We start from the raw sequence: 72,089 nt of genomic DNA, 5'->3' as shown, positions 1-72,089 counted from the left end.
TGGCCTGAAGCAGTTGCAACTTCTGTTTATTTGGTGAACTGTCTTCCTACAAAAATTTTGAAAATGAAAACCCCTTTACAGTTGTTGTCTTCACTAGCCGAGATACCTGAACCTCTCACCCTACCTCTTAAAATATTTGGATGTTTTGTGTATGTTCATGTTCCGAAACACGAGAGAACAAAATTTTCCGCTTGCGCCATTAAGTGTGTTTATTTGGGGTACGGGATAAATCAAAAAGGTTATAGATGTTTCGATCCGTCGTCTAGGAAGATAATAACGACCATGGATCACAATTTTTTGGAGTGTGAATATTACTATACCAATCTTAGTGGTCAGGGGAAGAGTTGTGAAATTAGGCCTATTGATAGAACAAGCGGACCCCTAAATTGGTTTGTGCCATCACCAAGCGAATCCGTTGTGGAACCAACAGAGATAGTTAGCACTGCCGCCGAGCCCGTCTCATTGACAGTGGAGCCTCCTCAACCGCCGAGCCCTAACGATCCTCCTCCAGTGATATCTGAGGTAATTACTGAAACTGGGGTCAATAGTGAAAATATTCCTAATGACTCTGTCGCAGAACCAATGGAGAATGCTGCTATTGACGGGGATACTGGACAGTACATACTTCCTAATCAAAGCACAAGGGGCATTCCGCCCAAGAGGTACAGTCCAGAACGGGTATCAAAGAAGAGCAGATATTCAATGGCGAACTTGGCAACCGCAAACATGACAGAAATGGCAAGGGCTTTTATGGCAGCCCTATATGAAGAAGAAGAAGAAGAAGAAGAAATCCCCAGAAAGGCAGAATAAGCCATGGAAATCCCACATTGGAGAGAGGCAATGCTCGTGGAAATGAGGGCACTAATGAATAGCAAGACATGAGAGGTGTGTATGAGACCAGAAGGATCAAGACTAGTGGGATGCCGATGGGTGTTCACAATCAAGAGGAAATCGGATGGATCAATTGACCGCTACAAAGCAAGGCTAGTAGCGAAAGGGTACACTCAAACCTATGGAGTTGACTATGCAGAAACATTCTTGCCAGTAGCTAAGATGAGTACTATTCGAGTGTTGTTCTCCATTGCCGCAACAAAGAATTGGCCACTACATCAATTTGATGTCACTAACGCCTTCTTGCATGGAGAGCTTACTCAACCAATTTATATGGAAGCTCCGCCCGGGTTTGAGGGGGAGCTCAAGGCAGGAGAGGTGTGTAGACTCAAGAAGACCCTATATGGATTAAAGCAGTCACCCAGGGCGTGGTTCGGAAGATTTACGGAAGTAATGAATAAATATGGGTACAAACAGAGTAATTCAGATCATACTCTGTTTCTAAAGAAGAAGGACGGGAAAATCACATGTTTGATAATCTATGTGGATGATATGATTCTTACGGGGGATGATGAGGAAGAAAAAAGGCAATTGAGAAAGAATCTGTTCGCCGAATTTGAAATGAAAGACTTGGGCCTATTGAAGTATTTTCTAGGCATCGAAGTAATGCGATCCAAGAAAGGAATATTCATAAGCCAAAGGAAGTATGTGTTGGATCTCTTTGCCGAAGTGGGAATGCTGGATTGCAAGCCGGTAGAGACCCCAATGATGCAGAATCATGGCCTTCGACTGAATGAAGGGGCCGAACTCATCCACCAAACAAGATATCAACGGCTGGTGGGTAAACTTATCTATCTCCCCCACACTAGACCCGATATTGCATATGTTGTGGGAGTAGTGAGTCAGTTCATGCATAAGCCTCAAGCTGATCACTGTGAAGTAGCCTTGAGGATTGTGCGCTATTTGAAGGGGACACCAGGACATGGGATCTTGTTCAAAAATCATGGGAATTTAGAGGTACATGGGTTCACCGATGCGGATTGGGCTAGAAACCCAAATGATCGAAAGTCAACCGTAGGATACTTTACCTTTGTTGGAGGCAACTTGGTGACTTGGCGAAGTAAGAAGCAAAAGGTAGTAGCACTATCAAGTGCAGAAGCAGAATTTCGTGGGATCAAGAGTGGAGTGACAGAAATCCTATGGTTGAAGAAGTTGTTGACAGAACTTGGCCTAATGTCAAAAGAGCTGTGCAAACTCTTTTGTGATAATAAAGCAGCAATTAATATATCTGAAAATCTGGTACAACATGATCGAACAAAGCATGTGGAAGTAGACCGACATTTTATCAAGGAGAATATAGAAGCAAAAGTGATAGACCTTCCGTTTGTTCGTTCAAAAGATCAGTTAGCAGATATTCTAACGAAGGTCGTGGATGCAAGGAGCTTCGCCGAAGTATTGGGCAAGTTAAAAATGGGAAGTCCCATTGTTTAACTTGAGGGGGAGTATTGGAAGAATCAAGCTAAAATCAAGGAAGATACACGAAGATTGTGAAATCAATTAGAATTATTCTTTCCGGATTTATAGCTAAGGTAAATCATAAAAGATCTTACCTTACGTAAATATTACCTCTTCCTATTTAGGCATGTAACTATCATTCTTGTTAATACACTGAAATGAATACGAGATCCTTTCTCAATAACCATTAATTAAAATGAGTATTACAGAGCTAGATGGAGCATTAATTTTTTATACGAACTTAATTTACATGGGTTGATAACTAAATTACAAGAATAAAGATTTTGTGAATATATGTTGTGAAAATAGTGAAAATTCACCAGTTAAGTAGATATTTAATTCATTATTAAATTGAAGCGTCCTAAATCTTCAAATGATTAGAAATAATAGGAGTTCGACGTCAATTTTGTGGGATAGAGATTTAATAAGGTTACAAGAATCATTATAATTAATTGCATAAAAATTTCATATGAAATTACACAAAATGCAATGTAAATGATAGAGATCAAGAATCAATAATCACTAATCCTATAAAGAAAATATGATTAACGAGGCTATAACGTTGAGACACCTCAGAAATGTGATAGCGAACTGCTATTAGTCGTATGTTGAATAACTATATTGACATAATTAAGAAGATAGAAGAATAAAGATTAAGGTGGTCAAATAAATAAACTGAAAAAGGGAAGCAAATTAGATCTTTACTTCGTACTTCCGGTCAATTCACAATTTGTCCTCGTAGTAAAATAACAAAAATATTGGAAAAACTTAGAGAATTGAAACTGCTCATTGTAACCATGATGTTGGAATTATTAAAATTTGACAGATTTCACGTATGTATGACTAAGACTAATAGGATGTTAGGCACGACACACGCATAAAATTAAATATTTGAAATTAAAATAGACTAATACTGTATAAATATTTGAAATTAATATTACTATTTGTTATTCTACAAATATTATTGTTAGGGCAGCAAAAATATTATGAAGTTTAGTCAAATTCTAGTTAGTTTCGTAACTTTAAAAAATGACCAATTATATCATAATTTTGATATTTTTCTCAGTTCTCCCATGATAAATTCCATTGATGTCAATCGGGCTAACCTGTTCGGGTTCGGCCAACCCACCGGGTTGTCGGGCTATTCGGGTCATGAATTTTCAACCCTAACCCACAACCTATCGGGCAATTCGAGCCTAAAAACTTTCAAAAATAATCTCTCGTATCAAAATTTTCTTCTATAAAATGATTTACTCCCTCCGTCCCAAGGAAGATGACCCCTTCTTGGGACGGCACGGGATTTTATGCATGCCAATTTTAAAGTGTTTAAAAAGGGAGAGAAAAAGTTGTTGGTTGTTTAAAAGTAGGAGAGATGAATAAAGTAAGAGAGATAAAAAATTGGTGATGTTTAAAAGTAGGAGAGATGCAAAAAGTAGGAGAAAGGAAAGGTTGTTGGGTGTTTAAATGTAGGAGAGATGAATAAAGTAAGAAAGGAAAAAGATAATTGAGTATTTTAAATATTTCCTAAATAAGAAAGGGGTATCTCTTGGTTGGGACGGACGAAAAAGGAAAGTGAGTCATCTTCAGAGGGACGGAGGGAGTAACATTTTAGATATTTTTTTATTCTTAGTTTTAGAATCATATAAAATCTTCAAATTTTCATAGTTTTCTTAAATAATAGTTGGAGAGCGATCAGCTACAACATAAACAAAGATAAATCAAAATTAAATCAATCAATTTGAATTAAAGCTTGTTTTCATGTCATTATTTTGGTATTGTTCATAATTAATTCTTTATGAAAATTAAAAATCATATCTTACATGAATAATTATTAAAATAATAAATATATTAAGATTGTGATGGGTTAGTTTTTAATTTTGTCTTGATTGGCTTTGGTAGTGGTAAGACAGTAGTGACAGATGATGGGACGATGCAATAATGAGTCAAGGTGGAACTTGAAAGTTAATAATTTGAGATCTAGTGAAAAAGTGTAAAATGAAGATTGAAGAAGACTAATGATCATGCCACATGAAATTCAAAAATACAAAAATCCCTATAACCTAATATTTTTTAATTAAAAGTGGCAACCCGTCGGGCTGACCCGCAACCCGTTCGGGCCAACCCGTTTAACCCGCCAACCCATTCGGGCTAACCCATTTAGCCTGTTTTGTATTCGGGTTACAAAATTACAGTCCTAACCCACTAATTTTACCGGGCTATTCGGACCGATCCACGAGTTTCAGGTTGAATTGATATCCCTACTTCTGAATTTATCAATGTAACACATACATATGTGTATACATTAAAGACATACTGATTGCCTAAGTATATTAAAAGACATTGTTTAAGTAGTCAAACATTTTATTTGCATAGTATTTAATTTTTATTCTGCCAAATCATACATAATTTCTCCCAATCATGGACCATGGGACAATCGAGAAAAAAATGTTAAAGTTATGATATACTTGATCATTTTTCAAAGTTGCGGGATACTAGAATTTGATCAAACTTCATCATTTTTTTAGCAATTTCCCCGTATTTTTATTGCTCCTGATTTGACCATAGAAAGTTTTGTTAGAGAGATTAGTATTAACATAAAATATAATCAATGAATATCTTCCCGATAATTGAACCATATATTGTACGTCTACAAAATTCGAGAGATTAGTATTACCATGTTGAAAATATATGAATTATTTATATTAAGTCAACTATAACAAATAATGTTTGAGACTACGCGTAAGAACGCTAGTCATCTTAGAAGTTTTTAGGAGTTACAATACTCATGATTTATAATAGTATCAAGTTTGTAATCAACGATCATAACAGAAGTTGAGTGATATTAGTGATTCTCCTAGTAAAACCGACTTATGATTGAATATTAGATTTATAAATTGAATCACATGAAGAGTACTGAATGAAATCAAAATTGGATATTAATCTCTAAAATCATGAACATTAGTCAAAATTTAGTATATCCCATGAACTTTAAAATTAGTCTAGAATATCACAAACTTTGCATTTGTTTGGTATTTCCCACGGCATGCTATCACCATATTTAACTAACTTACAAGGCTATTTTTTTTTATCATACTTGACACAATTAAATCAATAAGTTTTTCTACTTGACTTTTTATCATACTTGTTATGAACTTAAAAAGTGGTTTAAAATATCATACTCCATCCGTTTCCAAAGAGTATGACTTTGGATTCGTCACGAGTTTTAATGCATTATTTGTAAAGTTAGAGAGAGATAAATAGATAAAGTTTTTTAAGTATTATTAGTGGAGAATGAGTCTCAGCTCATTAAAAAGAAGAGAGTTTCCAAAATTGGAATCTTCATACTCTTTGGGGATAGACGAAAAAGGAAATAGTGCATACTCTTTAGGAATGGATGAAGTAAAACGTATCACGGTTGCCCAGGTAAAATAAGATTTTGATGAAAATATTTTATTTAGGCCAGTTTGGGAAATACCAAACAAAGTGCAAAGTTCTTGATTTTCTATGTCAATTTTAAGTTCGTGGGAAATACCAAATTTTGGTCAAAATTTACGATTTTAGGGACCAATATCGCAATCAAAATCCAAGAATTCTTTTATTTGCCTGTCATCATCATCAAACCTCGTTATGTATTTGCCGCATTTTTCTTTTATTTATTTATTTATTAATATAAAACCAATCAAAATCTTTATGGTGTAAATAGTGTTTTAAGTTATACTAGTATATTGTATTTAGAGTGAGAATATGACTCTACGATAATAGCTGTCCATTTGTTAATAATAGTGTTAATAATAGCTGTCCATTTGCAGTTATATTGCAGTGCTAATTAAAGTGGATCGCTGATTGATTCATCTCTGTTCTTTCTGTTTATTCAAAAAAACGGGGCCTTGAGTTTCGAGGACTGAGCTTCTAGTTTTGATTCAAAAGGAGCTCTTCGAGCATCTGCAACGGTGGACGGACGCCGCCGTCTGTGCCAGCTGCACGAAAGACGTCATCCGCCGCTGCGCTCGCGCCGCTGATACGGCACTGCTCGATGCATCGAGCACGTTCGTGCAAGCAAGCAGGTGACGTGTCGTGCGCTGATTGGGCAACGGCTATGCCGCTGCATTTGAATATTTTTATTTTTTTTTCAAAAATTCGGTTTTTAATTATAAAAACCGATTAAAAATAAAAAAAATATTTTCCCAATCCCAAAAAAATGGCCGTTTTTTGCCCGTTTTTCTGTATTTTTTTATTATTTTTTATTTTTTTCCCCATTATCATCTATAAATACACACATTCATCATCCATTTTCCACATCAAATCATCTCTCATTCATATTTTTCATACAACTTATCTACACCTTCATCTCTCACTCAAAACCTCAAATGGATTTCACCCATCTTATTGCGGAAGCGAAGCGCGAAAACCAGAATACTACGAACAACATCATGCCGCTTACGATGCATATGTCGCAGCGAATACCCCCGCCCCTCCTCCTCAACCAACTAGATCAACTCGCCGCTACAATCCATCGTGACAGGGAGGGAGCCCACGAAAGGCTCGTTGCCGACTATTTTGCCGACCAACTGCGGTTTCCGGCGGATTACTTCAGGCGCTGTATTCGCATGTCAAAGCGCTTGTTTATGCGTATTGTCAACACATTGTCCGCCCGTGTTGAATTCTTCCAAACAAGTCCAGATGTAGCCGGCCGGCAAAGTATCACGCCGTTGCAGAAGTGTACGTGTGCCATCCGACAACTCGCTACTGGGCAAACGGCCGACCTCTTCAACGAGTATTTGCATGTCGGTGAGTCCACCGGAATCCTTTGTCTTAAAAATTTTTGCGACGGCGTTCGTACAGCTTTCGGTGATGAATTTCTTCGGGCACCCACCACCGATGATTGCCAATGGTTGCTTCGTCTTCACGAATCAGTCCATGGCTTTTCCGGAATGCTTGGCAGCATTAACTGCATGCATTGGAAGTGGAAGAATTGCCCGACTGCTTGGAGGGGGCAAAACTTAAGCGGCCACAAAGGCGGCGGCCCAACATTTATCCTTAAGGCGGTCGCCGACTACCGCCTATGGATTTGGCATGCATATTTCGGCGTTGCCGGATCCAACAACGACTTGAACGTGCTCTATTCTTCACCCCTCTTCAATGATGTGTTGAATGGTGTAACACCGGTGATCGACTTCACCGTCAACGGAAATACATACCACATGGGTTACTATCTCGCCGATGGTATCTACCCAAGGTGGTCGACTTTCATGAAGACGCTCAGCAACCCTCAAGACCCGAGATGGGTTCTTTTTGCGCAGCGTCAAGAGTCCGCGCGGAAAGACGTCGAAAGAGCCTTTGGGGTCCTTCAAGCCCGATTCAACATTGTGAAGGCCCCGGCTCGGCTGTGGTACTTGAACAATATCGCTGACATCATGTACACGTGTATTATCTTACACAACATGATTATAGCCGATGAAGGACCGATGGTGGCTAGCTTCTATGACGAGGATGAAGCCGGAAGCTCAAGCGCGAGCTCTCCCCCACGCCGAGGTGTGCATACGACCGTGGGTGAGATGATCGAAACAAGGCACAAAATGCGCGATACCCGAACTCACGTTGAGCTACAAGAAGACCTAATCAAACACATGTGGGTGAAATTCGGCAACGCGTAGTGGGTTTTTTTAATTTAACGAATTTAATTATGTAATTTTTAATTTTTAGGATTTTAATTATGTCTTTTTTATTTTATTTGTAATTTGTAATATTATTTCGGCTTTTTTAATGAATTTTAATATTATGGAAATGTTTTTATTTAAATTGAATTGTGCTCGTCCTTGCGAAAGGGCACAACTGTGGGTGTTGTGCTCTTGCCTAAGAGCAGGCAGAAAAAGTGGGACCGGGCCCACAACCGTACTCGCTGGCAAGAGCACGGTTGTGGGTGCTCTTCTAATCCTCTTTTTTCTCCCTTCAACTCTTTGATATTTGGACATGAATTTGAGAACCGGATTGTGGGTGTGTGTAGCCTGAGTTTCAACTTAGGGGGATGAAAGATGTGGTAACTTTTGATTGCAGAAAAAAGTCTAGGGAAGAGCAGAAGGCTCACGACTCCACTATAATAGACAAACCTATTTGTTTTGGTCTCTATCATTTATAATAGACAAACCTAAATATACTGCGATTTGAACGATTGTTAAAATATAACACCAAGCTATTACAATCCAGCCCACGTTGAACACTTAAGACTCCAAATATAAAAAGGTTGTTAAAATTCAGTTTTATGTACAAGGTTTTTAAGACGGATGTTAATGGAATTCCAAACATTATCTTCATGGTTAACTTAGAGAATAAAAAGGTTGGAATTAATTGCTTTGATTATTCTGTCAGATTTGAATATGCTTTTGCTTTTACGTACCAAATTACACTTTCTATTTTTTCAGTTGTATGATTGACGAATGAAGCCAGAGCTACTTTCCTACTCCTTTTGTTTCGTAGCAGTGGAGGTGAAAATAAAGTAAGAGAGAGTAAAATAAGTAAGAAGAAATATGTTGACTTTTACTAAAATGAGAAATGACTCCATTACTATGAAACATACCAAAGTAGCAAAATGACTCCACTACTATGGAACTGATGAAGTATTTTTTCTTGTTTGTCTCGTGAATATTTTGTTGAGTCTTAAGAGCATCCTCATCCATGCTTTTGCCAAGAGCACGGATGTGGGCTCGGACCCACCTTTATTCATTTTTAATTACCTGCTCTTTCACGCACAACACTCACATCCATTCTCTTCCGCAAGAGCATGCTCAAGGTCTCATCATTCTATTATTCAATTTAAATACTTCAATTACTAAAAACATTTCCACAATATTAAAGTGCAATAAAAATACCTGAAATACTATTAAAAATTACCAAAAAAATTAAAAATTACATAATTAAAATCTTAAAAATAAAAAATTACATAATTAAATTTATAATAAAAAAATATTTGAAGTATGAATGAGAGATAATTTGATGTAAAGAATGACTGATGAATGTGGGCATTTATAGATGATTTTGGGATATAAAAAATAAAAAAATGAACAAAGGGTAAAAAAATGGCTATATTAGGCGTGCTCTTCGGCACGGCGGTGCTCTTGATATTGAGCACGGTTGTGCCGTCGGCAAGAGCACAGCGATGAACATGGTACTCGCCGCACCGAAGGCACGGCAGCTGCTCTTCCCCTAGAGCACCGCTGCGGATGCTCTAAGTTCTTCAACATTCCAAAGTTTAATTGTGTCGTAATCTGTCCAGTATTCCAAGTGTAGCCAACTGGCCAAATTCAGCTACAAAAGTCAGTTAATCCTTTAGTTCCCATTTCAATTAAGTTTGAGTTTGTGCGTCAGTCCAATAGTTTAGGGCATCTCCAGTGGCTTTCGCCCAGCAATAGCCCAGTCATAGCTCAGCCACAAAATACTCCTGCCACATCATCAGCACTAAAAATCCTCTTGCCACATCATCAGGACAAGCAAATAGTCCAGCAATAGCCTTTTACATCACCCCTAATTATATAAAACAAATAATTGACAATCACACAAAATACGGAATTAAATTTACGACACAGATACTGGAAAATCCAATTATTTTATTTAAATTTTTAAAAAAGTACATTTTAAAAAATTACATAATTAAAAAAAACTAACGTCGTGCAATCCTCCGCGCCCACAACTCTTCAATTAAATCTTTTTGGAGTCGAATATGAGCATTTGTTTGGCACATGTCGGCATGTGCTTGGAGGAGGCCGGCTTCATCGTGCGGGACCCCATTTCGTAAGTTGGGGGCGGCTATGTCGTGGCTTGGACCGACTTCATTATCGTCGTTGGCCCAACTAGTCAGTCGTACACCTTCATCTTCGACAATCATGTTGTGCATGATAATACAGGCGTACATTATATCAGCAATGCAGTCGATATGCCACAAACGCTTTGGACCCCTAACTGCCGCCCATCGAGACTGGAGCACACCAAATGCGCGCTCCACGTTCTTGCGCGCCGACTCCTGCCGTTCCGCAAAGTAGGCCTTCCTCTCATCAGATGCGGATCTGATCGTCTTCACAAAGACGGGCCACCTAGGGTATATCCCATCCACCAAGTAGTAGCCCATATCATGCTGGGTCTCGTTGGCGACAAAACTGATGGCCGGACCGACGCCCTGGTACTGCTCGTTGAAAAGGGGCAAAGAGTTGAGGACGTTGAGGTCGTTGTTCGACCGGCTATCCCAAAATACTGCTCGTTAAATTTGCTCGCCGATTGCTCGCCGGTCCTGAGCCTGCAATGGCGGCGAGCAGACCGGCGAGCGCTCGCGAATCGGCCAGAGCTCGCCGATTTTTTTCGCCGAAATGGCGCTCGCCGGTTCCAATGGTTCGGTGAGCGGACCAGCGAGCGTCGGAAATCGGCTAACCGGCCCGCTCGTCGCCATTGGAGATGCTCTTAGAGAACCCCAAGCAAAGTGTTGCGGCATCGTCAAACCTTCCCAAGTCTTAAGAGCACCACTTTGAAGCAATTATTTCTTATGAGATTGACCTTTACTTCTATTTGCTAAATTAATACTCCTGCCGTCCTTGAAAAGTACTCCATAAATTTTTAGTTGGTCACATATTTTAATATACAATTGGTATAGTATAGTAAGAGAAAAAAAGAGAAATAGTTATGGAAGTAGTGTTAGTGAATAATGTGCCTACATTATTAGTAGTGTAGTTAGATTTCAATATTAGAAAGTTCTTACTTTTCAGAACAAACTAATCAAGAAATAGTTCATACTTTTCGTTAAAAGAGAAATAGTTATGGAAGTAGTGTTAGTGAATAATGTGCCTACATTATTAGTAGTGTAGTTAGATTTCAATATTAGAAAGTTCTTACTTTTCAGAACAAACTAATCAAGAAATAGTTCATAATTTTCATAGAAGGATGAAGCAGTAGTTTTGGGTTAAGGAGTATAAATAACTTGAATCAAGTTTAGAGTGCAATCATTTGTATTGGCTTGTGTTGGTTCTACTGATTACAAGAGATAAAAGCCGGGCGTAATACAACCCAAAAGAAGGAATACAAGAAACGAAACTGAACTGAATTACAATGAAACAAATAAACCGTGAACTAAGTTTAGCCGAGTCGAGGAGGCCTCTTCCCGCAAGACGAGATATGCCCCGGTAGTGCTCTTCGGTTTGGCGTGTCGTCCCCAAAGGTAAAACGGCTACGTCTCTATTGATGCAGCACCGCAATCAGTAGAGCTCCGGCGAACTGGATGGAGGAGAAGGCAGAGCTTCGACAGAAGGACAATGCAGAGAGAGGGAGAGAGCTTATGATGATGCAGAAGGCTTGTAATGGTGTGTCCTAATGCAGTGGTATGGCTAGCCTATTTATAGGCCAAGCCACCATGCAGGGTCAACCGAGCCATGAAGGCTCATCATGGCAGATTCGTAACCGACGTCGGTTACGAGCGTGTGGCAGGCGTGTGGCTTTCGCATGTGGAGCGTGTGGATTTCTCACGTGGCAGCCGTGACTGTGCCTCGCTTGACGACGTGTCAAGCCACTTGGATTGCTGACTCGGCGGTGGTCCAAAAAGAATAGTTTGGGCCAAGCCCCAAGCCCAAAGACCACCCAAAGATCAATTGCCAAGATCCAAGTCCAAGTCCAAGTCCAAGCCCAAGATCAAGATCGAGATCGGGATCGGGATCGGGATCGGGATCGGGATCGGGCCCGGGATCGGGCCCGAGGCCCGCGGCCCGCGACCGCGAGCACGAGCACGAGCACGGGCTCGGGCTCGGGCGGGAGGGCGGCGGCGGCGGCGCGCGCGTGTGCGCGCGTGTGGGCTCTTTCACCCATCTTGTTCCACTATAATTATTAAGTAACATAAAGTCACTTAATTTATACACATTAAAAGATGTGTTAATCCTATAATGTGGGATAATTAACACTAGTTAATTATTCCCTAAGCTCCAACTCCAAGCTTTTAATTAAAAGCTAATTATGCCCAACTTTAATCCACTATTTCTCACTCACCGGAAATCGGATTTGAGAAAGTGAATATACAACATTTATCTACGTAAAATGTAGATCGACGCTATGTCATTTAATTTCACAAAATTAAATGTCTCGTCACATTTATTATTTGGTCAAAATCCATTGACCGGGCATATTTAATACCATGATTTCTACAATCCCCCACATGAGTGGAAATAGCCGAATGCATATGCATGCAGACACAAGCTCAACCCTCGAGAGGTATATAAGCATAAGGATAGGTAGTTGTTGACTTTGAACCCTCCATAGTCGACACCATCGGATACACAGGCGGCTTAGTAGCGCGATGCTTTGAACTAATCCCCCACGGCGTGCACCGAGACAATGGTGTTAACGCTTAAACACCTCAACCTCATCCGTTCTCACGTTTTGTGTCCATTGCGGTCTTGGACACCACTTTGGATTCATAAGTGCATTTTTTTTATGAAGCGACCACACTTCGCACTTACATAGGTGATTCTTAGTCAAGTACCTTACCATACTTGGTCTCTTTGAGAATTCCATCTCTTTGAGATCCTTAAGAACCATTAAAAGTCATAGACTTAGCCTTTACCACTAGGCAAGTTCTCCAACACTCTATTGTTCTCTAGGGAATAGATATAGTTGAGTGTTTCTCATGAACTCTCATAGCTTAGTTGTCCCTTTGAACCAAGTTCTTGGGATCTCCAGTCATCATGGTTGGGTTACCACTGTGATAGTTCTTTTAGTTTGTGGATTTCAAACCCATTCCCTCTAGCAACTTATTCATTTGATCACGGTTTAACCCTTTGGTTAGCGGATCCGCTAGATTATCTATTGACTTCACATAGTCAATTGTAATCACCCCTGTTGTGATCAAATGTCTCACGGTGTTATGTCGTCGACGTATATGTCGAGACTTACCGTTATAGAAGCCATTGTTTGCCCTTCCAATAGCTGCTTGGCTATCGCAGTGGATCAGCACTGGTGGCACTGGCTTAGACCAACATGGAATGTCTTCAAGGAAGTTCTTAAGCCACTCGGCTTCCTCACCAGCCTTATCCAAGGCAATGAACTCCGATTCCATTGTTGATCGGGCTATACAGGTCTGTTTTGTGGATTTCCACGATACAGCACCACCCCCAATAGTAAAGACATATCCACTTGTTGAAAGTGAGTCTCTATTATCGGATATCCAATTGGCATCACAGTACCCTTCAAGTACCGGGGGGTATCTCAAGAAGTGTAGCCCAAGATTTTGAGTGTGTTTTAAATATCTCAAAACCCTCACAAGAGCTCTCCAATGCTCTTTGCTTGGATTGCTCGTGTAACGACTTAACTTGTTCACGGCACAAGCGATGTCAGGTCGAGTGCAATTAGTCAAGTACATAATGCACCCGATGACCCATGCATACTCTTCTTGAGCAACGGGCTCGCCTTTGTTCTTGCTCAAGTGAACGTCGAGTTCAATTGGAGTCTTAACCGGCGCGCCATCATAGGCTTTGAATTTATTCAATATCTTCTCAACATAATGTGATTGTATTAAGATGATTCCATCATTCGTTCTTAGAATCTTCATTCCAAGAATTACATCGGCTAGACCCATGTCTTTCATGTCAAAGTTTATCTTTAACATGGCCTTTGTATCGTTAATTACTTGAGTGTTGCTACCCAAGATTAACATATCATCAACGTAGAGACACACTATAGCATGACCGTTATTAGTGCTCTTGATGTAGACACATTTGTCGCACTCGTTGATTTTAAACCCATTTGATAACATCACATTATCAAACTTCAAGTGTCATTGCAATGACGCTTGTTTCAATCCATATAGGGACTTTACGAGCTTGCATACCTTTTTCTCTTGTCCAGGTACTACAAACCCTTCGGGTTGTTCCATATAGATTTCATCTTCTAGTTCACCATTTAGAAGCGCGGTCTTTACATCCATTTGATGAATCTCAAGATTGTGCAATGCAGCAATAGCGAGAAGCACTCGTATAGATGTAATCCTTGTTACAGGTGAATAGGTATCGAAGAAGTCATGTCCTTCCTTTTGTTTAAAACCCTTTACTACTAATCGGGCTTTATACTTATCAACTGTTCCATCGGCCTTAAACTTTCTTTTAAGAACCCATTTGCATCCTAAAGGTTTAGCACCTTCGGGCAAATCAACCAACACCCATGTGTGGTTTAGCAAAATTGAATCAATTTCGCTTTGAACAGCTTCTCTCCAATGCAGCCCGTCTGGGCCAGCAAAGGCTACTTTTATCGATGTTGGTTCTTCATCCAACATGAAAGCAATGTAGTCAGGACCAAAAGTTTTTGGTGTTCTGACTCTATTACCACGTCTTAGTACTGTATCTTTTGGATCGGGCCTTGCACGCTTGCGCGATTCAGGTTCCGCATCTGCTGATTTAGAACTAGTGGCTTCTTCTTCCACTTGTTTAGAACTAGTGGCTTCTTCAATTCTTGTCTCAGAATTGGTTGAGACTTTTTCCTTGTCTTTGCAAGGAAATGTATTTTCGAGAAATACAGCATTCCTCGACTCAATTGTTGTTCCTACTGTGATAGTCGATATTTCAGATTTGTGAACAACAAATCGATATGCACTACTGTTAAGTGCATATCCAATGAAGATGCAATCAACCGTCTTAGGTCCGATTGTAACTTCTTTGGGCGGAGGAACCATCACCTTTGCCAAACACCCTCACACTTTGAGGTATTTGTAGGATGGCTTCATTCCCTTCCACAACTCATAAGGAGTGACATCTTTTCCTTTGAGAGGGATATTATTCAAGATATAGTTGGCTGTCAAAACAGCTTCCCCCCACATGTTATGTGGTAATCCTGAAGTTAGAAGCAGTGCATTCATCATCTCTTTTAGAGTTCGATTTTTGCGTTCTGCAACACCATTAGATTGTGGTGAATATGGAGCAGTTGTTTGATGAATTATACCACTTGCGTTGCATAACTCCTCAAACGGGGCTACATATTCGCCTCCTCTATCGCTTCGAATCATTTTGATTTTACAACCATGTTGATTCTCAACCTCGTTCTTATAATTTTTGAAGGCTTCTATTGCTTCATCTTTACTTCTTAAAAGATAAATGTAGCAATACCTTGTGCAATCATCTATGAAAGTGATAAAGTACTTTTTACCACCTCTTGTTTGCACCATGTTTAAATCACATACATCCGTGTGAATTAATTCAAGGGGTTTTGTGCTTCGTTCAACCGAGTGAAACTGCAACTTAGTCATTTTTGCTTCAAGACAAATTTCACATTTATCTTGGGTATCCAATTCATTAGCCTTTAGTAAATCTAAATTCACTAATCTTTTAATAGCTTTTGAATTCACATGTCCCAATCTACAATGCCACAAATTTGAAGACTCAATCAAATAAGAGGAAGTAGATGCTTTATTCTTATTAGCCAATGGCTTTGCAACACTGCGAGTTGCTACACTAAGCTTGAAAAGCCCGTCGGTTACATAACCTTTTCCGAGGGATTTTCCAAACTTATACAAGACAAACCTATCAGACTCAAATACAAGTTTAAACCCCTTATTAACTAGTATTGATCCTGACACTAGGTTCTTGCGGATGTCCGGGACATGCAGCACATCCTTCAAAGTGATTGTGACGCCAGACGTCATCATGAGAATCACGTTGCCAACGCCGAGGATTTCAGACGATGCTTGATTCCCCATGTTGATTTTCCTTCCTTCAACAGCCGTGTAGGAGGCAAACTTGCTCCTGTCGGAGCAAACATGAGCAGTAGCGCCGGTGTCGATGTACCAGCCTCCCTTGTTATCAACAAGGTTAACCTCTTCAGTGACCACTGCAATGAGTTCGTTCTCATCCCAGTCCTTGAACTCCTTCTCAACGACGTGGGCTGCCGGCTTCTTCTTCTTGCTGCGGCAGTCTTTGGCAAAGTGGCCCGGTTTGCCACATTTGTAGCAGTCGCCTTCAAACTTCTTTGAAGGCTGCTTTCCCTTCCCTTTGTCGTTTGGACGGTTTGGGCGAGGGCGTTTGTTGGAGGGACCGCCCCGCTCCAACAGGTTGGCTTTGGCTTCATTTGGGGTGAAGCCCTTAGCCTTTTGATCACTTTTGCGCACGTCGGCCTCAATGCGCAACTTCACGATCAAGTCTTCAAGGGTCATCTGTTTTCGCTTGTGCTTGAGATAACTCTTGAAGTCCTTCCAACTTGGAGGGAGCTTGTCAATGATCGTGCACCTTAGGAACTTATCGGGCAAGGTCATCCCTTCAGCCACTAAGGAGTGGATGATCATTTGGAGCTCTTGGACTTGCTCCATGATGGGTCGAGAGTCGACCATCTTGTAGTCCATAAACTTGGATGCTACAACCTGTTCAGTCCCTGCAGCATTGTCTATGCTATATTTCTTCTCTAGGATTTCCCACATTTGTTTAGATGTGGTTACATTGGAGTATACATTATAGAGGCTATCATCTAATGCACTTAAAATAAAGTTTTTACATAGATAATCCCCTTTTCTCCAAGCCTCATAGTCCGCCATGACTTCGAGCCTAGTCTCTTGGTCGCTTGGCGCGGGCGGCTCGTTCTCCGTGAGGAAGTTGGCGACGCCCAATGTTGTCAAGTAGAACAACATCTTTTGATACCACCGCTTGAAGTCAGATCCTCCAAACTTTGGTGGCTTCTCGGCAGGTGGCATCATTCTTGGTGCCAAAGGTGCCGCAGTTGGTCCTTGGAAGGAACCAATTCCGTTGCCCCCGAAGGAGCCAACAACGTGGTTGGGCATAGAGCCCCCACCATTCACGTTAGGCATAGAGCCCGCCATGGTCGTACCAGCCCCGAAGGGACTAGCACCCGCATGAGACCCGAAGGCCCCAGCATTCGTGTGAGACCCGAAGGCCCCAACACCCGTGTGAGACCCGAAGGCCCCAGCACTCGATCCATTAAAGGACCCGAAGGAACCACTCAAAGTGAAACCAACCGACCCACTCGAAGTGGATCCACCAGTGAGCCCAAGGGGGTTAACGAACTCCCAAGGAGTTGTTGAGGAAGAAGGATAGCGCCCGAGAGTGGGCATCATCGTCGGAATCGACGACGTGTTGACAGGTCCAGTGGTCGCCATGGTTGAAGGAATGGCAGCGGTGGTGTTGGATTCCGTCGACATCTCCAGCAAAGGTGTATTAAGTTTCGAAATTTTAAGTTCAGTTTAGAGGTCAAAAATCCCTTCAAAAGCAAGTTATCTCGTCTTGCGATTGTTGGTTCTACTGATTACAAGAGATAAAAGCCGGGCGTAATACAACCCAAAAGAAGGAATACAAGAAACGAAACTGAACTGAATTACAATGAAACAAATAAACCGTGAACTAAGTTTAGCCGAGTCGAGAAGGCCTCTTCCCGCAAGACGAGATACGCCCCGGTAGTGCTCTTCGGTTTGGCGTGTCGTCCCCAAAGGTAAAACGGCTACGTCTCTATTGATGCAGCACCGCAATCAGTAGAGCTCCGGCGAACTGGATGGAGGAGAGGGCAGAGCTTCGACAGAAGGACAATGCAGAGAGAGTGAGAGAGCTTATGATGATGCAGAAGGCTTGTAATGGTGTGTCCTAATGCAGTGGTATGACTAGCCTATTTATAGGCCAAGCCACCATGCAGGGTCAACCGAGCCATGAAGGCTCATCATGGCAGATTCGTAACCGACGTCGGTTACGAGCGTGTGACAGGCGTGTGCCTTTCGCATGTGGAGCGTGTGGATTTCTCACGTGGCAGCCGTGACTGTGCCTCGCTTGACGACCTGTCAAGCCACTTGGATTGCTGACTCGGCGGTGGTCCAAAAAGAATAGTTTGGGCCAAGCCCCAAGCCCAAAGACCACCCAAAGATCAATTGCCAAGATCCAAGTCCAAGTCCAAGTCCAAGTCCAAGTCCAAGTCCAAGCCCAAGCCCAAGATCAAGATCGAGATCGAGATCGGGATCGGGCCGGGGCCCGGGCCCGCGGCCCGCGACCGCGAGCACGAGCATGAGCACGTGCACGAGCACTGGCTCGGGCTCGAGCGGGCGGGCGGGCGGCGGCGGCGCGCGCGTGTGGGCTCTTTCACCCATCTTGGTCCACTATAATTATTAAGTAACATAAAGTCACTTAATTTATACACATTAAAAGATGTGTTAATCCTCCAATGTGGGATAATTAACACTAGTTAATTATTCCCTAAGCTCCAACTCCAAGCTTTTAATTAAAAGCTAATTATGCCCAACTTTAATCCATTATTTCTCACTCACCGGAAATCGGATTTGAGAAAGGGAATATACTACATTTATCTACGTAAAATGTAGATCGACGCTATGTCATTTAATTTCACAAAATTAAATGTCTCGTCACATTTATTATTTGGTCAAAATCCATTGACCGGGCATATTTAATACCATGATTTCTACAGCTTGTATGTTTGTTAACATTCGTTTCTAGCTAAGTTAATATAGGTGATTATAAAAACTCAGCACTTCAACCATCGAAGCATAGCTCATTGTGTAAACAACAAAGCGTACTTGCAAAACCTACACCAATCATATACTCCCTCCGGTCCCAATTAAATGTCTCATATTTCCTTATTTGGACGGTCCCCAATAAATGTTCCTTTTTTACTTTTACCATTTGTAATGGAACCTACATTCTACTAACTCATTCTCATACATATTTTATTATAAAACTAATACTCTCTCCGTCCCACTTAAAATGCAACATTTGGGAATTGGCACGAGATTTTATGTAGTGTTGTTTTATAAGTTAACGAAGAGAGATTAAATAAGAGAGATGAAAAAGTAGAGATATAGTTGTTTTCATTTTAGGAAACGTTTCATTTTTAATGGGACAACCAAAAAAGGAAAATGTTTCATTTTTAATGGGACATTGGGAGTATATAAAAGTAAGACCGATGTTCCACTAACTTTTTTTAACCACTTTTACTAATAAAGTCAAATAATTTCTTAAAACTCGTATCGATCAAATATGAGACATTTAATGAGGACCGGAGTAAGTAGTATTATGATCAATGACAAACCTAATATAGTACCATGCACAAAACTAATTGTCCATCGTATAACCTAAGAATACTACTTTTGGTTCATCATGAGGACTCTTTCACTTAGAGCATCCGCAATAGCGGACTAGAGTACGGACTAGCGGGAAGGGCGTGGGGACGTCCACTATTGCGTTAGGCTAACGTGATCGGACGTCCCGAAGTAGGACGAGCACTCATCCGCGACCTAGCACCGTTAGCCGATCGCTAGTCCGCTATTGTGCGGACACTGATCGGCTATCGATTTTTTTATTATAATTTTTATTTATTTTTATTTTTTATTTATACTCTATATTTACAACTCATTTCATTTTTTTTTATATTTGATAAACACCAACAATTAAAATGAATTAATCGTATTTGTCAATTTATTTGCTTGGCTAGGGCATCAGCTAAGTCCTAGTACTAGGCTGTGGGAAGTTCTGATGATGTGACAGGTTGTGGGAAATCCTAATGACGTGACATGATGTGCTTTTGATTAGTCCTAATGCTAAGAGCATCTCCAATGGCGGCTAGCGGACCGGCTAGCCGATTCCCGGCGCTGGCCGGTCCGCTCGCCGAACAATTGGAGTCGGCTAGCGCCAAATCGGCGAGCGGACGCCGATTCTCGGGCGCTGGCAGATCCGCTCGCCGGTCGGCTGGCCGCCATTGTAGGCGGGCGATCGGCGAGCGATTTGACAGCACTTTTTTTTAATTTTCGAAACACTATATATACGCGATTTGCACGTCATTTTCATTCGCACCGCTTGTTTTAACGAGTTTTCTCTCCATCTTAATTTCTGTACAAGAGCAACAACGTGAAATGAGTAACACGGGTGGTAGTAGTGGTGGGGATGCTGAGGGGTACGAACGGCAAATGAACGAAGAGTTGGAGGCCTATACGTCCAGCGAGATAAACCGGTTGCTACAATGGACCTTGCAGCCGGTGGTACCTCAACCTCCACCCGTTGTCCACCGACGAGCAGTGATTGATCGGGATCACGTAGCTGCACATCAGCGGCTATATGAAGACTACTTTGCAGAGGAGTCGCGGTTTGGGGGGCCTCTTTTCAGGCGGCGTTTTAGGATGCGTAGGACAGTGTTTATGCGTATCGTTGATGCTTTGGAGCGTCGATATTTGTGTTTCCGGTTTAGGTACGATGCGGCTGGCAGACCCGGCCACACACCTATACAAAAGTGCACTGCGGCAATCAGACAGTTGGCCTACGGAGGCGCGGCAGACATGTGGGACGAGTACCTCCACATCGGTGAGACGACTGCCCTGGATTGTCTGAAGTATTTCTGTCACGGCATCATTGAAATATTCCGTGATCAGTATCTTCAAAGCCCTACCCCTGAAGAGTGTCAGGATCTGATGCAGATGCACGGGGAGAAGCATGGGTTTCCCGGGATTGGGCAGCATAGATTGTATGCATTGGGAGCGGAAGAACTGCCCCGCTGCCTGGAAAGGGTTCTACACGACCGGCTACAAGGGAAAGAATCTCACGATGATCCTCGAGGCCGTAGCTGATTACTGGTTGTGGATTTGGCATGCATATTTTGGGGTAGCCGGGTCGAACAACGACCTCAACGTCCTCAACTCGTCGCCCCTTTTCAACGAGCAGTGTCAGGGCGTCGGTCCGACCATCAGTTTTATCGCCAACGGGAACCAGCATGATATGAGCTACTACTTGGCGGATGGGATATACCTTAGGTTGCCCGTCTTTGTGAAGACGATCAGATGCGCATCAGATGAGATGAAGACCTACTTTGCGGAATGACAGGAGTCGGCGTGCAAGGACGTGGAGCGCGCATTTGGTGCGCTCCAGTCTCGATGGGCGGCAATTAGGGGTCCAACGCGTTTGTGGCATGTCGACTGCATTGCTGATATAATGTAAGCCTGTATTATCCTGCACAACATGATTGTCGAAGATGAAGGTATACAACTGACTAGTTGGGCCAATGACGATGCTAATGAAGCCGGCCCAAGCCATGGCGTGGCCACCCCCAACGTACGAAGAGGGGTACCTCACGATGAAGTCAGCCGCCTCAAGGCACATGCCGACATGCGCCAAGTGGATGCTCATATTCGACTCCAAAAGGATTTAATTGAAGAGTTGTGGACGCGGAGGACTGCACGTCGTTAGAGTTTTTTTAATTAATGTACTTTTTAATTTAAATATTATTATTGAATTTTCACGTATATGTGTCGTAAATTTAATTCCGTATTTTGTGTGATTGTTAATTATTTGTTTTTTATAATTTTGTTTATTGTGGCTAGCCTATTGCTTGTATGTGGCAGGAGGAGTTTTTATGCTGATGATGTGGCAGGAGGAGTTGTGGCTGGCCTATGACTAGCCTAAAAACATTGGAGATGCTCTAAGCTATTGGTTAGTGTGTCCTATCCTATTGTGGATGCTCTTAGGCATAGGAAGGATGAAATAAAACTAAATGAGATTCGGGGGAGGTATGGCCCACAAACATAATTGAATATAATGTTCATTGTTCAGTGTGTGTGATTTACTGATTTGCCTCAGGTTCGAAAAAAAGAGCGATCATTTCTTAACTGAAATGACGAAAGTAGCCCCAATCATTCGTAAGGGGAATTGGTTTGTGGCAAGGGTAAAAAAGTCATTCTGTGATGGATCCTTTGCAAACTGATCTCCACATATACGTTATACGTATATCCCGTTTTTGAGAAAATTCATTCTGTATTAACAATCGAAATATGGTCGAAAGAAAAAATCTCTATTTGAGAGGGCTTCTTCCTATTAACGCCCAATTCATTCGTGTCGAGTAGACCTTGTTGTTGTAAGATTTCCTTGGGGTAGAAACAAATTATTTGTTTGAGTTTATAGTTGATTTCAATTAATGTTAGCTTAAATTAAGATGTGACTCTACAATTGAATGCAGTATATATATTATTTAAAAATACTAAGTAATGCAATTATTGATAAAAAAAATTAAAAATTTTGCTAACTGGTGATAGGGTAGACAACATTTTTATGGATTTGAATTTAGATACTTGAATGTTTTGAGATTCTCTTGTAAATTCAATTTACTTGTGTTATTTTGTGTCATTTTTATTAATAGAAGAAAAAAATAATTTTATCTATGCCATGATTCATGAAGGAGATGGACCCAGTGCACGACACTGATGCGATTAGATTTCCAGATAGCGTACCCTTATCTTTTCTTTTATCTCCAACCAATCTTATTATGTCAATGTTAACCCATCTTCTTCATTTTTCTTTTTCAGAGACTCCCTCATACTCAGATAAATTTTCCCATTCCATTTTTTGGAGCGATCTTCCTAAGGATATATGGCTTGCATTTATAGCAGCTCAGTTTCTTCGATTTCCACTAAATTGAATTTCCCCTCTCTTTCTAATCACAAACCCAAGTTCGTTTGCTCTCTTGGAGGTAATCCTTTTCCCCTTCTCGTGTTTTTTTAGCATTAATTTTGGGAAAGATGTGATGTTTCTTGCACGACCACCGTTTACTTTTTTGGAAATTTGATGTTATACTCCTACCTAGTTTAATAAAGATTTAATCTTGATGATGGGCTCCTTACTATTTTTATGCTTTTGCATTTTGAAGGACAATTCTGTAGTTTTCTTGGATTTTTGGGCATAATTCTTATCGAATTGTACCAAACATTGTTTGGTTTTTTCCTTATCCAGCATTTTACTCCCATTTTTTAATTTATAATTTTAGGGGAACCCCTTGATCATGAGCTTCGGTGCTTGTTATTGGTGGATGTTTTTCAAAATAGGCAAACTCTTACCCTTTTCTGGGTTCATATGCTGTGTTTGTAGGGGCTGTTGCTGAGCCGAAAGCTGTAAATGCCACCGAGCCATTGTTGCTTAACGCTGCACGGGGGAAGGAAGTGGAGAGGCCACCTGTTTGGCTTATGAGACAAGCAGGGAGGTACATGAAGGCAGGTTTATATGGCAGATGCAATTCTTTTTATTTATCACCGCCTTTCTTAAGAGAGCGGCTATTGATTTGGTTGCGAGTTGTTTCTCAATTTGAGTAGTGTCTAGGGAATATGTAGTTTCGTATTTTGAAAGAACTTTTCGGCTGGTGTTGTGGTTTGACTAGAGTTATGTGAGAGTAAGAACTCCTTAGGTTCTAAAACAGAATTACACATTGTAGTAAAGTAAACATGTGAATATGTTTCCCCCTTCTCGGATATGGTTGATAGTTTGTGTGGTACCTGCATATAACAAGTGTAACTGCTGAAATTCTAAGTAGTATTCTTGATTATCGTATTCTCTGGGATTGGAATATGAAGTTGTATATGCAAATGTTAAAGATCTAATTCCTTTTGTTACATATTGTTGAAAATATCAATACTAGTTCATATTTCTGACGCATCAGTTTGTCGTAATTGGTTGTTTTGAAAGCAGGCAATCTTCTTTCATTTTGAATTTTGATTATTTTATTGTTTTGAGTAGTCTTTATATGATGTTATACTGAAATGGCAATTGTTTGATTGGTTTTGATAGAGTTACCAACAACTCTGTGAGAAGCATCCGTCTTTCCGTGAAAGATCAGAAAATGTGGATCTTGTGGTGGAAATCTCTCTTCAGCCATGGAAAGTTTTCAAACCTGATGGGGTGAGACGTCTTTCTCGATAAACTAATGTTAAACCGTCTGTATTACTAATCATTGAATTTTTTTTTTAATTGAAACAAACCTCGTCTCTTGATGTGTCTTGTTTTAACACTGAAATCACTATATCAATTCGTGTAATCTTTTTTATGTATTGCAGGTAATCTTATTCTCTGATATTCTTACACCTTTGACCGGTATGAATATACCATTTGACATAGTGAAAGGCAAGGGTCCCATCATATTTGATCCAATAAGCAGCGCTGCTGATGTTGAGAAAGTGATTGAATTCACTCCTGATGAGTCAGTTCCATATGTAGGAGAAGCTTTGACTATCTTGCGCAAGGAGGTCTGACCATTCCCGACCTTGATTTATTGTTCTTTTTGTGTAGCACGTTGTAGAGCAAAATATAAGTTGATGCTTGGTTTCTATTAAAGACTCTTGTATATACATTATAATATGCATTTTCCATGAATCATTTAGAAGTTTTGTTTGTCAACATTCGGATGACATATGGTTGCCTAAGGATATTCCGTCAAATCTAAATGGGTATAGTAAAATCTGAAGATGGTAATGGCCGAGATACTGTTGCTACAACGTCACTTCTTCATTTATAATTGTCTGAAGATATGTACTGTAGGTTTCTTCTCCAGTTCATGCCTTTTCTCTCTCATCAGATATGTAGTTTCTCCTCTAAAATATTTGGCCATTATTTACGTGTCCGTTGTACATTTCCTTACCTTGAGCACTAAGAACAGTTTCATACCCTTGTTTCATCAACACATTTGTATCATTGTCAGGTGAACAATGAAGCAGCAGTGCTTGGTTTCGTTGGGGCACCGTTCACCCTGGCTTCTTATTGCGTTGAAGGAGGTTCCTCAAAACACTTCTCGAAGATAAAGAGATTGGCTTTCTCAGAGCCAAAGGTAAGAGTTTAAATAACTCCATATCGATTACTCTGTGTATTCTTACAAATTTTGGTAATACCTATAATATCCTTGTGTCTATTATATGATAATTTGTATCTAAACTTCTTCAATAGCTACTTCTTATTGTGAAAACTTTGCACTGAACCTATAAAGTTACTTCGCGATATTTGCTGTGTTTAGTCTGTTACTTAATAGGTTCAATTCTCTCAATAAGAAGTTTTTATTTGAACCATGCCATAGCTTTTATGTGCGCCACACATACCACATAGCTAGTCTTTGTGAAGCTCGCGAATCTTTTCGTTCTCCATCTCATAATCTAGAATGCTTGTTTAGGTCCTTCATGCTTTACTTCAAAAGTTCGCAACGTCCATGGCAAAGTACATCCAGTACCAAGCTGACAAGGGTGCACAAGCCGTTCAGATCTTTGACTCGTGGGCGACAGAACTCAGCCCCGTTGATTTTGAGGAGTTCAGCCTCCCATACCTGAAGCAGATCGTGGATACGGTGAAGCACACCCACCCGAACCTCCCACTGATCCTGTACGCAAGCGGCTCAGGTGGCTTGATCGAGAGGCTGCCCCTCACGGGCGTGGACGTTGTCAGCTTGGACTGGACTGTCGACATGGCTGAAGGAAGGAGGCGCCTGGGCCCCGACGTGGCCGTGCAGGGCAATGTGGATCCGGGTGTCCTTTTTGGGTCGAAAGATTTCATCACTGAGAGGATAAATGACACAGTTAGGAAAGCTGGGAAAGGGAAGCATATATTGAATCTTGGACATGGGATTGTAGTTGGTACACCTGAAGAAAATGTGGCACATTTCTTTGAGGTTGCTAAAGGCCTTAGATATTAGGAGATCTTTGCTGTTTTTTTTTGTAGGGTTAATACTTTGATTGGTGTATTAGATGTAGCTTCAAGATTAAAATATTTAATTTGAATATGTAATTGTTGGATTATGCGACTTAATATTTATTTTATTATTATTATAAGTATAAAGCTACTATCATCTATTACCACCACCATTTAAAATTAGAAACTATTTATATTTTAGATTGTCCCTTAAAATATAAACTATTTTCATTTTGGATCGTCCTTTAAAAATAGAAACTTTTTAAACTTTCTATTTTAGGATATGGACTCTACAATCCACTAATACTTTTTCCACTACTTTTTCTCTTCTTTTCTCTTACTTTATCCATTTTTCTTCCTCTCTCTTACTTCACTAATTTTTCTCTTTTATTTTACCAATTGTACATTAAAACTGGTGCCGTTTCGAATGTTTCTATTTTTCAAGGATAGAGGTAGTAATATATTTTGAGAATTACATGTAGCATAAGTATATGTAGAAGGTAGATCCTAGTTTGGACCATTCATTCATACACCAAGAATAATCGGCTCATAAGGATGTTGACTTTGGGGGGTGCTTTTAAATTATTTACCTGTGAATGTTAAATGTTTAATAATGTAAAGTGAGAAAATGGGACAAGGTGAATTTATAAACAATTTTTTTTATTACTATCTTTCTTAAAAATATAAACTATTTTCATTTTGGTATGTCCTTTAAAAATATAAATTTTCTAAATTTTCTATTTTAGGAAGTGGACCCTATAATCTACTAACACTATTTCAATTACTTTTTTTTCTTCATCTCTCTTACTTTATCCAATTTTCTCTTCCTCTATAAATTTTCTATTTTAGGAAGTGGACCCTATAATCCACTAAGAGCATCCACAACGGTGGTGGGAGTGAAGGCCGCCGTCCGTGCCAGCGGAGAGGACGAGGACCGCCGCCGCTGCGCTCGCGCCACTGGCACGGCGCTGCTCGATGCATCGAGCAGCGCCGTGCCAGCGAGCAGGCGACGTGGCGGCTTATGATTGGGCAACGGCATAGCCGTTGCCTTTGAATTATTTTTTTTATTTTAAAAATCATTTTTAAATTATATAAAATGATTTAAAAAAATTCCAAATCCCAAAAATATGGCCGTTTTTTCCCGTTTTTCTAGATTTTTTTGATTTTTTTTATTTTTTTCCCTCCAAAATCATCTATAAATACACACATTCATAATCCATTTATCACATCAATTCATCTCTCATTCTTAAAATTCTCATACAAACTATCAACACATTCATCCCTCATTCAAAACCTCAAATGGATTTCACCCATATTATGGCGGAAGCGGAACGCGAAGAACAAGAATACTACGAACAACATCGTGCCGCTTACGAAGCATATGTCGCGGCGAATACCCCCGCTCCTCCTCCTCAACGAACCAGATCAAATCGGCGCTACATCCATCGTGACCGGGAGGGAGCCCACGAAAGGCTCGTTGCCGACTACTTTGCCGACCAGCCGCGGTTTCCGGCAGATTACTTCAGGCGCCGTTTTCGCATGTCAAAGCGCTTGTTCATGCGAATTGTCAACACATTGTCCGCACGTGTTGAATTCTTCCAAACAGGTCAAGATGCAGCCGGCCGGCAAAGTAGCACCGGCGATCGACTTCACCATCAACGGAAATACATACCACATGGGTTACTATCTCGCCGATGGTATCTACCCAAGGTGGTCGACGTTCGTGAAGACGCTCCACAACCCGCACGACCCGAGGCGGGTTCTTTTTGCGCAGCGTCAAGAGTCCGCGCGGAAAGACGTTGAAAGAGCCTTCGGGGTCCTTCAAGCCCGATTTAACATTGTGAAGGCCCCGGCTCGGCTGTGGTACGTGAATAATATCGCCGACATCATGTTCACGTGTATTATCTTACACAACATGATTATAGCCGACGAAAGGCCAAGGGCGGCTAGCTTCTACGACGAGGATGAAGCCGGAAGCTCAACAGCGAGGTCTCCCCAACGGTTGGCCAGAGGATCGAGACAAGGCACACAATGCGCGATACCCGAACCCACATTCAGCTACAAGAAGACCTAATCAAACACATGTGGGCGAAATTCGGCAACGAGTAGCGGTTTTTTTAATTTTTAGTATTTTAATTATGTAATTTTTAATTTTTAGGATTTTAATTATGTCGTTTTTTATTTTATTTGTCATTTGTAATATTATTTATGTTTTTTTAATGAATTTTAGTATTATGGAAATGTTTATGTTTAATTGAATATTAAATTAATTGTGCTCGTCCTTGCGGAAGAGCACAGTTGTGGGTGTTGTGCTCTTGCCAGAGAGCATGTATGAATAGTACCGCCCGGGGCACACAACCGTGTCGCTGGCAAGAGCACGGTTGTGGATGCTCTAACGCTACTTCAATTACTTTTTCTCTTCATCTCTCTTACTTTATCCAATTTTCTCTTCCACTCTCTTACTTTACCAATTATTTTATCTTACTTTATCAATTGTGCATTAAAACCCATGTCGTTTCAAATATTTCTATTTTTTAAATACGGAGGTAGTATATTTAAATCAGTGTGGAGTATTATTCATGAATTTCAATGCACAACTCCTTGTTCATAGTTGAGTTGATTATATAGTGAAAAAATAATGTCTATATAGTATGTTGAAATTATTGGAAGTTTGAGCATTCACTTTCTTACATTATAATGCATATGCAAGTACTAAATGTTATAAACGGAACATTCATTTACATTCATCACCTAAAATTGGTCCCCCAATTCCCACCACATTTGATTGATTATTTTCTTGCTTTTGGTTTCTTTTTCTGCTCTCCTCTTAACTTGTGCCCATAATCTATCTTTCCACACTTATTTAAATCTAAGTACTTGTTTATTTATTTTGTGTTTGGTCCTTTTCTCATTAGTACCCAACACCCTTTTATGTAGTATTCAAACTTCCACATATGTAAAGTGTGAGATGGTTTTAGATCCTCCTTAAATGTACATTTCACAAGTATTACATAGTGTTCCATCAAAAGTAGTAGTACTAGCTTTATACTATACCATTTATATTTGTAACAAAACATTGGTTGCAAAATTGTAACTTTTGAATCATTGAGATATTTTTAATATTTTCTTGAACATTGAGACATTGATTTTGGGACAGTCCAAAAGCAAAAACATGAGGTATTGAGGACTCAAATTAAAAGGTGAATAATATCTTCCTAATATGGATATTTGGGACGTTTGCACCGGCCAAATATTGGATGCATGCATATATTTCAAATAAAAATATAAATCATTCAAATGTAACATTTCAATCTCAATCAAACTCGAATTCCTTGCTGCATTAGTCCGTACATAATCAATCATTCTTTTACTAAGAACAATAAGCATTCTTAGGAAAATGTAGGGTATGTAATCACATCATACGTACAAAACATTTTATCAATATTTTAAATTGACGGAGAACAAAATGTTTTAGTTTATATAAATTATAAGAGCACAACAAGTTTCATTAGTGTTTCGAGTTAATACATTATAATACAAAAAGTTATAGCAAGAAGAAATGTATTAACTTGAAATACTTTGAATTTTTTTTATAATTTATATAAACTTAAACCTTGTTGTAATAATTTGAAACATTAACTAATGAAACATTTTATATGTATAGTGTAATTATGAAAATGTAACCATATAGTAGTGTATTTTTTTTTCCATTCTTATGTTTGGCTACAAGCTGACCAAAACTTTATTTTATTATATCAATTTTAATAATTTATATAGTACATTACTACTACACGAGGTATAATATTAGAAAAATGAAAAATATTTGTACATTCGGACATTTCACCATTATTGACACTTGATAATACACCTAATAATAATGGAGGATGGGTAGCAGATTCTCAATAATCTAGGCTGTGCATTAAAATATTAATCCCAATTGCAACAAAATATTTATACCCCCAAAAAGGATTTACTACTCTAATGTCAGATTAGCTGTCTTAACTAGGAAAGCCACACCCTCTTAATGCAAGCTTTCCAAGAACCAAACAAAATGATATCTTGGCTCTGTGAAATGACAAGGATGTCCTCTGCGGGGGGTGAAAGACACAAATCTTTGGGGGGCAGTTCCGTAATTTCATTTTAAGTTGGGAAATGCACTGCCTCACATGGGTTGTAATTAGTGTCATGTGATAACATGCCTAAGAGAAGACTAATCTAATTTCTCTGACTAATCCTTGTCTAATAATTCACTTGCCACTAAGCACAATACACCCCATCAAAATTCGGACCCTCTATTATAAATTAGAAATTCAAATATAGTCACACATATATGAAAATTTGAGTATACAATTTATCAAAATTCGGACCATCAATGTTTTGTAGGTACTTCAATATTTTTTTCTCTATATTTATTTTATTGGATCTTCATAGATGAGATATAAGTATATACGACAACGGGAAAAATCTAAAAAATGTCAGCTTATTAATTACCGGTCAAGGGGAATAATGGCTCAAATTAATTCCCATGCAGCTTTATCCAATAAGGGAGTACAATAATTATTTAATAGTTTGTCTATATATCAATGTGGGGGCCTAATTAATCACTCCGACTTAGCTTCATCACTTTATTGTAATCCACGTTGTAATCTTACTGAGTATATTTCACTCTTCCCCAAATATCTGATTATTTATATAATACTCCATTATTTTGTCAAATTGAAGAAAAGTTAGCAATGGGATTAGTGGACAAATGGAGTACTTATTCATAATGATGTAAGAAGTTTGCGGCAATATAGTATTTTTTTATTTGAATTACTGCACTACAAAAAGTAAATTCAAACTCACCATTAGTTATAGCTACAATTAAACTTAAAACTAGTAGGAAAAGTAGGTGGCATTTTAACCATTAATTTAATATTTTATCAGTGGCACTCATATTACTCAGTAAATACATTTTGTTGAGAATATTTAATTCATATAAAATTAACATGAATGTACAATAAATTTGTAATTATATTTTTAATTAAACACTCAATTGGATACATAATTGATGGTATGATACAAATTATAATACATATGTAATCGAATATGGATATTTTATCAAATCAAACCATATTATATATAGAAGACTGAAACATAGTAATTGTGAAAATAAAAAAGGAGTAGTTTGAATAAAACTACTGGATAATATAATGTTTAATGAAATTAAAAGGAGGTAATTGTTGAAAGGGTTTTTTGTCTTGTAGCTCACAAGGTGTCGATGTGCTGTCCCTAACACATTAAACAACCTCAGTCCATTTGTTTGTGATTAAGCAGACCACCCAACTATTTTTATTCTCACCGTCCAAAACATTTTAACTCCATAAATAAACATTACTCCAAATTAATCTTGATCTTGGTATAGTTGTTGAATTTTCTATATGATTTGTGGGTGTCAAATGACTAATGAAAAAGTAAAAGTGAGACCCTAATCATTGAGACTCGGCATAATGGTCAACCAGTATTCATCAAAATCTTCCTACTTCATTTCCTTCCATCAATCTTTCTACCTAGTAAATGAGCAACTTGTGATAAAATAATGGATTTGTATCATAACTACAAAATATATACTACTCACAACTGCCACGAAATCTGAAAAATTACTATACAAACCACGTTTTACCAAGATGCAATAATATATAAGTACTACTCTAAGTTTATTAGTAATAATGCTTTTTTGGAGACTGTCTCAAGGATAAATTCGCAAAGTTTTAGCCCAAAGCAGACAATATCATTATAATATAGTATCTCCATCCCTTAAAAATAGACACTATTTCCATTTTGGATCGTCCCTTAAAAATAGAAACATTTTGAATTTCTATTTTAGGTAGTGGACCTCATAATCTATTAACACTACTTTCACTACCGTTTCTCTTCATCTCTCTTACTTTACCAATTTTTTTCCTCTCTATTACTTTACCAATTCTTCTTTCTTATTTTACCAATTTTGCTTTAAAACTCGTGTCATTTCAAAAGTTTCTGTTTTTCGAAGACGGGAGGTAATACTATACTTGGTATACTACAACATCTTGTTTGTTAGAACCGTAAAGCCCATTCCATAACTTTTTTCTAATACTATTGTTTAACCTTTTGTATATGGGAGTATTTTTCTAGTACATCTTCATTACTATAAGTTAGGGACTACATTATTGTAAATGAGTTAAAGAAAACATCATCATAATGACAATGCGTTAAACGCAACATCTCTCAACTCAACCCATGTTCACCCTTTATAAACTCATGCAAACCACATCCACATTGTCCTTCCCATAAACTATAAACTCCATCTCAATTTCTTCCATCTCAACCATCAATGGTATCACTCGAACCCCTCACGGACCCGACCCCCGTCCCCGCCCGGATCTCCTTCTCGGCCGACTTCCTCGACGACGCCAACTTCATCTCCATCTCCCCCAAGGACCGAGATCAAAAGGACACCCCAACCAGAACCGCCGCCGACTTCGAGTTCCTCTCCGGCGACGCCAACCCCAACATGATCACCGCCGACGAGCTCTTCTCCGAGGGCAAACTCCTCCCCTTCTGGCAATCCCAGCCCCTCCACAAGCTCAACCTCAAAACCACCGACTCCGACGCCCCGCCGCCGCAGCAGACGGTCAACGCCGACGACGACCAGCGCCGGATCAGCTGGTTCCTCGACGACGACCCCTCTCCGCGCCCTCCAAAATGCACCGTCCTGTGGAAGGAGCTCCTCCGCCTCAAGAAGCAGCGCTCCTCCACGCTGTCGCCGTCTCTTTCGTCGTCTTCTTCTTCGTCTTCGTCGTCGTCGGCTGAGGAGGAGAGGAAGAAAGGAGGCAATAATAAGGCGGCGAGCAAAGTGAAGAAAGGGCTGGAGAGGACGAGATCGGTGAATATAAGGATTAGGCCGATGATTAATGTTCCAATCTGCACCGCTGCGAGGAGCACGGCGCTGCCGCCGCTCTTTCCGGCGAGGAGAGGAGGGAAGTTAGAGGGCTAGGGAATTCATTACATTACATTACATGAGAATTTTTTTTTTGTATTTTTTCATGTATTGATTTTTTTATTTTTTTTACTGTTCTATTTAGATTTTTGTTGAATTAATCCGGTGAACAGTTGATGTAGAGTGGTGCTTTGATGTTTAGTAATTCTGTCATGAACTAATTAACATTGTTAATTATTTACTTAATTAATTACATTTTATATGGGAAACATGATCCACTTATTATGGAACTCTACTCTTAATTTTTCTGAGATATTGATTATTTTTTGTTTACGATTCTTGTTTTATTTCTAAATGCTAAGTTTCATTGCAGTAAAATCTTCTTCTTTTTCTGTCAATAGTAAAAAAAAGTATAAAAATGACAGAACATTTAATGTGTAGTACTAATTAGGTCTCATTTATAAGCAATACTACATACCATGTACATCAAATAATGGAGTATCTTACATAGTGTGGTGCATACTTTTATTACTGTACTATATAAAACTAAATATATAAAAATACATAATCTTGAACATAACATACGAATTATAAGGTTAGTGATAAAATGCAAACTCTATATATTATACAAACTCCAAACTCCTTAACAGTGTCAAAACATTGTAAAATTTCAAGATTTTAATATCAACACATCATCAACCGTTGACATTGTATTGACATTTTCTGATGATATTATTTTGTCATCTGTTGATATTTTTTAACGGTCCAAATCATAATTTGAAGTTTGTACAGTATATAGAGTTTGCATTTGATTACATCCCTAAATTATATAGAGCAAAAAGTTATATAGTTTTTGAGAATTTGAGTTAATTCTTTTGATTCATGTTAAATTTGTTAACATGATATGCTAGTAAGGAACATCTAGAGTGCTATACAACGAGGGGAATCTAAAAAAATATATTTTCGAATATCATAGTACTATATTAATGTAAACAAGTTATGAAACTCTTTCTTCGTTCGATCCAAATTGAATGAATCCTTACTGAAAATGGAAGAACATGAGTCCCCAACACACTCAATGTGAAATTTAAGTTGTTTCTTCACTCATTGAAATAAAAATCTCATCTCACAAAAATCTTATGAATTGAATGCAACTACACATCGTAACAAACAATATATGTATGTTTTTGAATTATTTATGTAACAAACAATAATAACTAAATGCTCAATTCATGATTGGCTCAAAACACCATAAACATACAACAATAAATTCATTTTTTGTACCAAAAAAGAAACACAAAGATGCACCTTTGATGTAGAGGTGTTTCCGGTTCCAGATTCGGTATAAATCGGAACCAAACTGAATAGAAGAGTGGTTCATGTAACTCCAGTAGTACTAATAATTATCTATCTGTCCATCTTCGTTTTCCAATTGTGTAATTCAAGAAAATCTCAGGGAAACTATAACCCCCTATTTTTATCTATCTTTTACTTAAACTCAAATATATATATAGTTTTGCATAGATCAAAACCCTATATATATTGTGTAATTCAAGAAAATCTAAGGGAAACTCAAACACGAAAGGCCTATTCAGTCAGTTGATTGAGTGTAAAAAATGAGTGTATAATTACTTCAGTTGATTGAGTGTAAAAATGAGTGTATAATTACTTCAGTTGATTGAGTGCATTATTTGCAAGTATTGTGCATTATTTGCCTGCGTGCTAGGTGGTGTGGGAAAATTATTCAATGGAATATAAATATGTGCATTATTTGATTTATGTTGCGCATTATGTATCAAGTTGTTATCATTATTTGCAGTATAGTATGCATTATGAAGAGTATTGTGTATATGGGTGAATTAACTCAGTGAAGCTTCAAAGTGCGCATTATTTTAATGAATAAGTGCATGTTGTCATTAGTATTATGCATTATAAAGCTCACTTCATGCATTATTATGTTTTTAATAATAAATTTCTGATGTTTTATGTGGTGACAATGCCATGGAGGAACAACGTAGTAACAATGGAGACGGGGGTGTACGTCATGCGCCATATGGAGACGTACTTCGGGGAGAAGGAAAAGGATTGGGAGTGCTGGCTGAGCGCAAAAGGGACAAAAAGCTTAGAGATGTTTAGAATCAGGTTTGCAAAGATGCTCCTTACATGTGCGCACAACACCAGAGGTAGCACAAACCAGTCTAAAGCCACGAGGTATTGGAGAGAGAGACCGGCCAAGTTCAACTTCGAGCAGTGGGTCGTGAATTATGGGCTGGAGTGAGTGAGAGTTTCGGCTTGGGTGATGGAGGTTGATGGGTTAATACACAGCTGCAATCAACTAATGCGCACACGCCTGATAATGACAAAAGCAGCAATTCACCCATATACACAATAATTATCATAATGCATACTATATTGCAAATAATGACAACTGCTTTATACATAATGCACAACCTCAAACAAATAATGCACATACTATATTGCAGAATAATGGCAAATACTTGATTCATAATGCATAGTCCCAAAATCAGTTTCTTATAGAAAAACACACATAATAAGTTGTTAAAAATATACCACGCCATAAGGTGGTTGTGTTCACTTTCCATCATGTGTCTACTAAAAACGTACAGTTTAAATAATCACTCCAGCTATTAATTAACCCATCAACCTACATCACCCAAGCCGAAACTCTCACTCACTCCAGCCCATAATTCACGACCCACTGCTCGAAGTTGAACTTGGTCGGTCTCTCTCTCCAATACCTCGTGGCTTTAGACTGGTTTGTGCTACCTCTGGTGTTGTGCGCACATGTAAGGAGCATCTTTGCAAACCTGATTCTAAACATCTCTAAGCTTTTTGTCCCTTTTGCGCTCAGCCAGCACTCCCAATCCTTCTCCTTCTCACCGAAGTACGTCTCCATATGGCGCATGACGTACACCCCCGTCTCCATTGTTACTACGTTGTTCCTCCATGGCATTGTCACCACATAAAACATCAGAAATTTATTATTAAAAACATAATAATGCATGAAGTGAGCTTTATAATGCATAATACTAATGACAACATGCACTTATTCATTAAAATAATGCGCACTTTGAAGCTTCACTGAGTTAATTCACCCATATACACAATACTCTTTATAATGCATACTATACTGCAAATAATGATAACAACTTGATACATAATGCGCAACATAAATCAAATAATGCACATATTTATATTCCATTGAATAATTTTCCCACACCACCTAGCACGCAGGCAAATAATGCACAATACTTGCAAATAATGCAGCACAAAACATAAATAATGTAAATTTTTTGATAAACTAATAAACAACAATTCTCATAATGCATAATATATTGCAAATAATGACACTTATTTGCTATATAATGCACAGCATCGGGCAAATAATGCACATAGGTATAATGCAAAATACTTGGCAAATAATGCATCCCAAAACTTCAATATTGCAACTTTTTAATCAACAAATGCGCACTTTGAATCTTCACTGAGTTAATTCACCCATAAACACAATACCTCTCATACTGCATAATATACTGCAAATAATGACAATTACTTGCTACATAATGCATAACCTCAATCAAATAATGCACATATGTATCTTCCATTCACCCATTTTCCTACACCAGCAAGTAACCAGGTACATAATGCAAAATACTTGACAATTACATCGTCGACTGCTTCGTCGATGTCGAGTCGTACCTGCTTCTCTGATATGGACCCAACAACATAAAACATCAGAAAATTAGCATTAAAACAGAATACAACATGATATGAGCTTTATAATGAATAATACTAACGACAGCATGCATGCACTTATGAATTCAAATAATGCGACAGTTGAAGTTCACTGAATTAATTCACATATATACACAATACTCTTCATAATGACTACTATTCTGTAAAGAATGACCAAAACTTGACCCATAATTCGCAAGACAAATCATATAATGCACATATTTATATTGCATTCAATAATTTTCCCACACCACCCAGCACGCAGGAAAATAATGTACAATACTTCCAAAATAATGCATCAGCACAGAACATGAATAATGTAAGATTTTTGATAAACTAATAATCAACAATTCTCATAATGCATAATATATTGCAAATAATGACACTTATTTGGTATATAATGCACAGCATCGGGCAAATAATACACATAGGTAATTTCCATTCAACACTTTTCCCACAACCTCCAGTAAGCAGACACATAATGCAAAATAATGGGCAAATAATGCATCCCAAAACTTCAATAATAGATCATTTTAAACAACAAATGCGCACTTTGAATCTTCACTGAGTTGATTAACCAATATACACAATACCTCACATAATGCCTAATATACTGCAAATAATGACAATTACCTGCTACATAATGCACTGCCTAAACCAAATAATGCACATATGTAATCTTCACCGAGTTGATTAACCCATATATACAATACATTTCATAATGCATAATATACTCCAAATAATGACACTTACCTGCTACATAATGCACTGCCTAAACCAAATAATGCACATATGTAATCTTCACTGAGTTGATTATAACCCATGTACACAATACCTCTCATAATGCATAATATACAGCAAATAATGACAATTAACTGCTACATAATGCATTGTCTAAACCAAATAATGCACATATGTATCTTCCAATATCCAATTTTCCCACAACAGCAAGTAACCGGGTACATAATGCAAAATATTTAACAAATAATGCATCCCAACACATCAATAATGTAAATTTTAGATTAACTAATGCGCACAAAACTGTCCAGCAATTACCCTTTCGGCAATTACCCTTCCAGCCATTAACTAATGCGCACAATGCAAGCCTAATTCATGCCGAAGAAACTGAAGTAATTATACACTCATTTTTTACACTCAATCAACTGACGCAATTATACACACAATTATACCTGCAGCTTGTGTAGGTTGAGAGCGCGACGGACGACCTCGTTTAGACATTGTGAATCTATCATAACAAAAAGAAATAAGATACTCGAATCCATCATTTTAAACCCAAAACAATGTTTGCGCTTCGGATATAGATAAAACCGGGACCAAAACGACTACTAATTTTTGAATTAAAAAAGTCGCAACCTAGTCGATGTTGAAATCATTGCTTTTCGTGTCTAAAAATTGATGAATTCGACTTCTAGTCGGCCTTTTTCACACATACCTTGTTGACTTGGTGAATACGACAGCACCGGTGTTGGCGGTTAGGGTTCGATGTTTGCACTGGTGGAGGGTGGGTAACGGGATCTAGAAGATTGGTGTCAAATTTTGCGTCGGCTTCTAACTGAGAAAACGACTATTGTGTGATAAAAAGGGCGGCTAGGGTTTGATGATTATCAGAAGATGGGGAGAGGGAAAGGCGGAAGAGTGGAGAGGAAGTTAGAGCGTGTTGAATGAGAGAGAATTATTCGATGGAAGGGTTGAATTCATCAGCTTGCTTAAATTTCGGACCTTCCATATTCTGGCGGTTCCTATTTTCATTTCTTTACTAAATTACTCTTATAATGCACACAATCCGCCTTATAATGCAACGCGGGTTTAAAAATCAAGCATCCATCCGGACTGTTGATGAATCAGATCTAACGATCCATATTTAGAAGAATATTGGATCTACTAAGGGATGAATAGGAGAATAAGGCTCCCATATATATATATATATATATATATAGGGAGATGATCAAAATAAGTATGTGTTTAAATCCAGAAATGCAGACCAAATCTTGGCCCTAGGATTAGATGATCTAATGGTCAATAATTAACCAAAAAACGGAAGGTCATAATTAAGCAATTTTAGGTCATATTATAATATTTAGGTTTAATGTCATGCTAAGATCGTTTTAGGTCATGCTTTGTTAGCATGACCTAAAAATTACCTAATTATGACCTAAAAGTGACCTAATTATGATATTGTTCTGCGTTTCTGTATTTAAATCTAGTTTTGCATAGATCAAAACCCTATATATATATATATATATATATATATATGGGAGCCTTATTTCTCCTATTCATCCCTTAGTAGATCATTACAAAGAATCATCGTTATAATTATGGGTCAACAACGATATGATTCAAATATTAAATTTCATTCATTTTATAAAAAAATTCTATTTCAACTCAAAGTTCATTTTCTTGAAATTCGAATTATTTGAAATAGATGGCTTGGCTTTTTAAAAATAAAATAAAATAGGAATAAGAGTTATGTTTACAATTATTTTTATTTAAATAATTTAGTTATACTTTCAAAACAATATATATGTTATTTACATATAATCAATTTTTTAGTAGAGATATAACTACTATGTTCTAATCAACTTATTGCTTTATATTATTAAATCATATCATCTCAATGAAAAGAATCTAAAATACTTTTGTCAATTTCTAAAAAAATAACCAAATTTAATAGAGTTTGTATAAAAAGAGAATGAATATCTTTTAACTTACTTGGGGAAACGGCAAAACACTAAAATAAAACTATGTCCTTATTATCACCTTATGTAACCTGTCATTGTCAATGCAATTTTACTAAGTAAAAACTAAAAACCATAAAGCAATTAAGTAAATTAAAACAAACAATAATTAATCAATCATTATCACGAGAAACAGCTGTAGTTTATTCTACTTTTAATTTTACAAGGTTGATTGAGATTTGAGAAGCTTACTATGTGCTCAAAATATGGCTAGCAATCCTAAGACTCTGCTCAAAACATTCAAACAATTCATCTTTTTCTTTACAAAAAAAAAATAATGTACATTTGATCTGATCATCGCAGTTTACGACCAGGCGAATGTTGGTGGAGTGACGATCTCATGGTGGCAGAATCAGCAAAGGATTCCCCGGCGTGTACCTGGATAAGAAAAGACACGTTGGATTGATCAGACGGGGCGTGGTAGAAAGGCTAGACTAGACAGTTACCTCAGTGCCAATCCTTCTTTTCCTTTTAGATTGGGCGGAACTTGACCCGTTAGATTGTTGTTCTGCAAGAAGCTGTGCAACGAAAACCAGAATCAGATTTTGTTCCAATATTTCAAGAGAGATTAACACGTTGGTGGGATTCAAACTTACACTTCGCGTAGGTTCTGCAAGCTCCCCAAAGACGGAGGAATGATTCCACCTAGACGATTGTCCTGCAGATGCCTGAAACAGAAACGGTTCGTGTTTGACTTGAGGACGGAAAAGGAACACAATCTAAATGTGCTGAGTTTCACTCACAAATTCTGCACTGCCTTCAATGAACTGAGGTCTGGAATGGTTCCTGACAAGCTGTTGTTTCCCAGCAAGCTGTCGAAAACGAGAAGCCATCAATGTCCCAACAACGAGAAGACATGGATAGAACTGTGTATTTAGAAATTCACTCACATGCTAGACAGTGCAGTCAGCCTAGAAATGCGAGGTGAGATCAATCCCACAAGCCCCATGCTCGTCAGATTCCTGTGCAGCAATCGGGAAAGAGAGGAGTAAGCTTGACTCTGTTTGATTATCACGGGATAAACATATACAGTATATAGTAAGATCCTACTCACAGAGAGAGTATACGAATTCTAGGTCCGTAGGAGCAAGTGACTCCAGTCCATGTATACCGACTTGGCAGACATGGATCGCCACTCCAATCAGCTGGAGCGTTGTGGAAATGATTTCTTAAGTCTATCATAGCAATCACTGTGGAAAAAAAAATTGAAATCTCAGTTGAAGGAAGCATTGATATACGGATTATTGCATAGGAGCGGATCATACCATCACGGGCGAGAGTCTTCCCTCCTGAGGGAATCACTTGATAGACCTCTCCAGCGTTGATCAGAGGACCGGCAGTCGAGCCGGGTGCAGGAGTCAAGGTCAGATTTGTGATTCCAGCAAGAGGCCACTGGCTCGAAAATACCACAAGACCAACTGGAGTTCTGATCAAGTTACGGTAATAAGGGACACTGTTTATGGTTATGTCCATCGCCCTAGAGTTGTTTGAGTCGGAGGCATGATCGTCAGCAAAGTAAAGAGCAATGGAGTAATTTACTCCACCAGGTAGAGGGCCGGGGGGCCAGTTCAGCGTCAGAGGCTCGACAAGGCTCTTTGACAGTCGTGTATGAAACACTTTCTGCGGAGGAAGGTTCCAGATGCCAGAAACAGCAAGGTCTTGTGGATTTGATAGGGGGAACGCATCTGCTCCGAACGGCTGCCAGTAGCGATTGAACTGATCATCGGGATATCTGGTGAAGTTCGTATGCATACGTTTAGCAAGGGAAATGAATGAGTTACAACACTATGAAGTAAATAATGTTGAATTATTACACTATTACTGAAAAACCCAATTATGCAAAAATCAAGAATGTAGTTTCAATAATTCCTATTCTAAGTAAAACTAGAACAATGTAAAGATCAGAGCACATAATTACAATCCACCTACAAATTTTTATTTGTTCAATAGAATCAATGCTTCAACCATATGAGAGATACACAAAAAAAAAAAGATTCTTCACTCATTTCAGAAATCACAAATACAATTTCTACCATAGCTAGGCTGATAATAAGAGAACTCAAGAACTATCACCAAAACACCACCATCCACCTGAATATTTATATTTGTTCAATATAATCAAATCTTCAATTATATTTCCTAATCAAATATAACACATACAATAAGACTAAGATCAGCAACCTCATTCAAAATATTTCAATAACACAAAGAAATTGACCAAAAACACCATTTCAGTACTAAACAATGATTCATAAAAAAAAATCAAAAACCAAATGCAGAAAAGAAGTCAAGTACTCACCCGAAAACAGGTCCATCGTATCCAAAACTATGCCTAGCCACCAAGCTCAAAGCATGAGCCCGAAAATCTGTGGAATTATACAACTGATCCCACAAAGGCACAACCTCAAGAGCAGATATAAAAGGGTCTGAATCCGTATACGTGTTCCCAGCCACACACACACTCAGATTCTTCCCGGTAGGCATAAAGACACCTTCATAGTAAGATGCTTCCCGCCTCAAATAATCCTCAGTTGTGTTCACCACCCTCCACAATGTCCCATCCACAATCTGATCAAACACCGGTGGATTGGTATTGCCATTCACTCCACCATAGTAGTAAGTTGTTCTAACCAAATACTTCTTGGTTCCATCCACAGGAATTTCGTAGCAGAACTTCTTGAAAACGTTGTTTGAGAGAGGGAACGATCGGACGGTGAAGAGTGTCTGGACCAGATCCTCTCTTGCAATGACCTTGGAACTCCCTGCTGATATGTAGCCGGAATCCGGCAGCCATTCCAAGCCATTGATCACCGATCCAACATCAGCACCACAGTCAATCAACACACCTGAAAAAACATACATAAATAAATCCAATAATTTCTCATTTCAATAGGGCTAAATACTAGTGCTTGAACTTTCATCCATTTTGCAATTTTAACAACACTTTTAACACCCCTTATTATCTGTTGCAATATTTGAAAAGTGATACCACAAAATGGGTGAAATTTCGTGTAAAATGCATTAATTTACAGTTAATCATTTTAAATACTGAACCTATACAAACACTAGTTGAAAGGAGAAACCCTAAAGGAAGCATAAAGATCCGATTTTTAACAGGAAAAGCATAGTGAGATCAAATTCCATCTAGATTTCGAAAAGAGCCATGTCCAAAATCAATCAAGAATCACAATTTATCACAAATAAGATGCAAAAATAAAAAAAACTAATAATCAAATTATAGTGACCTTGGAGAGATTGGCAGAGGCAGATTGGGAGAAGGGCAAGGAGCAGGAGAAGACGGGTGGGAATCATGGCGGATAATGGTAAGAGCGTAGACATGAAAGAGAGAAACGGGGTTTAGAGGGAGAGGGAGTTGAAAAGGTATGTATGAGTTGATGTTGGAGTTGATGACAGGGAATTGAATGGGTCAGTGTTAGGTGAATTGAACAAGAAAGAGATGAAGTTGGGACGGAGCAAAGTAAAGAATCATAGAAATGACATATTTTTATTTGATAAACGCGGGAAAAAACAGACATGGTCAACGATCTAAGGTTGTCTGAGTCTCAATTTTGTGGAATCACCACTTCCAAATTCAGCAGCTCCACCTTCTTTAATTACGAAAATATAAACATACATAATACCTACATACAAACTTCATGCCTTCAATTTATAATTGAACCAAACCGATTTCATTTGAACCGATTATTTTATTATTCATATTATTTTAGTACTAAATTGCCCCTTATTATATTTTAAATCCTAAAAATAACTATCAAATCTCCATATATAATTATGTTATTCCTACTCCGTCGTTAAATCCATCTCATCAAAAGTAATTAACACTTATAAATCCAGATTAAAGCATTGACTCCTATTTGCGGAATACAAATTATAAACATATATTTATTCATTATCTACAATGGAAAGTAGATTTTCAGAAATGCCATTAAACTATGTTTTTTAGGAAAACATAGTAAATTTTTAATAGAATTTGATTACTATATTTGAAGCATATTGTAAAAATTTATTTTAAATTAAAACATCTACTAGTATTTATTAAAAGTAGAATTAGACATACATTTAATAAAAATAGAGTTAGATATAATCATTCATTAGTTAGAAAAAAGTTATTGTAGTGATTGTTAATAAATACTGCCGAAATATTTTGGCAACATAATTGTGTAATACAGTATAATAGAGAGATACTAATACTTTCCAAATAAGTTTTAAAAATCTCTAGAAATATCTTAATTTAGCATCGAAACAAAATCAATTTGAACATAAACAATAAGATGAATACTCGTAAGATGAATACTTGAATTGAAGAAAATCAATGATTGATGCAGCACACCACAACAAGCCTGGCGAAGCAGACGGATAACGAGGCAGTGCGGCGAGGTAGGCAAGCGGCAATGCGACAAGGTATGGTGGTGGAGCAGCGAGGCAGGCTGACAATGAGGCTACATATATTTTTGCATATCTAAAGTTTGTACTCCCTCCGTCCACGAATAGGAGTACTATTTCTTTTCGGCACGAGTTTTAAGAAATGTTAAGAAAAGTGGATGGAAAAAGTTAGTGGTATATAGATCCCACTTGTATTTGTTAGTTTTAAATGAAATATGATGAGAATGAGTTAGTGGAATGTGAAGTCTATTACCATTTATAGTATAAATGAACCGGGACTCCTATTCGTGGATAGACTAAAATGGAAAAACGAGACTCCTATTCATGGATGGACTAAAATGGAAAAATGAGACTTCTATTCGCGGACACTGGACAGAGAGAGTATTAGTATTTGTAATTTAATTTAATTTACTTAATTATTTTATACAATTAAAATCCTATAAAATTATTTGTATTTAAATTAATTCAATAAATTATTCCACTACTTTTATGCTGCCACATTTCCACTCATACTTGCTCTTTTAAATTGATTTGACCAAGAAATGATTACAAATACTCCATATTATTTCACGTCTTCAAACAAACAAATACAAACACACACAGCTAATAAAAATCCTTACCATTCTCAATAGAAGAATTTAAATTTTTTACAATTTATTTTGCAATTTTTTAGATTTTTAGTACAGCCAGAATAAATTAGGTCAAAGAACAATAACAAATATAATATGTGTTAGAGTTGGGAAAATAGTTAAATAATATAATGCTTAAGGTTAAATATATCGAATTCGAATGTAATGTGATACAAGTAAGGAAAAATATCTAAATACCCACTTACCGTACCGAAAATACCGATTTTCGGTATACTGCAATTTTCGATACAATATTATACCGTACTGAAATCTTTCAGTGTGATACAGTATCAATTTTCATATTCCGCAGTATACCGTGCATACCGAAAGATTGGTACATTTTGAAATATTATGCTATATTTAATATGTTTATATATAAAATAGAATTAAAAGAAAAAATCTTCGGAAATCCTACTTTTCCATATTTTGTGTATAAAATATAGTTTTTTTTAATAACGGTATTACAGTGTACCGTACCGTACTTCGGTATACCGTAAAAAATGTGGTATACTGCAATAACGGTATATACTTAAAATTCGGAATGTTAACAGTATGATATTTTGTCATACCACAGTCTTTTATAAGGTATGACGTTCTTGGTATGGTATACCATTCCGATCCCCCTAATTGAGAACAAATAAGAGAAGTAAATAAACAATAAGTAACCTAAGTAAAGTAGCGATGTCATATCGACTTAGTGGCTATATTAGCAGATTTGGTAGTTGTCAAATGGATTAATTGCGTGTAAGTAAACTATATGATTATTGACTAATATCAGCAATCTACATAGAGGAACCAGATTCTTTCTAGGAACTTGTAATGAGCAAATAGAAGCATTAAGCATGTAATAAATTATTACTTGCAAGCTAATTCCTCTTTATAATAAACAGCATCATACATCATACATGCTCTGCCTCATTTATGTAAAATTAAATGTGTAATTAATTTACTGGTAGATAATTATAAAATATATGTTGCATGCAACAATATTTATTATATAAACGACAATTTGTACAAGAGGACTTGGGTCAATATACAGGGAGCATGATGTGCCACAACAATTTTCATCCGCTGTTACCATGATTACAGAATTAGGTCATCCACTCTTACCTTATTAGTACTAGTATTATTTACCACCACTTAACTCTTTAGCTGTTTGATTATAGAGATATCAAATACAATATATACATAAAAGAAAAAAGATCAATGGCCAGCACACTGATTTCAGACACCTAAATATACACAAAAGAAAAAAATCAATGGTTCAACCATACTAAGTCACGTTTCATAAAATGTCGTGAAAGCAGCAAAAGATCATAAAACAATCAGAAAAAATCGATGTCAATGTCGATTGCTGATATTGTAATTTTTATGTAGTTCATCTCCAAGAAGGATCATCAATTTATGTAATCAACACTGAAATAAAAAACGTCCAATTATCATAAACTTGATTGTGATTTGATACATGTTTTAAACCCTAACCTTAAGAATTGAGACGAAATAAAAAAAAACATTGATATGATAGCAGGGGTAAAATCAATCAACAAGAAACAAAAACACCAAAAGTGATACGATCAAAGCTAAGATTGTAAGTAAAATCCTACATCCACGTACACAACCAACATAATACTCCGTCCCACAAGAATATACACTCTTTCCTTTTTAATCCATCCCACAAGAATATGCACTTTTCAATTTTGGAAACTCTTTTCCCTCTAATGAGATGAGACTCATTCTCCACCAACAATACTTTAATTACCTTTTCTCTCTACCTCTCTCTTACTTTTTCAATTTTACATTAAAACCCGTGCCGAATCCAAAGTGCATAATATTCTTTGAGGACGGAGGGAGTATAACAAATACTATCAAACAAGTAATACGAAATTGAGGACGATGATCACTAGATTTATTGAATGAACGGAATGAGTAAACAAACAGAGGAGTAATGGAATGATGACAAATGTAAACAAAGGAACAACACATACTACTTTGGATCACTGATCGTAGCCCTCGAGCAATCACATAACTCGATTGAGATAAGGGGATGGGGAAAAATACCGGAAGACCGCACTTACTGTACCGAAAAAATACTGAAAATACAATTTTTTCGGTATACCGCAGTTTGTACCGAAATCCTTTCGATACTGTAACGATATCAATTTTCCTATACCGTGGTATACCATGATATATCGTACATTCGGTATACTGACGCATACCGAAAAATCAGTATATGTTGAAATGTTATACTCCATCAATCCCATAAAGGTGTGGGCAATGGGTATGGCACGAGAATTAAGACAAAATTGGTAAAGTAAGAGAGGGGAGGTGAATGGTATGGTAAAGTAAGAGAGGCGATGAGAATGGTAGTTAAAGTGGTGTTAGCGGATAGTGAGACCTATATTATTAAATTGATATAACTTTCCAAAAGTGAAATGCACATATGTTTGTGGGACGGACGAAAATGGAAAGTTCACATATTTTTATGGGATGAAGGGAGTATTATAGTTTAATATATGTATATATCAAATAGAATTAAAAAGAAAAAATCTCTGAAAATCCTACTTTTAAATATTTTGTGTATAGTATATTTTTTAATAATGGTATTATGGTGTACCGTACCGTACTTTGGTATACTGTAAAAAGTGCGATATACCGCAATAACGGTATAAAAAATTAACCATATCGAATTTTCGGTGTACTAAATTGCGGTATTCCAAAAATTCGGTATGATAACGGTATGATATTTTGTCATACCACAATTTTTGGTACAATATGCGATATGACGTTCTCGGTATAGTATACAACTTTTAAATTTATATTCATTTTGTCTATAAAATATTATAATATTTCAAGTTACATCAACATAATGCAATTCCGGTACAATTTGCTACCAATAATTGTTCATACACAATACAAACACACAAAACTAGGTGGAATTGGAATTGGAATCGGAGGAATACTATACTAACTTCATTCTTCCCATTTTAGTTGAAACATATTTTTGGATACATAAATTAAATTTGTATTAAATGGGTCAAATGAAGATAAAATAAAGTAGAAGAGATAAAAAGAAAATAGAGTAGAAGAGTAAATAAAGTAACGGTGATTATATATTTTATTATTTGCCAAAAAATAAAATGACTCTATTTATTTAGAATGAATGGAATTCTTCTGCAAACGATAAGAAACTGTGTTAATTAAATTAAATAAAGATAAAATAAAATAGGAAAGAGAAAAGAAAATAAAGTAAAATAATAAATAAAATAATAACGATTAAATATTAAAAAACATAATTCAATTTAATTAGGATGAAGTGAGCACTTTATATCCTCTTTCTTGGCATTTCTTGCAGAAAATTTTATAAGTTCCGTCCGTAGAATAACATAATGGTTTGGTCGTTGCCAACCAAGAATGATGTGTCAATAATATAGTATTAAATTAGCATACATAATTTTTTTTATAACATTTTAATTTTCATATGAAATAAAATAAATAAGTAAATTTAAATAAATCATAAACATTATAAAAATATCAAGTTTAATACTTGTTTTACAATAAATCAAACTAATAATCAATTTAATACAAAACACTATAGTTTAATATCTATTTTTAAAATCAACCCAGATTAATGAATTAATGATTAATAATATGTCTATCCTATATATACACATAGATTTGTGCAACATAAATAAGATAAGCATCATGTTAAATAGAGTAAATCTCTAACAAAATAGATAGAGAAAACAAAATTACTGCTGTTAATATTAGTCAGTAGAGTAACAGTAGTAGTTGATTTACTGCTCTCCGCCAAAACAAAACTAAATACGCAATTTACATCATCATCATCTTCTTCTTCTTCTTCCCCTCTGTTTCTCAGCAACACCACGCCTCTGCCAATTCAGATTCATTCAATCGATTATCATTCTTGCTTCTATCTCACCGATTTCTCTTTTGAGGCATAAGCTGGATTGCCTCCTTTTGCATTTTTTTATAGAAAAGAAAAACAAAAAGAAGAAGAATTTTTTGTATTTGTGTTGTTTTTTATGTGCCTAATTTCGAAGATTATTTCTTGAGTGAGTGGATGAGGAGGATGGGATTACAATCTTCCGGCTGGAGGAGTAAACCATAATTTATGAATTTCAACTGAATCTTTAATCTATCTATCTATTTATACATCTATCAACACTCAATAGAATAGTGGAAGGATTAGGTTATGGAAGAGGCCTCCACTGCTGCTACTAGGGAAGCTGAATCCTCGCAACTCAGCGAGAGTCCAACATCTTCGTCTTCCTCATCATCATGGCGCCCTAGGCCGCTTGCCTTCCGCCCTTATTCCCCAACTATCCACACTAATACCAACCCCCAACATTTGCGAGTTGTCGTCAGAAGACCGGTATGATTTCTCCGTCCATCACTCTTATTGCTTTTTCATCTTTCACAGCAAACGGTGTATTTCCTAATTTCACTAATCATGTGCACCAGTGTATTATAGATCACAAAAATTTATAGGTTGCATTGAACATCGGACAGTAGATGAAAATTAACAACAAAGTAGGCCATCAAAGTAATTAGGAAAACTAAAGATGGAGACCATACACTTGTTGGGCCCCAAATAAACTTGTTGAATAAATACTACTCATTGTATCAGTATAAATGGTACTACTACTTATGGATAAATTCATATGAGTAGGTATGCGACGGGTAAGGTATGAGTCGTATGACTGTGGCTGTACAAACTCAGGGAGTACATTTTAGTCCTTTATCACAAATCAATTCCAAATACTATAATCACATAACTAAACTATGTTTTTGAAGAGGATGAAAAGTAGTCGTCTTAGGCATGGTTTGCGGGTAGAGCATCTCTCGTTTTGTTGAGACAGATGGAGAGAAAGCAAGAACGAATTTCTGAAGCCTTAATAGTTTAATCCTTATATAATGTCATTACCATGTTTACTTGAAGAAAGGCAATTGTTTTTGGGATAACACAGAAAGTCCAAGAAACTGCCTCACTGGGAAGGAGGGTAGGAGAACAATATATTCTAGTGATATATAGGAACTGATTTGCATATTACAGGGGCAGGTCATGATTATCAATTTTATAGTCAGGTGGTGTTATATTATATCCTATGCCTAGAAATTGATCTCCTTTCTGGTTTTGCTCTAGTTTTTCCGTCCAAGTTGCAACTATTATTTTTGTTGGCATGCTGACCTTATCTGTATTCTGTCATTTTTTGCATGGAGTTCATTTGCTTTCTGTAATAACCTTTGTTAAACTAGTAGATCCATTTTAGAATTTTCTTTTTGTTTGGTTGCAGTTGGTTGCCCGCTTGACTAAGGATATTGTTGAGATATATCAATTATGCAACCCTCAGTTCCGTTATTCAGAAGAATTGAAACTAAAGAGGTTCTTGACATCACCATCTACTGGACTTTTGAATGATGGTTGCGATAATGAAAACTCAGACCTAATCCTTACCGTAAATTATTCCCTGGATAACTCAAACATAAATCAAAGGTATGCGTATCTCAGTGTCTGGGCAATTTTCTTAAGGATTTGAAAGAATACGTGCCTTTTTGGTAACATTAATTCCATATTTAAATCATTAAATTTTTTGAACTCAAGATGATACATTTTGAACCTGTAGTGGGTTACATGTGTAATACAAACACTTATCAAAATATTTTCTTTTTGTAGTTTGTTTTAACACTTAGCAGGTGAAAGCATTTAAGCAAACAAAATGACTGCTTTTTTTTTATGACTAATGCACCAACCTAATTTCTGGTTGTATATCAAGATACCATTAGTGTTGTACACATACTGTAGGGTTTCTAATTGTCACAGTTAGTTTACCCCGTCTTGCTACTGAATTCACATGAAGATATTTTTTGCATTGCTCAACATAATTTTTTGAATAAAACATCTTCCTGTCAGTAATTGACCGAAATTTTAAACCAAGTGTCGCAAGGACAACCTAGGTCATGGAGCAAGGAAAATGGCTAAATATGTCAAGGAATGGCTCGCAATGATATAAGTATTGCTGTAGCTATCTAATTATCAGTCAGCAATAATGAAAAACTAACTTAAAACTGGACCGATCGTCTTGATTCTGGCATTCTGCTTGTATGAATTTGCAGAAAAGGATATTCTTTTACTAAAGTTTATTTTGTGTATCGTTACATATTATCAAAAATTATTTGACGTCTGCCATTTTTCACACCTCTTTTTTCCCCTTTTAGTTTCTCCTTCTCACTTGTCTGTTGGTAAATGATTTTTCATCTACTTCTGTATGCAGGTATGTTGTGAAGGATGTTCTTGGCCAAGGCACATTTGGGCAGGTTGCTAAGTGTTGGGTAGCAGAAATGAACAGTTTTGTTGCTGTCAAGATAATAAAAAATTTACCTGCTTTTTACCAGCAGGCACTTGTTGAAGTTGCTATCCTAACAACAGTAAGCCTGCTCTGTACTGGTTTTGTCATTTTTTCTGGCTCAACTAAAACTCTTTGTGGTAGATTTTCAGCCTTTTGTTCCTTTGTGTAGTTAAATAAGAAGTTTGATCCTGAGGATAAGAACCACATTGTTCGGATATATGATTACTTTGTACATCAGAATCACTTGTGCATTGTCTTTGAGCTGCTTGATGTTAATCTGTAAGTTATTGGTCCACAAATATTTCATTTAGAGATAAGTCTTTTTTTCTTGATCACACCCGGGGAGCTTAGCTGCATTGCCTTGAGAATCTTGTATCAGGTATGAGCTTATCAAGCTGAATCATTTTAGAGGATTGTCGTTGAGCATCGTGCAGTTATTCTCAAAACAGGTTATACATTTTCCTTTATCAAAGCTGAGCATGGATATTAAGAAAGTTCATTCATGAAATAGACTGTTGAATTTGTCAATGTGTTATAAGATTGATTTCTTGTCATTCTAGATATTGCGGGGATTAGCTCTTATGAAAGACGCTGGCATAATTCATTGTGATCTAAAGCCAGAAAATATTCTGCTATCTACAAGGTGAGCTACTCCTTGATGATTTGAACCCAAAAAATAAAAAGAATGCATCTTTTTTTCCTTATATATCTAAATGATTGAGTCATAACCTTGACAGTGTGAAGCCACCAGAAATCAAAATCATAGACTTTGGATCAGCTTGTAGAGAAGATCGCACTGTTTATTCTTATATACAGGTAAGTAATTCTCATTTTGGGATTTATAAACTTATTGATACCAATTTTGGTTTAGTTTGATAAGCTATTAACCTTTTTATTTGCAGAGTCGGTACTACAGATCACCAGAAGTTCTTCTTGGATACCAGTATCCTTGAAAATGATATAAACCTCCACCCCATCAAAAAACTAATCCAATTTTGTTGGTAGACCGGGACCATGGATCTTACCTTAATCGAGAAGCTAATCTTAATCACAGTACTTCTGATTGGGAAAAAGGAAAGCAAGTGTTTAATAAGTCACTTGGGTTTGAGGAACTAAATTCTTGGGCTACATTTATTTTCTTCTTCTCCTCTGCTCTGTTATTATATTTTTATTATGCTTTCTACCCATTCCATCAATTCTTTATGATGCAAAAAATATACTTTGGTAGACCTTAACCTTGCATAGGTACACCACAGCTATTGACATGTGGTCATTTGGGTGCATTGTTGCCGAGTTATTTCTTGGGCTACCATTGTTTCCAGGAGTTTCAGAGTATGATCTTTTGCGAAGGATGATTAAAATTCTGGGGTATGATACATCATCCTCTTTCTTTCTTGGAATTTAATTAGCTAATCTTTTGACAAGTGAAAAGCAAAGGTTGAGGTTTATGGTTCTGGAGATGTTTACCTTCGATCCTTACGTTTCTGTTTCAATTATTATCTTTGTTTGGGCATGTTTCATTTTTTTTAAATGAAAGCCCTACGTACTTTTCAGTTATTTGAAACCTTTCAGTTACCCAAACGTCTTACAGCGATTCCCTTAAGGTCTGGTTCTGCTAGTTAATCCACTCACTTAATTTACATCACTTCCACCTTTTTTATGCCTGCTGTTGTCTGACTAACAAATACCCTTTACTGTTGATCTTTGTGGTCTGGTGCCTCACAAAGTAAATTGATGAAATTCAATCCTGCTCTCGGAACGAAATAGATTTGGTTCAGGGCACGTCTTGAATAAAATTGTGGACTTATGATTGAAAATGCTGTTTGAATTTAGATAAGCTATATGCTCTTAGGTAAAGCATAAGCATAGATTGGGAAAAGCATCATGTCTACTTGAGAAATCGAAGTTTGACATGCTGTCAAAGACACACAACTAGATGCTGCAAATGACATGCTGTCAATACACTCAACAAGATGCTGCAACACTCCTCGATGGAAGTAGGTTCTGTTTCCCACCCCAATCCTGCTGCTGCTCGACCATAATCACACACTACCTCATGGCATTTCCACAGTTGTTGTCACCCAGTGTCATTTTCTAAACCTACGATTTCCTACCATGAGATCTTCTTTCCCTCGTTCTTCCCCATTTTCATTTCAGTGATCTTTAGAATTTTAACTTTATTACGAAGATGCTACCCTCAATCTGAGAATTAATGCTAAACAATATTAGATATTTAGGCATATTTGTTTTACTTCATCTCTTGGAATACATTATCAAGTATCTTTCATTAATTAGTTCACAAACAACAACAAAACATTGCATTTGGGAACCTCTGCTTTGTGAAATTTTACTTAGCTCAGATGTTAGCTATCTTGTAAGTTGGCTTAGTCTGCTAAATTTGCAGAGTCCAACCTCCTGATTATATTCTGAGGAATCTAAAAAACACTAGCAAGTTTTTCAAGTTTGTTGGGAGCATCAACCATGATGACAGAGACCAGAATCACAAATGCAATTGCAGCATGTATCAGGTTTTGACTGAAGAAGAATATGCAGCTGTAAGCACCTTTTTAAACTTTTATTAGGTTACAGCTTGATGACTTTTCATTGTTAGGGTTTTGTGTGTTGTACAGGTTCTATGTAGTATTTATCTGTATTTGTGCAAATAATAATCTCCATGCATATACATGTATAATATACTTATTAATGGATGTGTAGCTGTCTATATTGAATTTTGAGATCTGCTTCTTAGATTCCTTTTATATCAATTTTCAACTGTACTACACGGTCTTCACCTTATTTTTTTAAGGAAAATTGCCGGAAAAACCATGAAGTTTGGTCAAGATCTAGAATCATCGGGAAAAATCATGAAATTTGGATTTGTTCTCAATTATCCCACCGCAAAAAATACGGTCGCATGTGTAATATATTGATGATGTTTTTTCAACCAAATAACTCCGTTTTGTTTATGAATAGACGACATCATTTAACTCACTGGCGGTGACGGCTTCCATATCAGATACAACTTCTGACCAAACTTCATGTTTTTTCCAACAATTTTCCGTTTTCTAATTATATGTTTATTCCTTTTCTGGATTTAGGATTTGGATCTTTGTTTGGGATTTTGTATTATCTCATTTTTTCCAGTTTATCATGTTGATCCATAAGTTGGTAAAGGCACATTGCTCACCCAAACCATCGTAACGAGTTCTCTGTTGCTCATCTGATACGTTTCCATGAAAATAATGTGGCTTATGAATTATGATATACTTGTATCATACTTATGGTGGGTCCTGGTGTAATATTGTACTGTACTAACTATGTCAGCATGCTCTTGTAGTTATTTTAGCGCTTCTTTTTTTCAGAGGGAATCGAAAAAGCCTTCTATAGGAAAGGAGTACTTCAACCATATGAACCTTGAAGCAATTGTCACGAAGTACCCTTACAGGAAGAATTTGTCAGAGGAAGAATTTCGTAAAGGTTCTCATTAAACTCTTCCAAGAAGCTACCTAGGGACATAACTTTCTATTTTCTAATACATTATTTTTGTGATACGTTATTGACTGTCTATTTTAACAGAAAGTCAAATACGATTAGCTCTTATTGATTTCTTAAAAGGGCTCGTCGAATTTGATCCGGATAAAAGGTGGTCACCTTTGCAGGTATTGAAGAACTTTAGCATCTCATAAATATGGACATTTAATTGATTCTCTTTGTCTGATAGCATTCGATTATTAATGTGTTTTAGGCTTCAAAGCACCCTTTTATTACTGGGGAACCTTTCACATGCCCTTATAAACCTGCTCCAGAGACACCGTACATGGTGAGTAAGTATGGATGAATTGCCTTCTATATAAATGCATTGACATGCTACTGTTCTTTCTTTTACCTTTTGGAAAATATTAAAAAAGAATCCAACCATTTTTGTTTGTATGACATGTGAGTTAAGGCTTTCCCCGTGAATGAGTTGGTGAAGATCTTGATACAGACACGTGATTCATTCACTGATCTGTATCTACATTTAGTTGTGTACATGACGCTTCCTATTTCTTGGATGGTTTCATCAATTTTATAATTCTTGCTTCCTTTTCCAGCCCGTTTCTCAAAATGTTAAGGTGGACCACCATCCTGCTGGGGGTCATTGGATTGCCACTGGTCTGTCTGTTAATAATGTGAGGAATTTTCATTCAATATATTATGCTGTTCCTTTTGTTTATCTGGATGCAAAAATTTGACTTTGCAGGCCTTCTTATGTAGCTATCAGGAAGAAACAGAGCTATGATACCCAGCAACCCACATTACCAATTTGTGCCACATGTGCATCCAGGTAGTTACGGTAGCTTGGGGAGCCATGGGAGCTACAATGATGGCCTGGGGCTTGGAAGCAGTTATGGAAGTTTTGGTGACAACAACAATTTCCATGCATTTTTTTCTCCGGCAGGACCTTCTGGAATGAATCTCTATGCACAAAGTGGTAACTCATTTCTTGGGAATAGTCCTGATACTAGGCGCATGATGCAACTACCACACGGCGGTGGAATTGGTTTTAGCCCTGGAAATTTTGCACCTATGTCCCTTGGTTCTAGCCCTTCACAATTTACCCCTCCTAGCTCCTATAGTCAGATTTCAGCAGGTTCGCCCAGACATTACGGTCCTCCTTCTCCTGTAAGAGGGAGTTGTCATGGATCTCCTTTAGGAAAGATGGCATCAGGAAACCATCACCACAGAAGAAAGAATTGGTCCTATCACAGAAATTTACATTCCCAAGAGACTGCATCGTCTTCTAACTGTCAAGGAAATGTCACCGATATGAACTTCTGCCAGCCTGAGGGGAACTCTCATGTATTTGAAGGTTCTCCATCTCATCGACAGCCCAACTTAAATGCATCAGCATGGAGACCACCCCAAGGAGGGAGGAATGTAGCATCAAATCACTCCTCTTCATACATGCAAACAGTCCAAGGAGGTGCAGTTGAAAAGCATGAGGCTAGTAACTCACTGCCTGATCCTGGAGACTGGGATCCCAATTATAAGTAAGCATCTAAATCTAGTAAAGCATTTTGACATAAGAAACATCACTATATTCATATAGATGTTCTGATTATTTATGTGCTTATATCTTGTGAAATTATCAATTGGATCTTCTTGTAATCTGTACATGGTTTTATATTGCCTCTATTTTTAATTTTATTTCAGTGAAGAACTTCTTTTGGAAGAGGATAGTTCCGATGTGCACAGCATGACAAATCAATTTATCAAGGGGATGGACTTGCGACCACCTTCAATGTCCATTGAACCATTGAGTGGAGCTGGAAATTCAAGTCAGGTCTCCAGTGCTGCTCTTTCAGTGCAAAGGTAAGCTTTATATATGCAGAATCTTTAAAGGACAGTCTTTAAATATATTTTTCTTTCATTAATCCATTTTACCGTAGCTTTCAGCACAGTAGACATTACTGCTAGTAGTACAGATGTAGACCTCTTTCACGACTTGTTAAAAAATAAATTGCAAATTATCTTTAGTTTTCAACTATATCTGATGTTCACATTTAGCATAGTTGTATTGTATCCCTTGGTGTGGCCTATGTGGACAAATAATTGAAATGTGCCTCTACAATTGAAACTACGACGTCCCTGTTTTGATATCATTGGGCAGTAAAGCCGAATGTAACTGTTTAAAGAGGATTGTGTTTTTCAAGCTTTCTTGTACTCCGTTGTTAATAGAGAAGCTCAGTCTAGTTTTTTCTTTATGTTGTTGGATCACTAAGGCACGAAGGGCCTATTCAGTCTTTTTCTCTTGGCGAAGCAGGGAGCAATCCTCCAATCCATGGTTATGTCCACACAGCATATTCAACGCCTCATTTGCCGCTGAATTCTCCCAGCCGCTTGGGGCAGCAGCCACTTCAGCGGCACAACATAGGGAGATCAGCTCAATTTCACGACGGTATGATCCCCTGTCTACGTTTTTGTAAGCGTATAGACGTGATGCCTCGACCGCCCCTTTCCAATATATTCTAACACAAACCTACTTACAGGAGGACATAGAGGGAACTACTCGGTCTCCAATACACCTCATGGAAGAAAAGATTACAGAAGGAATGCATAATGTAAAGTGTTAGGAGGAGGAGGAGGAGAAATCATTATTTATATGTTAGCATTCCATTTCCTGCAACTTGTAATTTTTTCCTTTTTTAAATACATATTTTTTTCCTTGAGAGTTTATTGAGAAAAGAATGAGTATCGACGTGGCTCTCTTGTTTGAAATGGGTAAAAGAAAGAAATTGATATGGGGATCGATATAGCATTATTGAAATGCTTATTTATTTATCGTTTTGTTGAATATAATTGCAAAATAGTAATATCACTGGAATCCATGGGAATAGTATAGATAGGAATTTGTGTTTGCACACACGCCACTCGATTCACCTCCAAAAATTCTAAACCAATAGCTGTTGGCCTCTCCCTTTTTCCGCCACACCTAAATAAATGCTATTAATCCTCCAAATTTATCATTATCATGCATGCATGCATGCAAGGTAATCACACAGCTGTTAAGGAAATTTCAACGTTGTAGGTAGTAGTAGTAGTAGTACTACTACTAACTATCGATTGTGGTGGAGTGCAGGGGACTCTGTTTTGTATTTTGGAATATATACACGTAGTAGGAGAGACTGTTTCCTGGGAATTTGGTAATGGTAGTATGCAGTATACATGAACATGAGAAAGACGGCGCGGCGAAATGAGGTCCAGATAATAAATTAACACTTAATCGCCGATTAATTATTAACCAAGTCTGAGACGCAAACAGCTTCTGGATCCACCACACCTCTGCTTCATTCTCCTCCACATGATTCCGTTTTAATTCAGTGAATCTCGAGATTCATTTGCTTATGATGGAGGCTTCCAGCCTTTACTGCGGCTGCTTGTCCGCCTCAATCTTCGGTCTCCGCCGCCACCAATCCATCTCACTCTACCAAATCTCCAATCGCCGCCTCCGTCTCTGTTGCACCACTCCCCTCCCCGCTCCAATCAAGAACACAAGAAGCACTCGCCGCCGCCGCCGCAAAATTGTTCAAAAAGTTGAGGTCAAAGAGAGCCCCAAGAACGGAGACCCTCTGGGGCGTAGGGATTTGGGGAAGGCGGTGGTGAAATGGATGTCCCAGGGCATGAAAGCTATGGCCTTGGACATCGCCACAGCGGAGATGGAGGAGGAGAGTGAGTTTGCTGAGCTGTTGCAGCGTATGGCCCCTGGCCTCACCTTTGTTATTCAGGCTCAGCCTTTTCTCAACGCCGTCCCCATGCCTATTGGTATGGAGGTCGTCTGCCTCAAGGCCTGCACTCATTATCCCACCCTCTTCGACCACTTCCAGAGGGAGCTCAGAGACCTCCTTCAGCACCTCCAGAACAAGTCTCTCGTCTCTGATTGGCGCCAAACTAAGTCATGGATGCTGCTCAAGGACCTTGCCAATTCTGGTTTACATCTTCTCCCCCCCCCCCCTCTCTCTTTCTCCATTCTTCTTGTTGTTATTTCATTTTAATTTGATTGGTTTGTTTTCATTTTGCAGCTCAGCATAGGGCCATTGCGAGGAAGACTTCTATCCCCAAATCCGCCCACGGCGTTCTTGGCTTGCAGGTTGACAAGATCAGAGACATTCAGGGCAGAATCGACGACTTCACCCACCACATGTCCAAGCTGCTTCGTATAGAAAGGGATGCTGAGTTGGAATTCACCGAGGAAGAGCTCAACGCTATTCCAACCCCCGACGAGAACTCTGCAAAGCCAATTGAGTTCTTGGCCTGCCACTCCCAGGCAGAGCAGGAACTCTGTGATACCATATGCAATCTCAATGCTGTCAGCACATATACTGGTTGGTTTCATTCGTTGCAATATATGATACTCTATGTACTAGTGTGTGTGGCCTTGTGACTGAAAACAACTCACAGCCATTAGTTTGCAGGGTTAGGAGGGATGCATTTGGTTTTGTTTAGAGTTGATGGGAACCATAGATTGCCCCCCACGAACCTTTCCCCTGGAGACATGGTTTGCGTGAGGATATGTGACAGTAGAGGGGCTGGCGCAACATCATGCATTCAGGGCTTTGTTAATAATCTTGGGGATGATGGGTGTAGCATTACAGTTGCCCTTGAATCCCGTCATGGGGATCCTACATTTTCTAAACTATTTGGCAAGAATATTCGCATAGATCGCATCCAAGGATTGGCTGATACACTCACATATGAGGTACTTACCAACTACCATATATACATATGGAAACTGTACTTGTTAATTTATGACATGGATCAACATACACATGTACCCTTTAGTTAGATATAGAATGATTAAAAAACATTTTTAGCCACCCTAATAGTACCAAAAATATGCCCCATAAAGATCATGTCATGAGGAACTTCTCTTTGTGATATGAGTCCCTTTTGTTTTTTGTTTCATAATCTTTTATTTGTAATTGACTCATAGTTTGGCACTTCCCATTGTCTTCTCTGTGCAGCGTAACTGTGAAGCTCTAATGATGCTTCATAAGAAAGGTTTACAGAAAAAGAATTGTTCAATAGCAGTGGTTTCTACAATTTTTGGAGACAAAGAAGATATTGCATGGCTCGAGGACAATGACTTGGTAGATTGGGATGAAGCAGAATTGAATGGGTTGTTAGATAGTGAATGTTATGACAAATCCCAGAAAAGAGCAATTGCATTAGGTTTAAACAAGAAGCGTCCTATACTTGTAATTCAAGGGCCTCCTGGAACTGGAAAGAGTGGGGTGCTCAAGCAACTAATTTCCCTTCTTGTTAAACAGGGCGAAAGGGTACTTGTCACGGCACCTACTAATGCTGCTGTCGACAATATGGTTGAGAAGCTATCTGATATTGGAGCTAACATTGTACGGTTTGGTAATCCTGCAAGAATATCACCTACTGTAGCTTCAAAATCTTTGGTTGAAATTGTAAATAATAGACTTGTAGATTACAAATCAGAATTTGAGAGGAAGAAATCTAATTTAAGGAAGGACCTTAGTCATTGCTTAAAAGATGATTCCTTGGCTGCTGGAATACGTCAGCTTCTCAAACAGTTAGGAAAGGCAATGAAGAAGAAGGAGAGGGAAACAGTACGAGAAATTCTTTCAAGCGCTCAAGTTGTGCTTTCCACAAATATTGGAGCATCTGACCCTATGATTAGATGCCTTGACTCATTTGACTTGGTAGTCATAGATGAAGCGGCTCAAGCCATCGAACCTTCTTGTTGGATTCCAATACTTCTTGGAAAGCGTTGTATACTTGCTGGTGACCAGTGCCAACTTGCGCCAGTGATCTTATCTAGAAAAGCCTTGGAAGGTGGCCTAGGAACATCTTTATTGGAAAGAGTATCAACATTGCACGAAGGGGTTCTTGCAACGAAATTGACGATACAGTATAGGATGAACGATGCAATAGCTGGTTGGGCTTCAAAAGAGATGTATAATGGACAACTCAAATCCTCTGCCACTGTTACTTCTCATCTTCTTTCTGATTCTCCATATGTTAAGGTAATATTGCTCTATAACAAGTGTTTAATATTTTTATTTGTTACAGAAGTTACATTGGTACATTTATCTTAAGCATGTGGGAGACTGACACTGATCTATACTTATGCAGCAAACATGGATAACACAATGCCCTTTGTTACTGCTTGACACGAGAATGCCATATGGAAGTCTTTCTGTTGGCTGTGAAGAACAACTAGACCCTGCTGGAACAGGTTCCTTCTACAATGATGGTGAAGCGGATATTGTCGTACAACATGTGTTTTCCTTAATTTATGCTGGTAATGGCCTACAAGTTACAAGTGTCTTCTCATTCAGTTAAACACTTTTGATTCCATCTGACAACATACCACCCACACACTAAGAACTAACATCGGCATTCTTAAATTCCCCAACAAAATTACTTGGATAAAAACTTACAGACTATATGCTTTTGAAGAAGTCGGTGGTATGAAGTGAAAGGTCAATATCTCAAGTTGATTCTAAAGATAACCATTAAAAGATGATACATCATAGGATGAGCTTCTCTTGAGAATGATATTTACTTAGCAATGTAGGGGGTAAAAAAACACTTATAGCATTTACGTAAGGCAATAGTTGGCATGATTCATCTTTATTTCCTTTCAATTAATTGTGTTACATGTCAAAGCCATGAAAATTGAACTACTTATTTAATTCTACCACACTTTCAAAGAAGCCCTTGAGATTTTTATTTTGGACTAGAACTTTCACGATACTAGATTTTACAGGTTGGTTTACAGAAGAAGTATTCGCCTCTTTAATATAAGTTTTCAGTTGTAGTAACATTATCTTCTAGTTCTGATATGATATGAACTCATCTGCTTGCAAATTGGTCATTGTTGTAGACCGGTTTTTATCATAGCTCATCCAGGATATATATTTGAAGGATGTTAATGCAGATGAATTAATATTGGAACTGTTTTAAATGCATAAATTTGAGAAATTACTTGTATAGTAATTATTGTAGATCTAACAACAGTTCCATCCGTCAAACTCAAAAGGCAATATCAGTCTAACTATTTAGCAGCTAACAACCAATGTAATTTACAAATATCTTATTCATGACGTTTCAAATACTAACTATTTGTAGGTGTTAGCCCAAAGAGCATTGTAGTACAGTCTCCTTATGTTGCTCAAGTCCAACTACTAAGAGACAGGCTGGAAGATATTCCCATTGCTGCAGGTGTTGAGGTTGCGACAGTTGATAGCTTTCAAGGCCGTGAGGCGGATGCTGTGATTATATCAATGGTAAATTTTATTGGACTGATTATATTTATTTAGTGGCGAAATGGTACATAGCCTATTTGATATTGTCTTTATCTATTACAACAAACATACAACTAGAAAAAAGTTTAGTATTGTGACATAAGATTAGCAGCCTATCCTTCAAGTAGAGTACATGAATCTATAATTATCACTTTTTTCTGCTACCGAACAATTAGAGTGGTTATGTCGGAGTTCTTTGTCGCATAATTAACTATTGGTCATGAGACATGGTGAGATATATACATACTTGTAGGGAAAGGGGCCATTCAGGTATAAATGGCTTCACTTATGGTGCTTGGTAGATGCTTAACTAGTTGAGTTAGCTAAATAATGCTTCTCCTTCATAATGTGATCGTTAAGGTATCATATTGTTGGAAATAAGATGATTTTGTGGATTGTGTAGTTGGTAAAAGCCAATTTCAAAGTAACACTGCATTTTTCCTTTCCTTCTTTGAGTTGGTTTTGTAATACTATTAACTAATCTGCCATTTCTCAAATCAAGTTACCTTGTTATTGTGTTGGTGGCGTGTCCGTGTGTGACTGGAGAAAACATATTAATAGACCGTAGAAGAATAGACCGCGTCTTACAAAATCTTTTTTGTTTAGTTAGACAGTCTTCCACTTTCCAGTTTATTAGAGACATGCATATACATGCTCGATTGATTACTGCAGCACCCTGTTGAGATAGATGCCGAACTTTAACCTTGGTATATGTAACAAATGCAAACTTAAGAATTCAAATAGTAAAAAGTCATGGCATTTGTTTTCTCAGGTTCGCTCAAACAACCTCGGAGCTGTTGGGTTTCTAGGAGATAGCAGACGGATGAATGTGGCGATAACCAGAGCACGTAAACATGTGGCAATTGTTTGTGACAGCTCCACGATATGCCATAACACGTTCTTGGCAAGGTTGTTACGGCATATTAGATATTTTGGGAGGGTGAAGCATGTGGAGCCAGGTGATTCAGGAGGATCTGGCCTAAGCATGAATCCAATGCTGCCATCAGTTAGTTGAAAAAACGAATCCCCGTATAGTGCACGTCTGTATATAAAGGTATTCGAGCACGTCCTCAAAGCAATCCCCGTATATGCTTATTCATTGCTGCTGCATCACTGCGCTTGCGGTGTTCCGGTAGAAGGACTTCATGTTGGGCAGCAGCCCCATATAAACTCATTTCCCTTTGAATATAGGTAAATGCAGCATCATGTTTGTAATTATTTATGTAGATGCACAACAATTTCTCAAATCAATATACAGTAATTTCTTCCAATTCAGCTGCATTCAACTTGTATTGTCTTATCCTTCACATCTACTAGTTTTTTCAAAAAAAATAAGGGGATTGATTATCATTTTATATAGTCTATGCTGCCTCATTTTGTAACAAAACCAAAATGGAACCATAAGCTGCAACAGCATCCTGCTTTGGCCGTTTTTTAATTTCCTTTTCATATTTTCTTTTTATTTTATTTTCCTTTTTGAAGTTTCATTTTATGTCAGAGAATATTAATAGTATTATTTTATACTCTCTCCATCCTCAAAAAATTGACAAATTTATAAATGATATTAATTTTAATGTGCAATTGGTAAAGTAAGAGAGAGATGAGGAAAAGCAAGAAAGAGAGTAAAAAGGTAATGGAATGAGTGTTTTGACTATGTTATACTCCCTCCGTCCCGGGCTACTCGCCCCTTTCCTTTTCGGCACGGAGATTAAGGAATGAGTGTATAGGAAAGTCAAAAATGACGGCTGTAGGTGAAAATATTTACTAAAAATGGAAAGAGTGCAAGTAACTTGGGACGCCCAAAAAGGAAATAAGTGCGAGTAGTGCGGGACGGAGGGAGTATTATTTTGACTTTAACTTATAAGTTCTTATACATATACACGTGATTTTATAAACTATACTATAGTATTTTGACTTTTAACTTATAAGTTATCTTTGATTTCAAATGATATAATGAAACTACCAAAAAAAAAAGAAATAAATTAGGCTAATGTAAAGATTAAATTAAAACTAACTTTCTAATTATATTGCCAATCACGGATGACAATTTCTGGCACGATACGATAACTCGATACGAATTTGTCGAAATTAATGGGTTTGGGTCAAAGCTTATTGGGTTCGTGTCCTCATCGGGTTAACCCGTTAAGAACACGAAAATTCCATGTCGTGTTCGTGTCGGGTTTGGGTTCGGGTTACCCGTTAAGAAATAATATTATAATATTATTAATTTTTAGTATTTTAAAAATTATAGTATTTTTTATGTTGGATTTCGTTGGATTCCAATCGTGTCGGGTTCATGCCATTTTCAGGTTTGAGGGTAGTAGGTCGGGTTCATGCCGTTTTCAGGTTTGAGGATAGTAGGTCACGTTCGTGCCGTTTTCGGGATTTTCTTAACAGGTCGTGTTAGTTGAGTCATGTAATTAACAGGTTAACCCGATAACGACCCAATATGCACGATTTGTTACCCCTACTGCCAACCATGCACACCACCAATTAAGCTGCCGCCACTTCCCATAACTCATAGTACTGCATTATAGTATTGATTTTAATGGTAAAAGGGTTAATTTTGTTGGGCCCTTCACGTGGATTCATCAGTTCAATACTCTTGCTATAGTATCAGCCTTGGGAATGACATTTTTCATTGTTGTGTTCTGGTCCGGTTACAGATACTACAACAACCGAGAGCTAAGAACAAATTAGACGTGCAAAGTATTCGTTTAAAATGTTTCCATTGTGGGCTTGTTTTGTCCCTCTTAGCCTTGTTATAGCTACGGGCCACACATTCTTTGACATAGAGGCCACGAACCTATCTGGATTATTTCCAATCATCTTGCTCTACCATGTGGTTGGATATATAGTTTTTGTGGTCGCAACATTCTCTTGGTTTGTCATCAAGAAATTTAGAGAGGGGAACAAGAACAGAAGATGAAATTGATCAGAATTGGCATAGGGATATTTTACTGCGTGTCCTGCTGCCTTATTGCTTGGAAGAATAAAGACTTCATCCCCCCACCAGAAAGTATATTGGCTGACCCCACAGTACCTGTTACTGGGAGATGTTGATGGCTTCGAATCATTATACAAAGCTCAGATTTCCGAAAGTCTGATGAACTTTGGGCCTAGTTTTGAAGAGTTGGCGAGGGGGGTTGGGAGAACTCGGGACCATACTTTGCATTATCGTAGGGCCGACTAATTGGTTTCGGAAACATTTAGAAGATAATCGACACAAATGTGAAGAGGTTGCAAATCTGTTTAGCAGGATACTTGATGCATATTCGAAGGTACCTACGAAGTCCAAAATATCTTATGTGGAAAGTGAAATTGAAGAACTAGAAGCAGTTCCAACACTGGCAGTAATGGATGGTCCCTTCCATTGAAAACACACGACGTACCATATGTAGATAATACCTAGTCTATATAAACCTTGTAATTCATGTAACACACGTGAATATAGAATGATCTAATCTACCGACTTTTAACAATTGGTATAGAGGACACATTACCAGTGGGAGACGAGGAAGCAGCCAATAGCAATCAGGTGATTGAAGGTGCTGGATCGTCTGAGGAAGCAGCCAATGCCAATCAATTGATTGAAGGTGCTGAATCGTCCGAGGAGGCGGGCACTATCAATGATATTTGAACATGTTTCCCCTTAAGGGAATGAGATGGGGAAGGAGATGGAGTTGATATCTCTTTAGTGTATGCGTGTTAGAGCTTGTTTATAGTAGTTATATTGGTATGATTATCATTTAATGTTCATTTTGTTGCATTCCAATCCGTCTATTAGTTATGTCAAACACTGTAGTAGCTGGAATATTCACATATAAAAATTCATCGGATTTCTTTGTAAAAAATCCATGACTTGACTTACTAGTTTTCTATCATCAATAGATTAATAAGCAACACCAAGTCTTCATCATCTAATACACAGCATCAGTAGCAGGGTGGGTTTAGGGGTGGGTCGGTACGGTCCGTACCGGAAAGTACGGTATGAAAAAATTCAATACCGATACCGTACCGAATTTTCGGTATACCGAAATTCCGGTATACCGGAAATTCGGTATGATATTTTTTGATACCGGTTACCATACCGTTATTACGATATACCGTTTTTAACGGTATACCGAAACACGGTACGGTATACCGTAATAACGGTATGGTAACGGTAACGGTATACCGAAAAAACATGCATACAAAATTCTCAAAAATATTAACAAGGCAGGATCTTCCTTTGATTTGAATAAATTTTTATTAAAATGTCAACACAAATATGTGTTGAAATTTTAATGTGATCGTATTGACATTTTTAAGAAAATGTAGCATTTAAACGCACTCTTGTGGCTATGTGGGGTTAATGTGATTGAAAAAGTATAATCCAAAGTAAGAGGATGTCGAATATTCTTTTGTTTATCATTTCGCAACTTTTATTTCGCATAATGAAATAAATATGAAGAAATTAAAATGACCTGTCCATCGCATGGGCGTGACACTAGTTAGTAATTTAAATTGGACATTTATTTCTCTTTAAGAATTAAAAATGACGGATCAGTATCCTATTTATTCATCCTTCAATTTAAGTGGAGGAAAAAAATGATATAAACATCACGAGAGTCATATTGTTAACAAAATCACTACCTTAATTACATTATACTCTATCCTTAATTAAATTACTCCTACAAATTTTCTCCTAGAATGTTATTCCTAAAACTCTTATTTTATATATGTAAAGATATAACGTATGAAATATTAAGGAAAGTTTCTATTCTAAAAAACGGAGCACAGGAGGAAAGATTTTTATATATAGTAAACATTGCAATGATCTCTCTAAATAATCTTCATATATATATATATATATATATATAAATATATAGGGGTGTGATAAAATACAAACTCTCTAAAATACAAACTATACAAACTTTAAGCATACTCACTTAATACAATTAATCAACGCTTAATATAAGAGATTTTTCTAATGTCAACATTTTGACATCGAAAAATCAGAATCTGGACACCCCCGTCGACAGAATTTGTACACTCCGTACATCCCCCGGTGACATAATTTGTACATTCCGTTGACATCGACCCCCGATGACAGAATTTGTACAGTCCGTTGACATAATTTGTACACTCCGGTGACAGAATTTGTACACTCCGGTGACATAGTTTGTATAGTTTGTATTTTAGAGAGTTTGTATTTTATCACACCTCTATATATATATATATATATATATATATATATATATATATATATATATATATATATATATATATATATATATATATATATATATATACTAGTTGCATGTCAATAAACAAATTACTACTACTACAACTGAACATCCCTAAATCAGTTTCGTTCTCATTCTTTTGGAATATGGCGAATGTTGCAGTGACCTTCCTTAGGGAAAACATGGGCAATCTGCTGAAGCACCATGCGAATCTACTGAAGCACCATGATGTTTGGATGATAAATGATACTTTTGCATCATAAAATGATAGTTTGAGGGGATAAAATGATAGTTTCAAATGATAAAATGATACTTTTTGTTTAATAATGATAGTTTTAGATTTTTTGGATGATAAAATGATACTTTTGCATCATAAAATGATAGTTTGAGGGGATAAAATGATAGTTTCAAATGATAAAATGATACTTTTGTTTAATAATGATAGTTTTAGATTTTTTGGATGATAAAATGATACTTTTGCATCATAAAATGATAGTTTGAGGGGATAAAATGATAGTTTCAAATGATAAAATGATACTTTTGTTTAATAATGATAGTTTTAGATTTTTTGGATGATAAAATGATACTTTTGCATCATAAAGTGATAGTTTGAGGGGTTAAAATGATAGTTTCAAATGATAAAATGATACTTTTGTTTAATAATGATAATTTTAGATTTTTGTGTGTGTGTTTGTTTAATTGTTTGTATACGTGATATCACTGCATGTACTATTGGATGACTATTAAAAAGTGAGGATCATAATACAGGAATTAATTTATCGTTACAGCTATAAAATTATAATAAACTATTACTCATTATTGTTAGCCTTGATTCTCTATTAATTTATGATGGTATTGATCTGATGGAGAGGGTTTGAAGCCCAGTAGTGAATCACGCCAATTGTAAGGAAAAAATATTTAGAAAATATGTGTGGTCCAGATTTGGTTATAGGGTTATCACATAAATTAGGGGTTATCATATGATCACAACCCTATATATATATATATATATATATATATATATATATATATATATATATATATATAGGATTGTATTCAATGTCGAACTATTTTTAAAGACCGAACCAGAGACCAAATCTTGTCCACCCATTTTGATAATCTTGTGGTCATAATTAATTCAAGCAACTAATATCAAATAAACCTAAATCTATTAAAATATTTCGAAAATAGTGGCTTGAGGATGGTTTTGTAATTTTGTAATGCAGCGTTATTAAGTTTTCCATGATTCAAGCCATGTAAATATAACAAAGATTTCTTTTCGATCAAAATCAAAATACAATCTCTGTAATCTCTATTTCTCAATAAAATCTCCAAGACCATTCCATCGTTCAATGGAAGATTCAAGCAGCCCTACGCCTAGAATAGATTTTACTGGTACGTCAATGGACGCCTCGAGCAATCATTCTCCCAAAACTGATTTTACACATGAATCAGTGAACGTACGTGGAACTGCTTCTACCGAAACTAATCAAGAAAATCAGGGTACAACTTTTGATGAGTTACAATCTCTAGTTGGCGGCTTGATTTTTAATTCTTTCATCTCAATTATGGAAAACACAATTCAGCAACTATTTTTTGTGATTCGCGATTATTCATAATTTGTTTCCTATTTCATCGTGAAAAAATTTCTTGTGAATTCCCTATCGCGATTATTCACGATTAAACAATTATGGAAAACATTCTTACGAATTCCCTATCGCAAAATCTGTTGTGTAATTACCTAGTGATATACAAAAACCGGTTCTAATTATGTTACCGCTGATTAGATCAGACCTGCTCAAGGTCATCGCCGGGATCAAACCGGACCTGCTCAAGGTCATCGCCGGGATCAAACCGGACCTGCTCAAGATTATCGCCGATCCCACCAGACATGCTCAAGGCCATCGTCGAAATTACACCTATTTTGCAATTCCTTACCGCAAAATCAAACCGGATTTGTTCAAGGTCATCGCCAGAATCACACCTGTTTTGTAATGAACTGTTTTGCTTTAATAATGAATTGCATTAAGTGTGAGATGAACCATTCTCGTTTATATGTCCTGATACCATTTCTGGTATATGAATGTTGTACAGACCTGATTGTCTTGCTAAAATGAACCAATATATTTGTTAGATATTTATAAATATTGGTCAGATGATATTAAAGCCTAGTCGTATATGTGCCAAATGTCATGAGGTTGGTCACCATGATTCAAAGAACTGCGACAAGATAAAAGAGAAGGCGAATACAACGTGAAGACCATTTAGTTTTAATTGAAACGCCTATGTTATGAATTTATTTCATTTTGCCATGAATAACATTTACTATTGTGTTTCATGGTTAGATAATTAGACTACGATTGATGTCGGTCATTCAAATTTTATAAAGTATTATCTTCATCTTATAATGTTATAACTTCATCCTAAAAAATGAACCAAAATTGAAATGAACCAAATATGAAACAAATTACTTCATCTTATAATCCTAAAACTTCATCTAATACCCTAACCACTTCATCTTATAATGTTATAACTTCAACCGAACTTGGAAATACGTCAGCTAAAATGAACCAAATTTGAGATGACTCAAATTTGAAAGAAAACATTATATCTTATAATGTAACAAATTCATCTTATACTTTTATTACCTCATCTTGTAATATAATAACTTCATATTCTAATTTGAATCTTCCCAAAATCCAAATTTGAAACAAACCAAATTTGAATCAAATCACTTCATCTAATAATGTAATACTTCACACAATCTATTCGCTTTAAAGTTTGCAAAAAAATTAAATAATTCAAATACAAAATGGAATAAAGTAACAAACTACTGGAATAAACCTACTAGAATGAAGTAATAAATTACAAAGAAATAAATGTATCATGACAATTTTAAAAATCAAAACACTAACAAAACGAATGTTAACAAAACAACTCATCACTTCTTCTTCTTCATGTATCTTGTCGAAATTCCTTGAATCATGTATCTTGTCGGAATTCCTTGAATCATGTATCTTGTCGGAATTCCTTGTGGCATATGGCATATCTACGACCATGCATGGACATATCCTTTATTTCTTCATTTGACAAATCTACGATCATGCTTGGATGTATCCTTTATGTGGCACTTAAAACAAGACATTGATACATAAAACCTAATTGTTGTTAGTCAAAGATCATAACAAACACAAATCTTCATTCAACAAGTATTTAATTTCATTTGTTCATGTTATTACTTCATAACTAGGTTATTTAGTTCATAATAAGTACAATTCTTCATATACTTGTGCAAACGATACAGTTCATATTAGCATTTCATATTAATCAGTATTAAGTTCATTCAATAATGTTACTACTTCATTCCATTACATTAGATATTTGCAAAACTTATGCAATTCTTCGCATAAGCAACTTCCTAACAAAACAAGACATATCTACATTCAGAACTCATCACAAATACATCATACCAAATATCCAGACCAATCACTTCATCAAATAATCAACTTTCACCACATAACATCATAACTTACCGCAAATACAGTCTCCCTTGATTGACACTAAACTGAATCTAATTTGAAAAGCTAATATAAATAACTTCATAAAATGATATAATTTATTCATGTTTCTATGAAATCGCTTCATTTTATACTGCAATCAATTCACATTACAAAATTAAGATGAAGCAAATTTACAAATCAAAAGATTCGAAAAATATTTTGCAGATCACTGAGAAATGCATAATTAATAACCAAAATAGTAAAAATTTGAAAAAAATATATAATTTTAAACATCTAAAATAAAATAACCAGACGCAGCTTTCGAATACAACTGCTGCTGATCTTAAACCAAAGTTTCAGAATAATTAGTATGTTGTGTTTTCCTAGAATGACTAAAAGTGTAGAACACAACAAATACCTTTGATTTTGGTCTGCTTCGTGTCAACCATGGTAAGAATCCTATGATAGCTATGGATAAGAAGGAGATGAAGGGATTGAATTGGATGGTGAAGACGAATGGCAGGCGGAGCTCTCTGAATCGTCGATGTCGTTGTGAGAATGGAGTAGTGGGAGAAGAAAGTGGGGCTGTGAAAATTGGAAGCGAGAAGAGAAATGGGTGAAATTAATTCACCCTAAAATTATGATTCATTTTGACCTAAATAGCATAATGACTAAAATATCCCTTGGATGAAGTAATTAAATCACCGGATGAATGAGGAAAATAACATATACTTCTATCTCATCTTTTCCATTAAACTTTAAATCCGATGGTTAATATTTGGTCTCTAGTTCTACACTAAGGAGGTGTTGTGCATATAAGGCGACCCTATATATATATATATATATATATATATATATATATATATATATATATATCTATATAGAGTCCCATTATTCACAAATCCACTCTTAAAGACCGAACCACCGAACCATACCAAATTAGGGTTTTTTTATCTAGTTTTTTATGGATGAGAGGCACAAATTTATAATTTATTTTCACCTTCATCACGAGCCTATTTTAATTCATCCGAAGGTAAATAAGTCATACAAACATGTTACAAAGATTTAAATTCATTCCAGTAGGTTTTTACTTCATTCCAGTAGGATTATTACTTCATTCCAGTACGTAAATGCGGTTTCGCCGTTGCGTGTCGTTCTTTCTCTCTACAATATCTATCACCACCGCCACAACGCTGACATGATGTAATAAACACATGGAATGATGCAATAAATTATTGGAATGAAGTATGTGAAGTCCTACTGGAATGAAGTAAAAACCTTATCCAATGAAGTAATAACGTTTCTGAATGAAGTAATAAACGCACTTGAATAAATTGCATTTTTTAATGTAAATAAAGTAAAAACTCAGGTCAATGAATTCAAATGAAACATATGTTGAATCATTTCAAAACCTACTGGAAGAAAGTAAAAACATGTTGTAGTTTCAAGGTATTACGTACGGAATGAAGTAATAAATCTATACAATGAAGTAAAATGGGCTTGTAATGAAGACAGAAAAATTTACACAGCAGCACATCTCATCAAAAAAACTAGATCTAATGGCCCAGATTTGGTCTTTAGTTCGGTCTTTAAAATTGGTTCGACATTGATCACAACCCTATATATATATATCCATATATATATATATATATATATAGGGAGGGGGTTCCATTATTCACAAATCCACTCTTAAAGACCGAACCACCGAACCATACCAAATTAGGGTTTTTAGATCTAGTTTTTTATGGGTGAGAGACACAAATTTATCAATTATTTTCGCCTTCATCACGAGCCTATTTTAATTTATCTGAAGGTAAATAAGTCATACTAACATGTTACGAAGATTTAACTTCATTCCAGTAGGTTTTTACTTCATTCCAGAAGGATTATTACTT

At 37.1% G+C, this 72,089-nt stretch overlaps 5 protein-coding genes across 7 annotated transcripts; 4 read left to right on the top strand and 1 right to left on the bottom strand.

Moving 5' to 3' along the window:
* Positions 1–22,528: 22,528 nt before the first annotated feature.
* On the top strand, positions 22,529–25,885 carry LOC121802328 (uroporphyrinogen decarboxylase). Its single transcript, XM_042201970.1, has 6 exons — positions 22,529–22,809; positions 23,205–23,326; positions 23,898–24,008; positions 24,164–24,352; positions 24,805–24,930; positions 25,267–25,885. The coding sequence occupies exons 1-6, from the start codon at positions 22,710–22,712 to the stop codon at positions 25,780–25,782; spliced, it is 1,164 nt and encodes a 387-aa protein (XP_042057904.1). The 5' UTR covers positions 22,529–22,709; the 3' UTR covers positions 25,783–25,885.
* A 6,181-nt stretch (positions 25,886–32,066) lies between these two features.
* LOC121803325 lies at positions 32,067–33,026 on the top strand. Its single transcript, XM_042203006.1, has one exon. The coding sequence runs from the start codon at positions 32,131–32,133 to the stop codon at positions 32,791–32,793; it is 663 nt and encodes a 220-aa protein (XP_042058940.1). The 5' UTR covers positions 32,067–32,130; the 3' UTR covers positions 32,794–33,026.
* A 6,311-nt stretch (positions 33,027–39,337) lies between these two features.
* LOC121805718 (probable LRR receptor-like serine/threonine-protein kinase At1g67720) lies at positions 39,338–42,845 on the bottom strand. 2 transcript variants are annotated; one of them, XM_042205680.1, is made up of 9 exons: positions 42,494–42,845; positions 41,548–42,094; positions 40,514–40,980; positions 40,303–40,438; positions 40,139–40,210; positions 39,992–40,060; positions 39,845–39,916; positions 39,695–39,766; positions 39,338–39,626 (listed from the first exon to the last, which is right to left on the bottom strand). In XM_042205680.1, exons 1-9 carry the CDS (start codon positions 42,585–42,587, stop codon positions 39,587–39,589), a joined length of 1,569 nt encoding a protein of 522 aa, XP_042061614.1. In that variant the 5' UTR covers positions 42,588–42,845; the 3' UTR covers positions 39,338–39,586. The 2 variants fall into 2 exon arrangements, with proteins under 2 accessions (XP_042061614.1, XP_042061615.1); XM_042205681.1 differs by lacking the exon at positions 39,338–39,626 and having other exon boundaries at positions 39,634–39,766.
* Positions 42,846–48,108: 5,263 nt separating this feature from the next.
* Positions 48,109–56,970, top strand: LOC121805506 (dual specificity protein kinase YAK1 homolog). 2 transcript variants are annotated; one of them, XM_042205392.1, is made up of 18 exons: positions 48,109–48,674; positions 49,597–49,796; positions 50,575–50,728; positions 50,819–50,928; positions 51,029–51,098; positions 51,210–51,292; positions 51,387–51,465; positions 51,552–51,592; positions 51,895–52,017; positions 53,054–53,204; positions 54,012–54,126; positions 54,226–54,308; positions 54,395–54,469; positions 54,741–54,818; positions 54,904–55,679; positions 55,843–56,001; positions 56,453–56,587; positions 56,679–56,970. In XM_042205392.1, exons 1-18 carry the CDS (start codon positions 48,495–48,497, stop codon positions 56,686–56,688), a joined length of 2,622 nt encoding a protein of 873 aa, XP_042061326.1. In that variant the 5' UTR covers positions 48,109–48,494; the 3' UTR covers positions 56,689–56,970. The 2 variants fall into 2 exon arrangements, with proteins under 2 accessions (XP_042061326.1, XP_042061325.1); XM_042205391.1 differs by having other exon boundaries at positions 56,412–56,587.
* Positions 56,971–57,356: 386 nt separating this feature from the next.
* LOC121802072 (DNA-binding protein SMUBP-2-like) lies at positions 57,357–62,745 on the top strand. Its single transcript, XM_042201629.1, has 7 exons — positions 57,357–58,116; positions 58,209–58,511; positions 58,602–58,885; positions 59,151–60,182; positions 60,292–60,460; positions 61,291–61,448; positions 62,239–62,745. The coding sequence occupies exons 1-7, from the start codon at positions 57,534–57,536 to the stop codon at positions 62,479–62,481; spliced, it is 2,772 nt and encodes a 923-aa protein (XP_042057563.1). The 5' UTR covers positions 57,357–57,533; the 3' UTR covers positions 62,482–62,745.
* The last annotated feature ends 9,344 nt before the right edge of the window (positions 62,746–72,089 follow it).

Source organism: Salvia splendens, chromosome 5 (assembly GCF_004379255.2).
Source record: "Salvia splendens isolate huo1 chromosome 5, SspV2, whole genome shotgun sequence".
Lineage (NCBI taxonomy): Eukaryota > Viridiplantae > Streptophyta > Magnoliopsida > Lamiales > Lamiaceae > Salvia > Salvia splendens.
The sequence above is the reverse complement of the archived record's forward strand: the minus strand, read 5'-3'. Positions and strand labels throughout refer to the sequence as shown.

Excerpts from the sequence above, each read along its gene's own strand:
- LOC121802328 (XM_042201970.1), top strand. The coding sequence starts at position 22,710 with ATGGCTTGCATTTATAGCAGCTCAGTTTCTTCGATTTCCACTAAATTG. Across the intron at positions 24,353-24,804 it reads TGACTATCTTGCGCAAGGAG|GTGAACAATGAAGCAGCAGT; the intron begins GTCTGACCATTC and ends TATCATTGTCAG. Across the intron at positions 24,931-25,266 it reads TGGCTTTCTCAGAGCCAAAG|GTCCTTCATGCTTTACTTCA; the intron begins GTAAGAGTTTAA and ends ATGCTTGTTTAG.
- LOC121803325 (XM_042203006.1), top strand. The coding sequence starts at position 32,131 with ATGGTATCACTCGAACCCCTCACGGACCCGACCCCCGTCCCCGCCCGG.
- LOC121805718 (XM_042205680.1), bottom strand. The coding sequence starts at position 42,587 with ATGTCTACGCTCTTACCATTATCCGCCATGATTCCCACCCGTCTTCTC. Across the intron at positions 40,439-40,513 it reads GAAGACTCTCGCCCGTGATG|TGATTGCTATGATAGACTTA; the intron begins GTATGATCCGCT and ends TTTTTTCCACAG. Across the intron at positions 40,211-40,302 it reads AGAATTCGTATACTCTCTCT|GAATCTGACGAGCATGGGGC; the intron begins GTGAGTAGGATC and ends ATTGCTGCACAG.
- LOC121805506 (XM_042205391.1), top strand. The coding sequence starts at position 48,495 with ATGGAAGAGGCCTCCACTGCTGCTACTAGGGAAGCTGAATCCTCGCAA. Across the intron at positions 49,797-50,574 it reads AACTCAAACATAAATCAAAG|GTATGTTGTGAAGGATGTTC; the intron begins GTATGCGTATCT and ends TTCTGTATGCAG. Across the intron at positions 54,470-54,740 it reads CTCCAGAGACACCGTACATG|CCCGTTTCTCAAAATGTTAA; the intron begins GTGAGTAAGTAT and ends TTCCTTTTCCAG.
- LOC121802072 (XM_042201629.1), top strand. The coding sequence starts at position 57,534 with ATGATGGAGGCTTCCAGCCTTTACTGCGGCTGCTTGTCCGCCTCAATC. Across the intron at positions 58,886-59,150 it reads CTGATACACTCACATATGAG|CGTAACTGTGAAGCTCTAAT; the intron begins GTACTTACCAAC and ends TTCTCTGTGCAG. Across the intron at positions 61,449-62,238 it reads ATGCTGTGATTATATCAATG|GTTCGCTCAAACAACCTCGG; the intron begins GTAAATTTTATT and ends TTGTTTTCTCAG.